Source organism: Gossypium hirsutum, chromosome A10 (genome assembly GCF_007990345.1).
Source record: "Gossypium hirsutum isolate 1008001.06 chromosome A10, Gossypium_hirsutum_v2.1, whole genome shotgun sequence".
Classification (NCBI taxonomy): Eukaryota; Viridiplantae; Streptophyta; class Magnoliopsida; order Malvales; family Malvaceae; genus Gossypium; species Gossypium hirsutum.
The window spans coordinates 82,902,603-82,974,691 of NC_053433.1; the positions used below are offsets into that span (position 1 = coordinate 82,902,603).

Here is a 72,089-nt window from a genome sequence, read left to right on the forward strand (position 1 = left end):
CACACAACCCAACCCGATGTACGATACATCATTGTAGATAGTAAACTTCTTCCCAGACTCCAGCTGTATTAAGATAGGGGCCTCAGTCAGAACCTTTTTCAGTTTTTCAAAACTCTCTTGTTACTTATCAATCCAACTAAACGGTACTCCTTTTTGTAGTAACTTAGTCAGAGGAGCAGCAATCATAGAAAATCCCTCAACAAAGCGTCTATTATACCCAGCCAGACCCAGAAAACTTTGAATCTTCGATACAGTCTTCGGTGGTTTCCAATCTAATATGGCTCCGATCTTTCGCGGATCAACTCTAATCCCCTCAGCAGATACCACGTGACCTAAAAACGTCATTTCTCATAGCCAGATCTCACACTTGCTGAACTTTGCATATAGTTGTTTTCCCTTAAAATTTGCAAAACAGTTCGAAGATGCACATCATGATCCTCATCGGTTCTCGAATACACCAGAATATCATCTATAAAGACAACTATAAAACGGTCTAGATAAGGTTGGAGCACCCGATTCATGAGGTCCATAAAGGCTGTTGGTGCATTCGTAAGCCCAAACGGCATTACTAGGAACTCGTAGTGTCCTTACTGAGTCCTAAATGTTGTCTTGTACACATCAGCCTCCTTAACCCTTAGCTGATGGTACCCAGAGCGGAGGTCGATCTTCGAGAAAACTGAAGCTCCTTTAAGTTGGTCAAAAAGATCATCAATCCTTGGAAGGGGGTACTTGTTCTTGATCGTTAGCTTGTTTAACTACCAGTAGTCGATGCAATGCGCATAGTTTCATCCTTTTTCTTTAACAACATCGGTGCTCCCCACGGAGACACACTTGGTCGAACAAACCCTCGATCCAGAAGCTCTTGAATTTGAGCCTTTAATTCCATAAACTCCTTTGGTACCATCCTATATAGGGTGATGGACACCAGAGCTATTCCAAGCAGCAGCTCAATTTTGAATTTGACCTCACGATTCGAAGGCAACCCAGGAAACTCATCAAGAAATACATCTAGAAATTCCTTAACAGTCCTAACAATTCCCACCGAAGGACCTTCAGAATCAGAAATGCTCACATACGCTAGAAATGCCTCGCAACCCTTGTGAACCAACTTTTCGGCCCTTAATGATGAGATTACATTAGACAGATAATTCCTTCACTCCCTTATCACAGCTACCTCCCCATCCTAAGTAGTCTTCAACACCATTCGCTTAGCAGCGCAATCCAAACTCGTACGGTGTTTCACTAGCTAGTCCATACCTAATATAGGGTCGAATTCTCCAAATGGTAATTCCATCAAATCCGTTGGAAAAAGTATACCTTGAACTTCTAGGGGCACTCTCTAAACAATTTGTCTACCCTAACTGACTGTCTCAGTAGGCTTATCACAGTCATTTCACTAGCCGTATTCTCAAACTGGATACCCAACATCTCAGACACAGTGTATGCAACATACGAATACGTAGACCCAATATCAATTAAAGCAATGTATGGCATGTTATGAATCAAAACCGTACCAACTATAACGTTAGGGACGTCACCATCCTCTCGGCGATGAGTAGCATAGACCAGAGCTGGCTGCCTCGCCTTAATATTACCAGCACTTCTGCCCAGTACTCCACAATGACGTCCATTACCATTTCCACCCCTGGCCTGACCACGGCCTCTCGGTGTCTGCTGGCCACTTCTCACTAGCTGAACAAACCTCTATTCTATAGCTTGCATCTGAACAGGCCTCTGAGGACAATTCTTGACATGATGATCCATACACCTACATTTGAAGCATGCCCCGGTTCGTCTCCAACACTCACCCTGGTGAGACCTCCCACAATTTACGCAAGTCTGCAGTCTAACCATAGTAACAGGGACTGTTCGACTGACCCCTCAAATCTGGCCTTCTTTACAGGCTTTTCAGAAGAACCCGAGGGCCTTGAATCCCTCTTAAATCTGCCCCTATCTTTCTCACGGTTCTGGCACTCCGAGCGCTTCACATCCTCATCAATTTTTTTTCTCAACTAAGGCAGCAAAGTCCTGCTCCCTCTGCGGAGCTATTAGCACACGCAACTCATCTCGGAGTCCATCTTCAAAATGCACACGGCGTTCATACTCAGTTGCGACCATTCCACTGGCATATCGACTCAGCTGCAGAAACTCTACCTCGTACTCTGCCACAGTCTTGTTCCCTTGGGTCAGATTCAAAAATTCCTTCCTTCGGGCATCCACATAATTCACCCCAACGTATTTCCCTTGAAAGGCCGCCTTCAAGAAATCCCATGTCAAACGGTCGGCCTGCGTACCATCTCTCACGGTGAGCCACCATTGGTAGGCCTCATCTCGCAATAAGGACACTGCTCCTTTTAATTTTTGCTCCACAGTGCAATAAAGATCATCCATTATCCGCTCGATGGCCTCCAACCAGTACTCTGCCACATTTGGGGCTAGACTAGAAACACCACTGAAAATTTCCACTCTATTAGCCCGGAGTCGCTCAAAAATTAACCCCCGACCCACTGATCCAGTACTCCCTCCAACAACCCTCTCTAGAACATGAAGCATCGCTTGGGATAAAGCATCATCCCCTGCAGGTCGATCATGAGACCCCGTCTCAGTTACTGGTGATGCTGGTGCCTCCCTAGCAAGCATGTGGCCCGATGCTAAAGACCCAGCCCTAGCATTTTCTCGACCTCTACCGCTACCTCATGTACCCCTTCCACGAGTACCCCTTGTGCTCATATCGTTATAGTGTATTATCTATTTTAAGAGTCTTATGAATCAGTTCATAATTCTAGTAATTATTATCGCATATCTTATGTTCAAGCAGTAGTTAAAGTTTTGTTTTCGTAGAGTAGAATCTTACTACAGGTTTCAGTCTTCTACAGACTCAGTTAACTCAAACCCTAGGGTTTCCAGTATAGTACCACTACCTATAGTATAACATTTCATTCTATAATAGTAAACAGTGTCAGAGAACTTACAGATTTGGCGCCGGAGACTCGATGTGCCACACCTCTAATGTCAACATTTTAAAACAATCCAAATTCTTTAAAATCATCTTTTTCAAAAACCCATTCCACAGTCGAGTTTTGCAACTTGACTCTGATTCCACTATGTAAACCCCAAACTCAGCCTGGATATTACGGTCGAATATGGCATGTCACATCAAAACTACGTTCAAAACTGGTCTTGTTAATAAAAGTTTATTTCTAAGTTTCAAAGCCTTTATTATTATTGTCGTTTCTTCAAGATGTTTGCTTAAAAGTTGTCTTTGTTTTATCCAGTTATTTTTAAAAAAATGCGAAAGCTTCTAAAAACGTGTGGTTTTCTTAAAAACGTTAATTATTTTGAAAAACCTATTTTCCTATTCTAGCAGTTTGATATAATAAAACGAAAACCTAATTAGGAAAATTAAAACTCGTAAATGGCCTTATTACATAAATAAAAACCCAAACTAAAATTTTGAAATAATTAAAATCAAATCCAAATAAAAGTATTCATGAGGCCACCTCCGAGTCCTTCGCAGCTCCAAATCATTAATGGCTGGGGATTACCTGTATAGTTAAAAGGAAGGGTAAGTTTGTGAAAACTCAGTGTGTAATCCCCTAACAAACAACAGAAATTAGAATATGCAAAACAGTCCAGGCTGTAGCCTTTTTCAGTAACAGAGCAATCTGGGATTTAGCCTTAAACAGTAGCAGAATGGGCCCAAGCTCAAAACAGAATAAATATAGAGCAAATAAGTATCCCAACCCAATCCAACCAGCACACCACCCGTACCAGCCAACACACCATGTGGGGATTTGATCGACCCACCCAGCCAACACACTAATAACATAGTGAAGCTGCTAATAACAGAAAACGTGGCAGAACCACTAGAATCAGAATACGTGGCAAAACCTCTAGTACAGAACTTCCTCCAAATCAGATCCCAACCCCATGTAGTATGTCATGTCATAAATATTATACGTATGCAAATTCATACTCATTGCAATCATATATGTAAGTCATAAGCACGTCAGTCATACGGAGCACAAGGGTATAATCGTCATTTTACCATACAGGGGTATTATGGTCATTTTACCCTATAGGGGGTATTACAGTCATTTTACCTATTTTGGGATTTCAACTCAAATAACAACCTCTTCAAAGGTCTACAGTTGCCTCGAGCGACACAGATAACCTAAATAATCGGCCCCAGGCCCACTACTCGACCTAAGTGGGCCCATACGCTCGTGTGACCCATTTAGCCCAAATTTAGTCACGGCTACGTGACCTACATAGCCCAGTCAAATATATATCACCTCCCGGGGATTTAATCTGTGTAGGGCGCACGAGCCTATTGGGCCCACACGGCCCATTTCGACTCAACGTGGTCCATAACGGCCCAAGTCCACGGAAACACTCGTGGTGGCCATTACAGTCTATCGCCCATGATTTGTGGGCTCAGTTTACCCCACGAGTAATTGCATGCTCGTGAGGCCTCAAATGCCAAAGTTTTGGCACTTCAGCTTTTCGGGTTTTCGGCTTTTGCCATTTTACAGTAAAAAGGGGTGTGATTACACACCTGTTTATGCAACCGTTTCAAGTTCCTCAAGTGCCCAACCTATATTCAATTCCACATACAGTCAGTCTTTCATTTGTTAGTGTTCATAAACACTACATACCCAAATCAATAATCCCACTTACCTTGACCGAAAGTAGTGTGGCTAAATACACATAGATCGATGACTAAAATGATCACACGCTTCTCACCGGATAACTTCATAAACCATAGATCTTATTAAATAGGACCGCTCATAGGTGTGGTTTAAATCCATGATCATCAACTCCAAAACAAGGTATCGTATTACCTTTATCGAATAGTGAGGTAAAAGGGTTTGATCGCCTTCAAAATACTTGCACTCCACCACTTCTCAAGAGAACCTAGAAACCCAATGATTCATATAAGAAACCAACAATCGGTCTTCAAAGCACAAGGAGAAAGGGGGTATTTGGCTTTAAGAAACAAAATGAGGCAAAACAGGCTAAACTAACAGAGGACAATACAACACACACCTTATGTCAAGAACTCTTGTAGAAATTGAGTTAATCAACCCTCACCATAGGGCTCAATAATAATTGACCGAGAATACCCAAAAACAGAGAAAACCAAAGAAAATAGAGAAAGGCAGGGGGAAAATCGGCTAGTGAAGAAAAACCAAAAAGAGAGAATAGAATCGTGAAGAGGGAGAGGGAGCAGCCTAGAAAAATCAGCCAAGATGCAGTGGAAATAACAAGAAGGGGAAAAAGGAAGAAAATGGAGAACAGAAGGGGAGCAATCTCGACAGTGTTTCAGGAATGTAATCAGCTAGTATTCGAAGAGAAGGGAAATGCAGAGATTCGACCAATCAAAGTAAAGAAGAGTGCAAACCAAAACAACCTCGCAGTAAAACACCTTAAAACGAAAAGCTAATTTTGGCTTTAGAGAGAAAAAAATACCAAAGTAAGGAAAAAATCAAAGCTAAGGTCCCTAGCAACAAACGACTACCAAAACACAGAAAAGAAGCGCTAATAGCCGAATGTATGAGTGTCCAAAGCCCCCAATGGCACAACTCTTCTCCCCAACCCAAATTTCTTGATTTTCTCCTAATATCGCTCTATGATTCTCTCTACAAAAATCTCCTCTACATCCATAACAAGCATCATCCAAACCTTTGATTCTCTCCCTTTAACCAATTCCACAACCACCTCAGCAGAATTTCAATCTAACTCTACCTCTGTCACCCCATGGCAATAAAATCAATACACCTTGTATGCCATAGGATTTGAACCCAAGTTCTCCCAATTACCAAGTCAGGCCACTTGCCACCAAACCACAAGGCTTTTTGTGACACATTTTACCCATAAATATCTATAAGGCCAACAAGCTAAAGCCAAGGTTCACTTAAGGGGAAAAATAAATTTTTTTGCAAAAGCCCAAGCTTGAACCCAGGCTTCTCAAACACTCCCAAACACATCCAAATCACTTAGCCAATAAAGCAAACATCATAACTACGTCAAAGCTTGCAGAAACAAAGACCCTAAATTTTCGGGGCGTTACACATATACATATACTCATGAATCAAGTATAACATTACATGCATATACATAGCATATGGCCGAATATACCTCACAAATGCACATATGTTTACATTAGTAACTTATATAATTTGCATCACATATCTAATTGTCAACTTCCCTTATTTTCTAATAGGTAATCAACTAACTCATACCTGATCATTTTAGCTCGTTTAACACATTCGATCACAACTTATCATTGCCCATTGAACCATTCAGAATTGAATAGGATACTCAGATAATCACAAATATCGTACAATGCCAACATCCCAGACATGGTCTTACATGCTAACTCATATCGATGCCACTGTCCTAGACAAGGTCTTACACGAATCAAATACGATGTTGATGTCCCAGACATGGTTTTACACGTAACCACATATATCGATGCCAATTTCCCAAATGTGGTCTTACACAAAAACACATATTAGAAATCCTATGTCATGACATATGTATCCTAGCTATTCTTAAGGTTCGTATGGGGCATTCAGATGTCGTAACTCAATCGAAACGAATTCGTAAACATAGGTCCCAAGCTTATTTACATTCATCTAACACATATATATCCACGTAGTTCATTTCAGCATATAAAATTCATATTTATTTAAAATCAACAATATCTATTTGCTTATAAACTTACCTCGGACGATGAAAATAGGAACATGATGGCTAATCGATAACTTTAGTTTTCCCCCAGTCCAAATCTGATTTCTTTGGTTCTTAATATAAACATATTAAAATTAAACTCATTCAAACATATTTTCACTCATTTTAGTCCAAATGGGAAAATTACCATTTTACCCTGACATTTACACTTTTTACAATTCAGTCCAAATTGCAGAAAACACAAAACATGCAAAAATTGCACATACCATGCTTAGGCCAAATGTTCCATGTGTTCATAAAAGTCCATACATTTCATTTATTTCACATTTTAGTCCGTCAATTTATTATTTTTACAATTTAGTCCTAATTACTCAAAATAATCAAAAATTCCAATACAAAACTTATTAATTTAAAACATATCTTTCATATTTCATCAACTATCATCACAAAGCTCAAATATTCATTAATGGCATAACTCAAAATATTCATCAAAATAAAAAATTCAAGCATGGGCTTTGTACATTACACTGAAACAATTTTGAAAACGTAAAAATTATAAAAAACCGAGCTAGTTACATACCTTAATTAAGCTTGGACGAGAGTTCGTGGTACTTGTTGAACGAGCTTGTAAAGCCGAAGAGCTTAGAAAAGAAAAGCAAAGAGTTGATGAGGGAACTGGAGAGTTTCGTAAAAGATCCTCGGGAAGGTCTCTTCAACAGCCATCGAAGAGATTTCGAGATGATGCGGGCCAGTTTAGAGGCACTTCGGGCCTTTTTAGACGAGATCGTGATCGACCCCCTGTGGGTACACGAGGCACTTCGGTCGCCAGTGTTGGGAATGAACGTCGAGACAGGACGAAATGCCGATATTGTGGTAAATGGCATTCGGGGAGTTGTAGATTTCCTGACCGCTCCTGTTACAAATGCGGATCAGTTGACCACTTCATTAAAGATTGCCCGAGGTTGTCGGGATAGAATGCAAATCAGAGTGGGAGACCGGGTGCTACCACTGCTCGAGGTAGACCATCTGGAAATATGGGCAATGCTAGTGGTGGTCAGAGAGGATCTAGAGATGATATAACCAGATCCGAAGCCCGTGCGCCTGCTAGAGCTTATGCTATACGTGCCCGCGAGGATGCTTCTTCGCCTGATGTTATTACCGGTACATTCACTCTCTTGGATACTAATGTAATTGCTTTGATTGACCCCGGTTCTACTCATTCTTACATATGTGAAACCTTAGCATCCAGTAAGACTTTACCTATTGAGTCTACTGAGTTCGTAATTCGGGTGTCAAATCCATTGGGTCGTTACGTGCTTGTCGACAAAGTGTGTAAGAAATGTCCCCTGGAAATTCGAGGTTCCTGTTTTTCGGCGGACTTGATGCTTTTGCCGTTTGATGAATTTGATGTTATCCTTGGTTTGGATTGGTTGACCGCGCATGATGCGGTTGTGAATTGCAAGAGCAAGACTATTGATTTGAGGTGCGCAAATAACGAAGTAATCCAAATTGAGTCTGCGGACTTGGAGGGGATGCCAGCTGTAATATCAGCAATGTTGGCACAGAAATATGTAAGAAAAGGGTGCGAAGCATACCTTGCGTATGTACTTGGTGACAAAGAATTAGAAAAGAAACCCGAATCAGTGCCGGTGGTTTGTGAATACCCGGATGTTTTTCCGGAAGAATTATCGGGTTTACCACCTGTTCGGGAGGTAGAGTTTGGTATTGAGCTTGTACCTGGGACTACGCCGATTTCGATAGCTCCGTATCGTATGGCACCAACCGAGTTAAAGGAGTTGAAAGCTCAGTTGCAAGAACTGACGGATAGAGGTTTCGCTCGACCAAGTTTCTCACCTTGGGGTGCACCAGTATTGTTCGTGAAAAAGAAGGACGGAACCATGAGGTTGTGCATTGACTATCGTCAGCTGAATAAAGTGACGATAAAGAACAAATATCCGTTGCCGCGCATCGATGATTTGTTCGACCAACTGAAGGGAGCCTCAGTGTTCTCAAAAATAGATTTGAGATCGGGCTATTATCAGTTGCGAATTCGAGATTCAGATATTCCCAAAACTGCCTTCAGAACGAGATATGGTCACTACGAATTCTTAGTGATGCCGTTTGGGCTCACTAATGCCCCTGCAGTATTTATGGATTTGATGAATTGGATCTTCAGACCGTATTTAGATCGGTTCGTAGTGGTGTTCATTGATGACATTTTGGTCTATTCAAGAGATGAGACCGAACATGCTGAGCATCTGAGGCTAGTGCTGCAAATTTTGCGGGATAAGCAGTTATATGCTAAGTTCAGTAAGTGTGAGTTTTGGTTAAGAGAGGTTAGCTTCTTGGGTCATGTGGTATCCGCGTCGGGTATTCGAGTTGACCCGAACAAAATTTCAGCCATACTTGACTGGAAACCTCCGAGAAATGTTACTGAAGTTCGGAGCTTTTTGGGGCTCGCCGGTTATTACCGACGATTTGTGAAAGGTTTCTCGATGATAGCCACACCAATGACGAAGCTACTTCAAAAGGATGTTAAGTTCGAGTGGACGGAGAAATGTCAGAAAAGTTTCGACCAACTGAAAACTCATTTGACTGAAGCTCCAATTTTGGTGCAACCCGAATCAGGTAAAGAGTTTGTCATTTATAGTGACGCATCCCTACTTGGGTTGGGTTGCGTATTGATGCAAGAAGGTCGAGTCGTGGCCTATGCGTCGAGACAATTGAAGCCACACGAGAGGAATTATCCGACCCATAATCTCGAACTAGCTGCCATCGTGTTTGCTTTAAAAATATGGCGACATTATCTGTTTGGTGAGAAGTGCCATGTATTTTCGGATCACAAAAGTCTCAAATATTTGATGACTCAACGAGACTTGAATCTGCGACAAAGACGTTGGCTTGAGTTGTTGAAAGATTACGAGCTTGTCATTGATTACCACCCGGGAAAGGCTAACGTGGTTGCGGACGCCTTAAGCCGGAAGTCATTGTTTGTTTTACGAGCGATGAACGTGCATTTGTCTGTTCTACCAGACAGTGTGTTAGTAGCTGAATTAAAAGCTAAACCATTATTGACTCACCAAATTCGTGAAGCTCAGAAAGTCGATGATGAATTGGTTGCAAAACGGGCTAAGTGTTTTCCGAACGAGGAATCGGAGTTTCAAATTGATGATGATGATTGTTTGAGGTTCAGAAATCGTTTGTGTGTTCCAAGGAATTCGGAACTCATTTCGATGATTCTGAACGAAGCCCATTGTAGCCGAATGTCAATTCACCCGGGGAGTACGAAAATGTACAACGATTTGAAACGTCAATTTTGGTGGCATGGTATGAAACGGGACATCTCCGACTTTGTTTCGAGATGTTTAATATGTCAACAAGTGAAAGCGGAACATCAAGTGCCTTCAGGATTACTCCAGCCGATCATGATACCCGAGTGGAAATGGGATCGAGTCACAATGGACTTTGTGTCCGGACTGCCCTTGTCAGCAAGTAAGAAGGATGCGATATGGGTTGTTGTTGATAGACTGACTAAGTCGGCTCATTTCATCCCCGTACGTACGGATTTTTCATTGGATAAACTAGCTGAATTGTACGTTTATCAAATTGTGAGATTACACGGGGTACCTGTTTCTATCGTGTCGGATAGAGATCCGAGATTCACCTCACGATTTTGGAAGAAATTGCAAGAAGCTCTGGGTACCAAGCTGCATTTTAGCACTGCTTTTCACCCCCAAACCGATGGTCAATCCGAGCGGATAATTCAGATACTTGAGGATATGTTGAGATGTTGCATCCTCGAGTTCAGTAGTTCATGGGAACGGTATTTACCTTTGATTGAATTCGCTTACAACAATAGTTTTCAATCAAGTATTAAGATGGCACCTTACGAGGCTTTGTACGGTCGTAAATGCCGTACACCATTGTTTTGGACCGAGCTCGGTGAAAGTAAAATTTTCGGAGTTGATTTGATTAAAGATGCTGAACAGAAAGTAAAGGTAATCCGTGAAAGTCTAAAGGTAGCCACGGATCGTCAGAAGTCGTACGCAGATTTGAAACGAAAAGATATCGAGTATCAGGTGGGAGACAAAGTGTTCTTTAAGGTTTCACCTTGGAAAAAGATACTCAGGTTCGGCCGTAAGGGCAAGTTGAGCCCAAGATTCATTAGGCCGTACGAAATCTCTGAACGAGTTGGTCCGGTTGGGTATAGATTGATTTTGCCCCCAGAGCTTGAAAAGATTCATGACGTCTTTCATGTTTCGATGCTTCGACGCTATCGATCTGATCCATCGCACATAATTAGCCCATCAGAGGTTGAAATTCAAGTTGACATGAGATATGAAGAAGAACCGATGCGTATCCTAGCTCGTGAAGTGAAGGAGTTGCGAAACAAAAGAGTTCCGCTAGTAAAGGTGTTATGGCTCAAACATGGGATCGAGGAAGCTACTTGGGAGACCGAGAGCTCGATGAAAGAACGATACCCAAACCTATTTACCGGTAAGATTTTCGGGGACGAAAATTTCTTAAGTGGGGGAGAGTTGTGACAGCCCAAAGTTGACCCTAGTCGGGAAGTGGTTTCGGGACCGCTAAACCGAGTCACCAAAATGTTTGAATGTGATACTTATTGTCTAGAATATGTAATTATGAATGTGTGAAAATTTCAAGCTTCAACTTGGTTGATTTCATGTGAATTTAGTTAATAGGACTTATGTGAGAAAATTCTAAAATTTGATAGGTCAATGTGTGAGGACCTATTAGTGCATGTGGACAAAGGGGGGACTTGCATGTCAAATTTCCCCCCTACTAGTAGTGGCCGGCCATGATGGGCATGATGAACAATTGTGCAATTTATTTTATGGAAATTATGGCATGAGTATGGCACAAATAAGATATGTTAATTTGTGTCATAAAATGTTGGGATAAAACAAATAAAATAATAAAAAGGAGTATGGTGAATACAAAAAAAAAATGTGTGTGTAGTTGTTTGTCCCCCCCCCATTGCCGTGAGCTAAAGAAAAGAAAGGAGAGAATTTTTGTTCATCCTTTTCTCATCTTCATGCTTGCCGAAACTAGAAAGAAAAACAAAGAAAAATTTTCTCATCCTTTGGTTCATCCTTGGCCAAAAATTTTAAGGAGGAAAGAAGAAGAAAGGTGAAGAGATTCGGCCATGCATGTAGCTAGGCTAAGGTATGTTTGATGATGTTCCATGAGATGCATGCATGTTTTAGTTGTTAGCTTGAGTTCTACTTGGCCCATGGTCTAAATCTTGCTATGTGATGGAATTGGCACTTGACCATGGATGCATCATTCTTGGTTGGTGTTTGATGTTGTGGTGATGAGGCATGAGGATGAGTTAAGATTCGGCCTAGGTGGAGGTTGTGTTAATGCCATTGCATGCAAAATATGAAGCCTGTTAATGATGCATGTGATGATGGCTTGATGATTCTTGAACCTCCTTTTTAGCATTTTTGTGTGAGCACATATGTGCATTGGTTGCTAAATGGAGAAGAATCGGCTAGCAAGATGTGTGCTAAGGCCGAATGTAACTTTGCATGTTGATGAGCAATGCATGTGTTAAATCGATGAAAAGGGGGAGGATGCTTTACTAGTGTGTATATGTGTGTATTAAGTGTTGAGATCGACCCCAAAAATAGACATGCATATTCGGCCAAGGGGAAATAAATTAGCTAATATGTTGTGTTGATGCATGATTTTTGCATGTATGAGACTTTAATGTCTAATGTATAAATATGGGCTAAGTGCCTTGTGTTCATCTTTTTGATGCCTAAATGATGAAATCAATTTATTTGTTTGATTAAGCTCAAGAGCAAAGGGGAAATAAATCCGATAAAGGGAAGGAAAAAGTGGTTGAATAGCTAGCGGAATCGTTCGACAACACCCGAAGTAAGTTCTTGAGTAAGAGAGCTTAAATTACGATGTGATTAAATCATGCTCTATGTGTTGCTATTGAGCCGAATGTGCAAGGACGATATGTGCCTTGTGTTTGAGTTTCGCAAATGAAAATGAAATATGAATGTGCCATGAATTATTGTTAGATGTGCATGATTAATTGAATGCTGTCCGGGCTAAGTCCCGAAGGCTTTGTGCTAAGTGAATATATCCGGACTAAGATCCGAAGGCATTTGTGCGAGATACAAATTCCGGGTTAAGCCCCGAAGGCCTTTGTGCGAGATACTAAATCCGGGTTAAGTCCCGAAGGCATTCGTGCGAGTTATTAAATCCGGGTTATGTCCCGAAGGCATTGTGTGAGTTACTAAAACCGGGCTATGTCCCGAAGGCATTTGAACGAGGAGCTATATCCGGTTAAATCCCGAAGGTACGTGATTTGGTAATGAATGAGCTTGCTGTAAAATTCCAGCGAATACTCGAAAAACATCCCAATATGGGGATATGTTACGTATGTGTTGAATTTAATCGAGCCCTTACAAATAAATGTTCGCTCAGTTGATAAACGAGCTACCGGCCTTCGGCTAAGTTAGTCTATTGTGTATGTACATAAGGGTTGTTAATGTTGTGAAGCAAGTTTGATATCGGTAAATTGCGTATTATGAAATATTCCATTTAGCTAAATGTGTGTTATTCTTTGTTTATGCTGGAATTCCTTGCTCAAAACTTACTAAGCATAAATTGCTTACTCGTTAAACTGCTCCTCTGTTTTATAGATTTTTGGTTCTCCAGCTATCGGACTCGGGATCTTGAAGTCGAAGTCGCCCACACTATCAAAGGCTCTTTTGGGTACTATTTTGGTTGAATCTTGATATGGCATGTATAGGACTACCCATTGTTGTTTTTCGAGTACTTTATGAAATGTATAAGTGTACAGCCATGCGAAAATGGCTTGTAGAAGTGGAGTATGGCATTAGACCATTCGTGTTTATGAATGTATAGATGGTTTCATGATGTAACTATAGTTGGAATGGAAGTGTTGAGCAAATGATCAGCCACTGGAATGGCTAAGTATGATCATATGTGGGCTTATGTATGACAAGGCCCTAGTTGGTCCATGAAACCCCAAAATAGGTAAGGTTTACTTTGAAAACAGAGGCTGATAGCAGCAGTGGTGTGGATTGGAAAAATCACAAGAATTCGTAGGAGTGGAATTAAATAGTGAATAAATTATGTAATCGAACCTTGATGAATCTACTTTCATATGAAAGTAACGAAACAATCATATGAACAGTACAGTAAGAGATATTCGGGTTCTTGTGGAACAGGGCCAGAACAGTTTCTGGATTCCCTGTTCTGCCTTTGGAAATTCACTATAAATTGACCAGAGATAATTAGGGGTCATACCATATATGTATGGATTCCTCTCTGAGTCTAGTTTCCATAGAAACAAACGGCATCAGTATTGAAGCTCTGTGCAGAGAGATATCCAAGTCGTAATGGGAAAAGGTCAGTGTAGTCGACCCCTGTAACATGGGAGACTTTGACTAATAAACTGTACTAATTGGCCTGACCAAAAATTCTAGAAAAAAATACATAGGTGGGAACATGAGTCTAGTTTCAGGGAAAAATCACAAAACTGATTTTCGAGTTGTGAAACTCAAGATATGATTTTTGAAGCGACTAGTACTCAGACTGGGCAGTGTCTGGAAAAATTTTTCAAAGTTTGTTAGCATCTCGTGTCCGACTCCGGTGTCGGTCTCGGGTTCGGGGTGTTACAATGAGATATTAAAGTTTGATTCATACTCTATGCTTATGAGTGTGTATATTCAGTTATACAATGGTACTATGGTTTAAAAATTGAATATTACTTAGATAATAGATACATGTATATTCGACCAAGGTAAAAATTATATATGGAAGTATATGTTATATATGAAATTATGAGCTTGAAATTAAATGTTACTATGAAAGCATAAATTGATTTGGTTAAATTGAGTTGATATTGTCATTGAATTATTTATTTGCTTATGACTTACTAAGCTATGATAGCTTACTCTGTGTGTTTATGTTTGACTCTGTTTTATAGATTTTGGAGATTTGTTACAAGCTCAGGGATCGTCAGTAAAGTCCATCACACTATCGACTATTTTTTTGGTACATTATAAGTTCAAGCTTGAACCTATGGCATGTATAAGCTAGGTTATATTTGGTTAAGTTTGAAGTTGTGTATATATTAAACCATGCAAAAATGGCTAATATGCTATGAGAGTATATGAAACTTTAATCAAGTTTATATGTGTTATATGTATTGATGATGGTTGGTGAATTTGGATATAGTTTGATTGAATCGGCCATGGTATATACATAAGTATGAATTATGCTTCTTATGTTACTTTTGGTTAAAATGATTCAGTTATGTCTTGTATTTAATAGTATTGGTTTAATGTGGTTGACGAGTATATTTGGCTAAATGTTGAATTTAGGTAATGTATATATTTGATTGATGATTCGGCAATTGCATATATATATGTTATGGTGCTTGGTCATGTGTTTCGTTAATGGGGTGAATGATGGATGCTTATTGAGTTAGAATATGTAATATATTAGTTAAGTAAAATGTTATGTCATATATATATGGTGTACTTGGTATAGGCTTACGGTTCAAAGTAATGATATGTATGGCTTATTATCATTCATTAAGATTGCACGATCGTGTTTTAAATGTAGATCGATGGATCATTTCGTTCTTGAATACCTTGAGTTAGCTGAACAAAATCCAGTATAGAATGCGAGACCGAGTAATGTGTCAGCTTGAGGTAGACCGCCCAGAAATATGGGTAATGTGAGTAACAATCAAAGAGGAACTAAAGATACAACAGTTCTATCTAAGGCTCGCGCCTGCCAGAGCTTATGCCATACATGCTCGTGAGGAGGCTTTATCCCAGATGTTATTATTGGCACATTCACTCTCTATGATACTAGTGTAATACATTGATTGATCTCGGTTCGACTCATTCTTATGTATGTGAGACTTTAGTATTCAGTAAGACTTTTCCTGTTGAGTCTACTGAGTTTGTGATTAGAGTATCGAACCCCTTGGGCCAGTGTGTTCTGGTTGACAAAGTGTGCAAGAATTGTCCTTTGATGATTCAGGATTCGTGTTTTTTGACTGATTTGATGTAGTTGCCATTTTCCGAGTTCGATATAATTCTGGGTATGGACTGGTTGACTTTGCACGATGCTATTGTAAATTGCAAGAGAAAGACTATTGATTTAAGGTGCTAGAATAATGAGATTATCCGGATTGAATCTAATGATTTGAATGGTTTACTGGTAGTGATATCTTCGATGTTAGCTCAAAAGTATGTGAGAAAGGGTTGTGAAGCTTACTTTGCATAGGTGCTTGATAGCAAAGTGGCTGAAAGAAATATTGAAACTATACCAGTTGTGTACGAGTACCCGGATGTGTTTCCAGAAGAATTTTTGGGTTTGCCACTTATCCAAGAAGTAGAATTTGGTATTGAGTTAGTGCCGGGGATGACTCTGATATCAATAGCTTAGTACAGAATAGCGCCTACTGAATTAAAAGATTTGAAAGCTCAATTGGAAGAGTTGACAGATAGGGGTTTTGCGCGACCGAGTTTCTTTCCCTAGGGTGCACTAGTTTTATTTGTGAAAAAGAAAGACAGAACTATGAGAATGTGTATCGACTATAGACAGCTCAATAAGGTGAATATAAAGAATAAATATCCATTGCCACGGATTGATGACCTGTTCGATCAGCTAAAAAAGGGTACAGTGTTTTCAGAGATAGATTTTAGATCAGGCTACTATAGTTGCGAGTTAAAGACTCCGATGTGCCAAAGACTACTTTCCGAACGAGGTACGAACATTATGAGTTTTTGTTTATGCCTTTCGGACTCACTAATGCACCTATTGTTTAAATATGGATTTGATGAATCGGATCTTTAAATAGTATCCGGATCGATTTGTGGTTGTGTTCATAGATGACATATTGATCTATTCCCGTGATGAATCTGAACATGCCGAACATTTGAGACTTGTGTTACAGACTTTGTGAGATAAACAGTTGTATCCGAAGTTCAGTAAATGCGAGTTCTGGTTACATGAAGTTAGTTTTCTGGGATATGTTGTACCAGCATTGGGTATTTGGGTTGATCCGAGTAAAATTTCAGCTATACTTGATTGGAAGCCTCCGAGAAATGTTTCTGAAGTCTGAAGTTTTCTGGGACTTACTGGTTACTGTAGGTAGTTCGTGAAAGGTTTTTCTATGATTGCAACCCTAATGACGAAGCTATTACATAAAGATGTTAATTTCGAGTGGTCAGAAAAGTGCCAGAAAAGTTTTGATTAGTTGAAAGCCCTTTTGACCGAAGCTCCAGTGCTAGTTCAGCCAGAATCAAGTAAAGAATTTGTTATCTATAGTGATGCATCTTTAAATGGTTTGGGCTGTGTATTGATGCAGGAAGGCAAAGTCATAGCTTATACCTCGAGACAGTTAAAACCACACGAAAAGAACTATCCGACACACGACCAAGAATTGGTAGCTATTGTGTTTGCATTGAAGATATGGCGTCACTATCTTTTCAGTGAGAAATGCCATGTTTATTCTAATCACAAGAGCCTGAAATATTTGATGACTCAGAAAGATCTAAATTTGAGACAACGTCGATGGTTAGAGCTGTTAAAAGAGTACGAGCTTGTGATTGACTACACCTAGGAAAGGCCAATGTTGTTGCTGATGCTCTAAGCTGAAAATCATTGTTTGCTTTACGTGCAATGAATGCGCATATGGATATGTCTGATGATGGTTCAATAATATCTGAATTAAAAGCAAGACCGTTATTTATTCAATAGATTTGTGATGCTTAGAAAGTTGATAATGAATTGTTAGCAAAGCGGAACCAATACGATTCGAATGTTGATTCAGAGTTTCGAGTTGATGATGAAGGTTGTTTGAGGTTTAGAAACTTAATATGTGTTCCCAAAAATTCATAGTTGATTCAGATGATTTTTAATGAAGCTTATAGCAGTCAATTATCTGTTCACCCGGGTAGTACGAAAATGTATAATGATCTGAAACAGCTGTATTAGTGGCATGGCATGAAACGAGACATATCTGACTTTGTTTCAAAATGTTTAATTTTTCAAAAAGTAAAAGCTAAGCATCAGGTACCTTCTAGATTGCTTCAGCCAATCATGATACCTGAGTGGAAATAGGGCAGACTCACGATGAATTTTGTATCTGGTTTATAGTTGACACCGAGCAAGAAAGATGCAATATGGGTTATTGTAGATAGATTGACTAAATCAGCTCATTTTATTCCGATTCACACAGATTACTCACTTTATAAGCTAGCTGCATTGTATGTTTCTCAGATTGTGAGATTACACGGTGTACCTATTTCTATTGTTTCGGATAGAGATCCGAAGTTTACATAGCGATTTTGGAAGAAACTGCAAGATGCTCTAAGTTTGAAATTACATTTCAGCACTGCTTTCTATCCACAAACAGATGGTCAGTCCAAACAAATCATTCAAATACCTAAGGATATGTTGAGATGTTGCATTATCGAGTTTGAAGGTACATGGGAACGATACTTACCTCTAATTGAATTTGCGTACAGTAATAGCTATCAATCGAGTATCAAAATGGCACCTTACGAAGCTTTGTATAGTCATAAATGTTGTACACCAGTGTATTGGACCGAGCTCAGTGAAAATAAGATACACGTGGTCGATTTGATTAGAAAGACTGAACAAAAGTGAAAGTAATTTGTAAAATTTTGAAAACAACACCAGATCGTCAAAAATCACATGTAGACTTGAAACGAAAAGATATAGAGTTTTAGATCAGGGAGAAAGTATTTCTGAAAGTCTCACCGTGGAAGAAAATACTCAAATTTGGTCGTAAAGGCAAATTGGGTCCGAGATTTATTGGGCCATATGAGATTATAGAGTATATCGAGCCGGTTGCTTATAGACTATTATTGCCACCTGAGTTAGAAAAGATCCATAATGTATTCCATGTTTCGATGCTTCATAAATATCGATCTGATCCCTCATATGTGATTAATCCGTCAGAGATCAAAATTAAGTCTGATATGACATATGAGGAAGAAAAGATTTTTATTCCGGCTCACGAAGTTAAAGAATTGCGAAATAAGAAACTTTTGTTAGTGAAAGTACTATGGCATAAACACGAAGCTGAAGAGGTAACGTGGGAGCCAGAAGATACAATGAAAGAACATTATCCGAACCTATTCACCGGTAAGATTTTCGGGGAGGAAAATCCCTGAGGGGGGAGAGTTGTAATAGCTGGATTTAGACCCTATTCGGAATGGTGGTTTCGGGACCATGAATCCGAGTCTGAAAAATATTTTAAACTTAATTTTTGTGTTTATTATGTGTGAATTTACATCTGTGAAATTTTCGTGTTTTACTTTTTTATCGTTTGAGTGTCGATTTAAACATAAAATGAAAATTTGATGGTTACATGTGAAAGGGGCTAAATTGATATTGTCTTATTAATAGGAAGCACTTATAATGCAATTAGGCCATAATTAAATGAGTTGGACGGTTAAAGGCATGGTTTACAATGTTTTATCATTTTATAATAAAGGTTCAAATGTAAATGATAATAATGTTATATATAATATAAAACATAAAATAAATTAAAAGCTATGCATGTTTATATTTTGGTGACCGAATACTAAAGAAAAGAAAAAGAAAAAATGAGTTTAAGGGTTTGGCCATTTGATAGCTTAATCAAGGTATGTAACTAGCTCGATTTTTGATAATTTTTACATTTTTGAGATCATTGCAGTGTAATGTACAAAGCCCATGCTTGAATTTTTTATTTTGATGAATATTTTGAGTTATGCAATTGATGAATATTTGAGTTTTGTGATGTTAGTTGATGAATTATGAAAGATATGTATTGGATTAATATGTTTTGTATTGGAATTTTTGATGATTTTGAGTAATTAGGACTAAATTCCAAAAATAATAAATTGAGGGACTAAAATGGGAAATAAATAAAATGCATGGACTTGTATAAACGCAAGGAACATTCGGCCTAAGCATGGTGTGTACAAATTTTGCATGTTTTGTGTTTTGTGCAATTTGGACTAAATTGTAAAAAGTGTGAAATGTCAGGGGTAAAATGGTAATTTTCCCATTTATGTGTTTTTGGACTAAATTGAGTGAAATTATGTTTGAATGTGTTTAATTTGAATATATTTAGATCAAGAACCAAAGAAATCAGATTTCGATCGGGGGAAAACCAAAGTTGTCGATTAGTCGTCTCATTTTGAATTTCATTATTCGTGGTAAGTTTATAAGCAAATAGATGTTATTTATTTAATTAAATATGAACTATATATGCCGAAATGTATAATGTGATAGTATTTATGTAAAATCCAAATATATATAAGCTTGGAAACTATGTGTATGAGTTCGATTCGATCAAGTTACGAGGTCTGGAAGCCCCGTACGAACCTTAGGAATAGCTAGGATACATAAGTCATGACATAGGATTTCTAATTAGTGTTCTCATGTAAGACCATGTCTGAGACATTGACATCGATATGTGATTACGTGTAAGACTATGTCTGGCACATCAACATCGTATTTGATTCGTGTAAGACCCTGTCTAGGACAGTGGCATCGATATGTGATAGCATGTAAGACCACGTCTGGGACGTTGGCATTGTACGATATATGTGATTATCCAAGTATCCTATTAAATTCTAAATGGTTTAATGGGCAATGATAAGTTGTGATCGATTGTGTAAAATGAGCTAAGTGATCAGGTATGAAATAGTTGATTACTTATTTGAAAATAAAGTAAGATGGTTATTTGAAATGTGATGCAAATTATACATTATGCTAATGTAAATATATATATGTATTTGTGAAATATATTCGGCCACATGATATGTATAAGTATAAGATATTAAAGTTTGATTCATACTCTATGTTTATGAGTGTGTATATTCGGTTATACAATGGTACTATGGTTTAGAAATTGAATATTACTTAGATAATAGATACATGTATATTCAGCCAAGGTAAAAATTATATATGGAAGTATATGTTATATATGAAATTATGAGCTTGAAATTAAATGTGACTATGAAAGCATAAATTGATTTGGTTAAATTGAGTTGATATTGTCATTGAGTTATTTATTTGCTTATGACTTACTAAGCTATGATACCTTATTGTGTGTGTTTATGTCTGCCTCTGTTTTAGAGATTTTAGAGATTTGTTACGAGCTCAGGGATCGTCAACAATATCTATCACACTATCGACTATTTTTTTGGTACATTATAAGTTTAAACTTGAACCTATTGCATGTATAAGCTAGGTTATATTTGGTTAAGTTTGAAGTTGTGTATATATTAAGCCATGCAAAATTGGCTAATATGTTATGAGAGTATATGAAACTTTAGTCAAGTTTATATGTGTTATATGTATTGTTGATGGTTGGTGAATTTGGATGTGGATTGAATGAATCAGCCATGGTATATACATAATTATGAATGATGTTTGTTATGTTACTTTTGGTTAAAATGATTCGGTTATGTCTTGTATTTAATAGTAATGGTTTAATTTGGTTGACAAGTATATTTGGCTAAATGTTGAACTTAGGTAATGAATATATTTGATTGATTATTTGCAATTGCATATATATATATGCTTGGTCATGTGTTTCGTTAATGGGGTAAATGATGGATGCTTATTGAGTTATAATATGTAATATATTAGTTAAGTAATATGTATGTCATATATATGTGGTGTACTTGGTATAGGCTTACGGTTTAAAGTAATTATATGTATGGCTTATTATCATTCATTATGGTAAGCTTGTCAAATTGATTTGTTTTGCTTTAATTGAATTTTATGATTTAGCTTAAACAAGGTAAAATAGTTTATGGATATGTATATATATATTTCGGTTGTGGTTATTATTGGCATATTAGAAATGTATGATTTGTATTATGAATAGTTCAGGTTAATAAGCTTAATATAAAGTATATATGTTTGTGATGTTATTATATGATTTTTAAAGGGGTATTGATAAGCATATTGTATATTCGGCCATGTTACTAAACTATTTTAGAAGTGTGTTTATGGTATATTTAATGTAATGGAACGGTATGATTATTGTATATATATATTTGATGATTGAAATTATGACATTTGGATAGTTTAAAAATGTTAAGTTAATGTTTATATTCGGATAGTCATAATAGAAATAAGTGTACATGCTACTGATATGATCATGTGTACTTGGTCATGTGAGTTCATTTATGTATGGTTTTTAGTATGCGAATGGGGTGTAATATGGTTTTTATGTTTTGCTTATTTAATGGTTCATAAAGATATGCTATAATGTGCATTATATATGTTGCATTAAAGTTACGTTCGGCTATATGGTAATGATATTAAAGTTGCATATGTGTTTGAACAATAATTAATGTAATAGTTTGTTTGATATTTGTCCAATTAAATAGATACATTAGCATATATTCGATATATGTGTTGGAATGTCTTAATGTTTGTACGTGGAATTTTTCATGTAAATATCTATGTTATAATTTGATTATTTGAACGTTATAAAGGAGATATACACATGATTCGTATAATTGAGTTTATATTACCTTAAACATGAATAGTAATGAATGACTCTCTTAAGCTGTGAATTGTTTGGTAATGGCTTGTAACCCTAATCTGGCGATGGATACGGGCTAGGGGTGTTATACCACCAAACCAGTAGGCCCATTCTATTATATTTTTACAAACATTTAAATAAAAGCCTACAGTGTAGGGTCAAGGCTTAATTTATAAAATACCAAAATTTAGCCAAAGACTTGGCTTGAACTTAGGACCTCTCACACACACCCAGAACACTTAGCCACTGAATCAGATACATAGTTGCGTCAAGATTACAAATGCCAAAAACAAAAAATTTTAGGGCGTTATAGGCGTGTGGTCGGCTATGTGACCCAAGTCAATATGTACCCCCTGTTTTCACACGGTTAGTGACACGGGCGTGTCTAGTGGCCATTTGAGACACATGGTCTGGCCACACGGGCGTGTGATCCTTGTTTTGGAGAAAAAATTTCTAAGGAAAAGTTTTTTTGAGTTATCGGTGTAGTCCCGAACCACTTCTAATGCATGTTTAAGGCCTCGTAGACTCGTTTAAGGGATGATCGCGAGGTTTCGTGATAGGTTTTAAATATTTATAATTACTCGTTCTTGAACTAACTATTATCGCGATGTAGGCAAGTGTACCTATCGAACAGTAGTATAGTTTTAGCAAGACCGGATTGTCGAACCCAAAGGAACTAAAAGTACTAGTAATGACTATCTTTTTATTATCTAGCCTAAGAATAATGGGGTTTTGTTTTAATTAACTAATTATCTAAACTAAGAACGCACAGAGAAAAGAATTGGGGAATTGCTTTTGGAAAAAATCATTGACTTAAGACAATACCTAAGGAAAATTCCACCTAGACTTTACTTGTTATTCTGGCTCCGAATCGAACGATTTATTCAATCAACTTGTTCCGTAGAGATCCCTAAGTTATGTTATTATCCCTATTTAAAACTAATAACGTCTAATCCCTAGATTGAATAACCGAGACTTTTCTCTAATTAACACTTTAGGGTTGCATTAACTCGATCTATGGATCCCCTTATTAGGTTTCACCCTAATCCGACAAAATCTTGTCACCCTATTTCTAGGCGCGCAATCAACTCCGCTTAATTATGGCAAATGTACTCTTAGACAAGGTCTATTCCTCCTCTGAATAAGAGCATGTCTTGAATCAGTATCCTGGGATATCAAAACAACAATGAAAAACACATAATTAAGAACAAGTTAAATATTTATCATACGATTCAGAAAATAATAACAAGATTCATCTTAGGTTTCATTCCCCTTAGGTATTTAGGGGTTTAGTTCATAACTAAATAAGAAAACATCTCAGAAGAATAAAGAATACAAAACATAGAGAAAACCCAAAACTCCTGAAGGGAAATTGAGGAGAGATCTTCAGTCTTGATGATGAATCCGGCTTCTGAGATGGATCAACCGGCTTCCTTGGAGTAATTCCTTACTCCCCCTTCTCTATCTCCCTTTTTCTCCTCTTCTAGGGTTTATTTATAGGCTTTGGAATGCCTAGAAGCCCTCAAAAGTGGCCTTTTCCAAATTGGACTTAGCTTGGGCTCGGCAAGGACACGCCCGTGTGACATGCCCGTGTGCGATTTCTTCAGGCCGTGTTCGAGCCTGTTAGAATGGCACGGCCATGTGCTATGCCTGTGTGAGTCGTGCTCCAATTCTGCCAGATTGACACGGCATGTGGTCTGCCCGTGTGAGGAGGTCCAGGCCGTGTTGATTTCATACTTTGGCCCATTTTCTCCATTTTTGGCCCGTTTCTCATTCCTTTCGCTCTCCTAAGTGTAAAACATGAAATTAAAGAATTAGGAGCATAGATTTCACCAATTCTAATGGAAAATCATCCATAAAATGCGTTAAACATGGGGCAAAAATATGTATAAATTACGGTTTATCAAGGGACACTATGATTGAGTATGATTGAATGGTATTTGCATTGATATATTGTTTATGAAATATAAGTTTATAAGTGTTATAAGTCCAGTGATGCTCCGAAACCCTATTCTGACGGTGAATACGGGTGAGGGGTGTTACACATAAAAACTTAATGTTCGATCTAGTGCCTTAAGTGTATTATATTCTTTTTGTTTACTTGTTTTTTTTGAATAAATCGCTTTAACAAAATATCCATTGACTACATTAGAGATCTTTGTATATTGTCTTCAACGGTTTTTGCTTGCAAATAAATATGGAAGAAAATATTGGCTCACTAGTTATCTAACGTATAACTAATACTATATGGTATTACATGGTTGAGTCATAATACGAAAAAACAACTTGTATCAGTAGATAAACCTAAACATGTTATCAGTCTAATTAGAAATTAACAAATTGATTAAAATACTAATATTCCATCTATCAAGTCCAATTGGTGAGATGTTTTTTCTTGGGCATTAAAGTGGATGACTCCTAAAAGACGGAGACATAGATGTGAATGGCTAAACTAGCAATACATTAGACAAGACGAAGGAGAATTGTAACATTCATTGTGTGACATAACTTAATCTTCAGTGGATGATGAACTATGTATATGTGACTCGTATACTTTGATGTAAGTAAAAGTCTGAGTTTGAATAGATAAGTAAGTGAAAGTTGGTGCATTGGGTATACGTCTTCTGCAGTATGTAATATCATTTACAACAGTGGAATTTGATCTTTCGTAATTTGATGCGTCAAATTAGTCTCTCTAATACACTTGAGGAGATTATTCTCAAGCAATTTAAGTTTCTTTTATATGTTTTTTTCGATTTTTAGCTTAGGCATTAATAAAATTTTTATATTAGTTTTACAACCTTTTGAGACCTAAATTAGTCAAACGTGCCATGGGAAACCTAACAATGCGATTGAGTTGGTGTAAGGAGACGAGAAGAGCTCAAACTCTATGAGAACATCATTCAAAGTGGGTATCATCACACCGATTCCATGGAAGTCATTATATCCTTGAAGGTGCTGAAGTGAAGAAATTGAGTCTAGCTCCAGTGATGTTGCAACACCGAGACCCCCAATTTTGCCACTATTTTAGGTATTACGACACTGAAGCTTGGGTGTCATGATACCACTGCCTGGTGAGGAGAAAATTTATTATAGAGATAGTTTTTGTCTAACACCAACCCCAATCAAAATACGTCTAGGGGTATTTTAGTCCAAAATTTTGGGTTGTAATAAGATGTTAAAAGCCAATTTTGGTTGAGAACTAAAGAAGGTCTTTATCTTTATTTTTCTTTCATCATTTTAGCTTTCTAGTTATCTTCTTCTTCATTTTTCCAGGGTTTAGTTTCAAATTTTTTGGTTTTTAGTTGTGTTAGTTGGTATTAGTTTTTACTGTAGCTTTGTCTTAATTGCTATTTAGTGCTCAAAACTCTCTTTGTATTTTCAATTTAATCTAGAGTATTTAATATAGCTCAGCTCTATTGTTGTCGCCTTCATTGTCCTTAAGCAGCCATCAATAAATCAATAAGCTTTCTTCAGTCCTATTCTTTGTGCTTATTTTAATGTATGTTGTAAATGTATGCGGGGTTGTTGCTTGTATGGAAATGATGATTAGTAGCTAAATTTATGGGGGTTGTTTGCTGGAAGTGTTGCTTGGTTAATTTTTGGTACATTGACTAAATTGTAAAAATTAGACTAAATCGAATAAAATTTAAAACTTAGAATTGACGTCTATAAAGGAAAATATAGATAGATGAGACCAAGAAGAGATCTTATAGAGCACCAATTTGGTTGTCCTGAGTTAGATTGGTGAGGCACACTTGCAGTACATTGTCATATTATAATTATTTTTTTGTGTTGATTCATAATCTCGGTGCACAGATGTCGAGATACAATTAGAATCCATAGCCCAACTAATGGGTAAATTATATCTTCTCATCAACATACATGATAGATGAAAAGAAAATGAGGCTGCAAATCATTTGTCTTTGTGATAAATGACTTGATTACTATTTGATAGTAATTGAGTTTTCATGAAGGAAGATGTAATGGTTACCATGAGATAAAATATGATCATATTGTGTGAATGGATTTATCCTAAAGAGATAAGGATCTCCTATAAGGGTGACATACTTATGACCAAGTAATTGTATGAGCACTTATTAAGTAGCTTTCATAATTGTATATAATTAGAGAGAGTTCAATCACGATAATATAGTGGAATGACTTCGTGACTAATAAGTTTATAATTAATAGGCGAAAAGTTGGAACTTAATTATTGATTATTTGAGCCTACATTATATATGTTTAATTGGTCCCTTCGCTAGCTCGTGTAAACCATAAATGAATTGCATGTAGAACCAAATGAACATAAATGAATGGAAATGATGAAGTTAGACAAAATAGGTTGCATTCACAAGTGAATGTGTTTTCCCACTAAGTACACAAATGAATTGATAATTAATTTAAGCGTTTTGAATTATTATTTAATTAATTATAATTAAATAATTAAATTTAAAAAATGAAATTAAATTAATTAGTCATTATGAATCTATTTAAAAAGAAATGTAACAGCCCGATTTAGGGCCTAGTCAGAATAGTTGTAACACCCCAAACCCGGCCTAGACTTTATAGCCGAATCTGGCATGTTGCATCAAAGCGTCGTTCAAGAATCGAGTTGCCTTTAAAAGTTTATTTCTAAAATTAATACCTTTTTGTACAGGGTTAGCAAATCATCTCATCACAAACGTTTGTCAAAATATCTGTCTTTGAAATATTAATTCAACTTAAATCGCGGAAGCTTTTTGAAAACCGTGAATATTTTGAAAACTCGAGTTTTCCTAAACTAGCAATTTAATATAACAAATCAAAAGCCCACTTAAAACTTAAACCCACTATGGCCTTATTACATAATCCAAAAATTATGAAATTTAAAATAAATAAAGTCAAGTTGCAGATCCACTGCAATCATTTGGCAACCTTCGAGTCCTTCGCGGCTCCAAATCGTCTAAGTCTGGGTATTACCTGCACAGTTAATAAACGGGGTGAGTTTATGAAAACTCAGTGTATAATCCCCTTCTAAATTAAAACAGTTAGTAAACAGACAGAATTCAGAATCAGTCTGGGTCGGAGCCCATTACAGTAACAGAACAATTAGTGTGGGCCTAAGCCTAGAACAATTTCACTTAGGTCTCAACCCTTATCAGAATCAATTGGGCCTAGCCCATTCTCAATATCAGTAACAGTTGGACCTAGCCCATTAACAGAATCAGTTGGGCCTAAGCCCAATACAGAATCAATATCAGATGCAGATATGCAGACAGATATCCAGCCTAGTCCAACCAATACACCACCTATACCAACCAACACATCATGTGGGGATAAAATCGACCCACCTAGCCAACACACCAAGCTTAGCACCGGTTGCGGCACTAAGTCAACAGAACGGCTCAATGTCATAGACAGAACGGCTAAAGGCCGTAAATATCGCAGCAATGCTGCTAGTTAACAGAACGGCTATAAGCCGTAAGTATCGCAGAAAAGCTGAAAGCCTTGTATAAAACGGCTACAGGCCGTGCACTTCCTCCATCCATTATAACCCAACCCCCATGCAGTATGTCATGTCATAAATAATACGTGTATGCAAAGTCATACTCAGTACAATCATATATGTAAATCATAAGTACATCATTCATACAGAACATAAGGCATAATCGTCATTCTACCATACAGGGGTATTACGGTTATTTTGCACTACAAGGGTATTTTAGTGATTTTACAAACTGGGGTCTTAACGACCCAACAGAAGGTCCACCGTTGCCTCGACTGACTTAAGTAACCTAAACAGACATAACGGTGCAAATAGACCTAAGGCCCATTACTCGGCCCAAGTGGGCCCACACCTTCTTGGGGCCTATTTAACCCAAATTTAGATATGGCTATGTAACCTACATAGCCGAGTCCAATAATTATCACAAGTTGTAGATTCAATCTATGTGGTGCCCACGAGCCCATTGGGCCCACACGGCTCATCTAGGTCCAACATGGCCCAGAACTACCTAAGTTGTGTGCACGACATGACAAGTCTATGAGATCGTGTGCGCGACATAGCAAGTCTACGGCCCATTATAGCCCAGGCCCATGAGATCACTCATGGTGGCCTTCCTAGACGTATGCCCACGTTTCATGGGCTCTGTTTACCCCACTTAATAGTGAAGTTTACCCACATGTGGTCCACTTAACAGTGAAGTTTACCCACGCAGGCCCATGGGCCCATACGGCCTATTACAGTACAGGCCCATGAGATCGCTCATGGTGGCCTTCCTCGACGTACGCCCACATTTTGTTGGCTCGATTTGCCCCACGAGCGATTGCACATTCGTGAGGCCTCAAATGCCGAAGTTTCGGCTTTTCGGCTTTTGTTGACATCCAACAAAGAAGGGCGTGAATACACACCTATTTAACTTTCCGATGTAGGATTACTTTCAACCATTAGGAAAATTCCTTATTTTTTTATGACCACTTCAACCAAAGAGTTCCAGTCCAACTCCACCTTCTACACAGCTAAAATAGTAAAATAAATACTCCATTGTGCATCCCAAGACTTGAATCTTAGACCTCACAGTTACAAAACACGCCACCTTGCCACTACACCACAAGGCTCTTTGTGTCACCATTTTAGCCTCAATTAATTATAAGGTCTATAAGCCAAAGTCCAGGTTCCTTTAAAGGAAAAACCAAAATAAATTGCAAGAATCAAGACTTGAACCCAAGCTCCCTTACAACCTTAATGACTGATAAACGCCAAATTATACATAGTTTTACCCCAAATACATAGCATATTTATGGATGTTTACTACTAGATTTGCGGATTTTGGTGCTCTTAATCCGGTTATTTCATGTTTTGTACTCAGGAGAGAACCAAGAGTCGAAAGGAGCCAAAAACGAGCAAAAAGGGACAAAATAGACCAAATCGAGAAGATCACACGGCCTAAGCCTTGCCACACGGGTTGCTCACACGCCCGTGTCCTTCGAGGGTGTCGACCAAGGCTCTCATGATTCACACGGCCTGGCCATTAATCCACACAGCCGTGTGCAATTTAACAGATCAAACAAGGACTGGCAAACACGTCACACGGGCGTATCCCTTTTTCAAAGAGTTGTATTTTACACAAAAAAGGGTACTTATGGAGGAAGAAAGCCAATCCAAAGCCTATATAAACACCTTAAGTATAACCTAGAAAGGGGGCCTCTTCCAGAACTTTTCCGGAATACAGAACCACATGCTAGGAATTACTTGAAGGAAGCCAGACGATCCATCCCAAAAGCCGTAGCTACTCCAAGACTGAAGATCTCTCTCAGAATTCCTTCAGGGGTTTTAGAATTTTCTTCAAGTTTTTTTATTTTTATACTTTTGAGATGTACTCTTATTTTATTATGAACTAAACCCCTTAGATACCTAAAGGGGATAAAACCTATGATGGATCTTATTATTATTATCTGAACTGTATGATAAATACTTGATTTGTTCTTAATTATGTGTTCTTAATGCTTGAGTGAATATTCTGGGTATTAATTCATGATTTGATGTGCTTATGCAGAGGAGGAATAGGTCCTGCCTAAGAGTAGATTTGGCATAATTAAGCGGATTTAATCGAACGCCTAGAAATAGGGTTACAAGCATCTGCCGGATTAGGGTGAAACCTAATATGGGAGTCCCTAAAGTGATTTACTGCTTCCCTAGGGGTTTTAATTAAGAAAGAAATTTCGATTAATTCAACTGAGGGTTAGACGTTATTAGTCTCAAAAGGGATAATACATAGGTTAGGGAATCTCACGGATCAAGTCAAGTGAATAAATCGTCTGGTTCAGAGTCAGATAACAAGAGAAATCTAGGTGGATTCCTCCTTGGGTGTCGTCTTCATCAACTACTTTTCTTCAAGTCTTTTTCCAAATTTTCTCTTTGCTTCAATTAAATTAGTTAATTAGTTTAGATAATTAGTTTAATAAACAAACCCTTTTATTCTTAGGCTAGATAATAAAAAGATAGTTATTACTAGTACTTTTGGGTCCCTTGGGTATGATATCCCGATCTTGCCATTACTATACTATTGTTCGATAGGTGCGTTTGCCTTTTCGTCGTGATAATAGTTAGTTTAGGTTTGATCTTCATTATAAATATTTATTACTTGTTATGAATCATGCGATCAAGTTTTTGGCGCCGTTGCTGGGGATCCAAAATATTAGGAACGCTAAATTTTTATTACTTTAGCCTTTTTTTTTGCAATTTAATTTTAGTTTATTATTATTTATTAATTTACTTATTTTTTCTCTTGGCAGGTTTTTATAGTTTATGACTAAAAGAAACCTATCAGGACTATTACTTTTTGACGAAGAAATTGATCGCACAGTCTGTAGAAATCAAAGAGAAATAAGGCGTAGCTTATGATACACGGAGAACGAGCGAGAAGACGATACTCAACCCCCAACCGACGAGATGGCTGAAAACCAAGATAATCAGCTACCTCCTGCAATTGCGGCTAATCAAAATCCTGCTCCACGTACTATGTATGATTATGCTAAACCTTCTTTAACAGGAATTGAATCTAGCATAGTTAGACCTGCTGTAGCTGCAAATACTTTTGAATTAAAACCTAACACTATTCAGATGATACAGCAGTTTGTTCAGTTTGATGGTTTGCAGGATGAAGATCCCAACGCTCACTTAGCGAACTTTCTAGAATTTTGAGATACATTTAAAATCAATGGCATTTCTGATGATGCCATACATCTTCGGTTGTTTCCCTTTTCACTGATAAACAACGCTAAATAGTGGTTGAACTCATTACCACAAGGGTCTATCACTACTTGGGAACAAATGACCAATAAATTTTTACTGAAATATTTTCCACCGGCTAAAACGGCTAAATTACGTAATGATATCTCTTCTTTTGTGCAGATGTATTTAGAAACACTTTACGATGAATGGGAGAGATACAAGGACTTACTGAGAAGGTGCCCTTACCATGGGTTACCACTTTGGCTTCAAGTACAAACATTCCACAATGGCCTGAATCCCTCGACTCGACAAATGGTTGACGCAGCTGCTAGCAGAACCATCAACAATAAAACACCAGAAGATGCCTATGAATTTATAGAGGAGATGTCACTGAATAACTATCAGTGGCAAGTTATGAGGACAAAGCCAACGAAAATAGCTAGCGTTTATAACATCGATTCAGTCACCATGCTCTCTAATCAGGTAGAAGTTCTCAATAAAAAGACTGACAGTTTACTTGGTTCGAAGCAGGTACATCCAGTAATGAGGTGTGACTCAAGTGGCAGAGGTGTGCATACAGAATACCAATCTTTCAATCCTACAACTGAAGAAGAACAAGTCAACTATATGGGTAACAATAACTTTTGATCTCAAAATAACCCATACAGTAATACTTATAATGCAGGTTGGAGGAACCACCCAAATTTCTCCTGGGGCGGTCAAGGGAATCAAAAGCCACAAAATCCTCAGGGTTTTGCAACAGCCACCTTATCAACAAGAGAAGAAACCAAACCTTGAAGAGATGCTTTCTAAATTCATCTTGGTGTCAGAAACCCATTTCCAAAATACCAGGTCAGCATTTAAGAATCAACAAGTATCGATCCAAGGACTCGAAACTCAGATAGGCCAGCTATCCAAACTAATCTCCAAACGACCACAAAGTAGCTTACCAAGTAATACTGAACCTAATCCGAGGGAACACCTCAATGCAATTACTACTCAAAATAAGAAAGGATTCATTGCACCGGAGCCAGAATTATAGCAAGACAATGCGATGAACAAAGGTCGAGAAAAGGTAAACGATAATGATCCTAAACAGGTAAGTACGAATCATGAACCTCGTGTGCCATATCCTAAAGCGATGACGAAAGACAAAATAGAAGAACAATTCGGTAAGTTTGTCAAACTCTTAAAGAAATTACATATTAACTTACCATTTATTGAAGTTCTATCGCAAATGCCCAACTCAGCAAAATTCTTAAAGGAACTTCTGAGCAATAAAAGAAAATTAGACGCTACATCGCATGTGGAACTCAATGTAGCCTGCTCAGCTATTCTAAAGAATAAGCTACCTAACAAATTTTAAGATCTAGGGAGTTTTACAATTCCTTGCTTAATTGGTAGTTTATCTGTGAATAATACTTTAGCTGATCTAGGGGCAAGTATAAATGTTATGCCGTATAAAATGTTTAAACAACTAGGTCTCGGTAAACCCAAACAGACTAGGATGAGCATATAATTGGCTGACAAAACAGTTAGATTTCCTAAAGGTATTATTGAAGATGTTCTCATTAAAATTGATAAATTTATTTACCCAGCAGACTTTGTCGTCTTAGATATGGATGAGGATAACGAGGTACCTTTAATTTTAGGACGACCCTTTCTAGCAACTGCCAAAACCATTATTAATGTAGGCACAAGAGAGCAAACACTTCGTACAGGAGTAGAGGCAATAACACTCCAAGCACGCAATTCAGTCAAAACTTCTAAGACTCAAGATAACACTATGAAACTTGTCGATGATAAAATTAATATTCAATCGTCCTTGCAAGAACCTCCTCGAACCAAGACAACGGAGACAGTGCACTATTATCAAGTAGCGAACAAAGACACCCATGAGGAACGAAGGCTTTAAATATAGGAGTTAGATGAATGGCGAGCACACAAATTGAGAACACATGATAAACCGAAACTACGCCAAAACAAGCCCGATACCTCTCCTAATCAACTTAAGGTTGGCGATAAAGTCTTACTAGATGCCGCAGATCCCCACATTGTCACTACCACACCAAATGAGGAAATCCCTCTTCCGGTACTCAGTATTTTTCCATTCTGTACGACAGAGGTGAGTCATCCCAAATTCGGCACTTTTAAGGTAAACAACACCCGATTAAAACCTTATTTTAAGATTGACAGCAGGAATGAGGAGTATGAACTCCTCAAACCACCATGATCATTCAACGGAGAGGTAAGTCGAGCTTAGACTATAAATAAGCGCTTCTCGGGAGGCAACCCGAGAACTAACATATTTTGATTTCTTTATTTTTAATTTCTAACACTTTGAATCATTAACTTGATTTTTGAATTGCAAAGTTTTTTAGCACACACGGCCAGGTACACGGGCGTGCCTAAAGCCATGGCCAAACAGGGGAAGAGACACGGCCGTGCGATACGGCCGTGTTGAAGCGGGACATGATTTCCCTGAAACACGGGGTACGATAAATCCCCACGGCCGTGCGACACGGCCGTGGGTGAACTTGATAGGAGACCACAGGCGTGGGAATGGAAAACCACGGGCGTACCAGGGACAAGGCTCAATTCTGTTTCTTCGACACGGGCGTGAGTCACGTCTGTGCCGTTCAGTTGTGTACAACAATACACGGGTGTGCTACCATAACACACGGGCGTGGGAGAAGCGAACAAAGCTAGGCATGGCCGTGCGACATGGCCGTGTTCGACACACGCCCAAGACACATGGGCTTGGGATAGTAGCTGGGCACGACCTAAATCGCAAAATTTGAAAAACACGGGCTCACCCTTAAAGTACACGGGTGTGGCCCTAAGCCGTGTGAACCTCCCCTATATAAGCAAACCACTGTTCATCTTCTTCCCCTTTTCAAAACCCTAGCCGAAATCTACCCATTCCCATTCCCTAATCCCTATTCCGGCCACCATTCCCTAGATTCTCACTTCCTTAACCCCCAAACCACCCTCAAATCCACTCCTCTTGCATTAATCCCCACTTTCCCCTCTCTATACCCTCTATTTTTCCTCCACACGGCTATATCCCCGCGTCACACACCCATGCTCGCCACCAACACGCCCGTGCACCGCCCAACAGCAACCTTTGGTTCACTTTCTCAACCTTATTTTTCCAATTTGTGTTGCTACATTAGTATTCTACATGCTTTACATAGCTATTGTTACTATTACAAATATGTTTTAGACAAGTTAGGAATTTGCTTTAGAATTTTCTATATTTGAATTGTTTAAGCTACTAAATAGCATATACTAGTTTTATGCCTCTTGCTTAACTACTGATGTATCTTCGATTCTATCAATACCCATGTATTTTCAGGAACATTATGTCATCATCGAGAGGCAAGAAGGCCGCGGTCCTATTCTCAAAGAGACGTAGGGGACCGGGTTCTTCCTCAATACGTGCTACAGTCGAAATTCGGCACCCGTTCCTTGAATTTCCGTAAGCTTCGCAAGAGGAGCTATTTCAGGTACTATGTGCGCGACCCCTCACTACTGGTTGCTGCATTGACTGGGCTGTCGTCGAGCAAGTTCAGCTAGCTGATGCCACCCGCGCCCTCCTATCCACAGACCCATAAGAACGGTTCTTCGCTATTACCGAAGCCACTTATTTAGAGCTAACTTTAGAATTATGCTCTACTTTTCATTTACAGGTGGTGATGACGAACAATGACGACCCAGGCACCATTCACTTCCGATTAGGCGGTCTAGTTCACGAAATGACTGTCCCAGAGTTTGGAGTCGCTCTGGGACTTTACACCGATGAGTTTATGGAGGAGGAAGACATGAATGCACTACCACGAAATATCCACATTTCTCCCTCCTTGTGCTGGAAAGCTTTGGCACCGCTCTCTTCCACCTACGACCCTAGCCGCTCGAAAGCCTTAGCTCTCGCTCCTTCCCTACGCTATCTCCAAGCCATATTGGCACACACATTGGCCGAGGAGAGAGAGCACCGGCTTCGTCAACACCCACGACGCCTACTATTTATGGTGCATGGCGAATGCACACGTGACTGACATATCATACTTCATTGCTTTCACCATTCGTCATCAGACTGAGCGGCATAGGAATGGAGTGATCTCCACCGGCCCCTACGTGACGCACCTTGCCAGACACTTCGACCTCCTCAACACTGTGGCCCAGTCATCAGGGCTTACACTGATAGGTCAGATGTCCCCACAGGGCATCACGACTATGTTACACATGAGGATGATCGAGCGCCAACGTGGGACCAATCTTACTCAGTACCGTCTCTCTCATGCCATTGACGAGGAGGATCTTGAGGACATTCCTGATGATGTTCCCCCACAGCATGAGGAGCCTTCCACCATGCCACCTAGGGAATGACCAGTTCATGCGGCTGCTTCATTGGCACACCTTTCCGACTGACTCACCCACTTCGAGCAGTATTGCACTACACAGTTCGAGATGATTCACGAGCGAGATCGGTGACGGGACCGACAGATGGACGATATGTAGGCCATGATGAAGCAGTTGTGCCAGCACCTTCACATCACCACACAGCGCCACCACCTGAGGGCCCCACTAATGAGGATTATTGAATCCTCCTATCTTTTTATTCTTTTTATTTTTTATTTTTTATTTTTTATTTTTATTTTTATTTTCATTTCAATTTTATTATTTTATTTTTCAAGACATATCTATATTAGTAAATTTTATTTTTTTTCATTTTTTGGTATTTCTAACAAGTAATCCCACTACACTCTCTTTCACACCAACTCTTAATAAGCTCTTCATGATTTTACAGACTTCCAAGCAAAGCTGCTAGGAATATTTTACGGAATGAGGAAACAAATGGGAAACAATACCTCACGAGTGCCATGTTCAACGACCTAATTTCTTCATCTAGCCAAGAACAGTAGCAACTACTACTTTCCCCAAACACTCCAGCCTTAGAATCAAGCTCCGCATCCATATAACAGGGAGCTTTACCTCCTTTCCTCTTATGATTTTCTTTATTTTGAATAATCTATCTTTATACATTGAGGGCAATGTACATCTTAAGTGTAGGGGGTGAACATGAAACCTAACTTTTTGTATTATTCTCAAACCTTGAATTTGGTCTTGTGCTTAAGTGATTTTCTCATAATCTTGATCGAATGAATTCTGATTGATCTATAATTATTGTTGATATGTCATGAATTAGACCATGGGAATTATGCATGATTATTTGATTATAGGACATTAGAGAATCGAGCATGATAAGTTGATATTTTGAGAACCAAAATTTTTAGACTATTTTCCTAAATTGAGGTATTATCTTGAAATCTTAAGTATACAGGAATGACATCAAAAACCCAAATTTTTGGTGAGATTTTTGAGCCTTTTGAGCATATAGCTTTCTTTCTTGCTCACTTCTTTTATGGTTTAAGTGTGTCAACATTGAATTGTTATTCTAGAACTTGCTTCGATTATACATGTCGAGATCACACGTATGATTTGATACACTGAGATGATAAAGGCACTTAGGATTCAACCCATTTACTCCATGAAAAGCCTTCCCACATAATTAAACCCTTAGTGAACCCCCTTTGAGCCTACTAACCTTTTTTTATTGATTAACATTCATCATTAACCCATTAACCTATTATTGTTGAAATCTTCTTTCTTAATTAACTTTTTTTTATTTTTTTATCGAGATTAAATTTAATATTGTTACCTCACTATGTTCACCATTTTTTGTTACTGAATCATGAAGTATGATTTCTATATTGTATTGACTTGATTTGTTCTTAAAAAAAACTCAATATTATTATTGTAATTCTCAGCAAGCTAAAGTTGTCATGAACTCATGTAAAATAGTTCTAGATATTTGTTTGTGATTCAGTAATTAAGTTTTTGATAGTGGGGTAATATATTGAAATTATCTCAATTCTAGCCCTTGTCTCTTCAGCTTGTATCCATACCTGTAACCTAAACCCCATTACAACCATGCAAAGACCTTTTGATTAGTGTATCATATCATTTACACGTGGTGGAGATTTGATTTTCATGCAAGCCTATGGTAATAGCTTTTCATGTTAGACAATCGAGTGATTAATCTTGAACCTTAAACACTTTGAGTGATTTGAGTGAATCTTTAGTGAGGAAGTCATCTCTTGTACATTTAGGACTAAAGTTAATTACTTAGAGGAAGGAGATTAACTATGATTTTATTATCAAAATATTCAATTTAGATTGTTTGAGGCTTTTAATACCCCTATAGTTGAATTATCACTGTATGATTTTCTGTGGAATAACTTGTAACATTATCAGTAATGATTATGTGATTGAGAGGAATGAATTCTAGCAGTAAATGAGAGTTTTCCTTGAGGACAAGCAAATGCTTAAATGTGGGGGTATTTGATAAACGCCAAATTATACATAGTTTTACACTAAATACTTACATATTTATGGATGTTAACTACGACATTTGTGGATTTTGGTGATCTTAATCCGGTTATTTCATGTTTTGTACTCAGAAGACCACCAAGAGTCAAAAGAAGCCAAAAATGAGCTTAAAAAGGGCAAAATGGACCAAATATCTTCTAAGCCTTGCCATACGGGTTGCTCACACGCCCGTGTCCTTCGAAGGTGTCGACCAAGGCTCTCACGATTCACACGGCCTGGCCATTGACCCACACGGCCATGTGTAATTTAACGGATCGAACATGGCCTGACAAACATGTCACACGACCGTGGTACACGGGTGTGTCCCTTTTTCAAAGAGTTTTATTTTACACAAAAAAGGGTACTTAGGGAGGAAGAAAGCCAATCCAAAGCCTATATAAACACCCTAAGTATGACCTAGAAATGGGGCCTCTTCCAGAACTTTTCTGGAATACAGAACCACATGCCAGGAATTACTTGAAGGAAGCCAGACGATCCATCCCAAAAGCCGGAGCTACTCCAAGACTGAAGATCTCTCTCAGAATTCTTTCAGGGGTTTTAGAGTTTTCTTCATGTTTTGTTAGTTTTATACTTTTGAGGTGTACTCTTATTTTCTTATGAACTAAACCCCTTAGATAACTAAGGGGGATAAAACCTATGATGGATCTTGTTATTATTATCTGAACTGTATGATAAATACTTGATTTGTTCTTAATTATGTGTTCTTAATGCTTGAGTTAATATTTCGGGTATTAATTCATGATTTGATGTGCTTATGTAGAGGAGGAATAGAATCTGCCTAAGAGTAGATTTGGCATAATTAAGCGGAGTTGATCGAACGCCTAAAAATAGGGTTACGAGATTTTGCCAGATTAGGGTGAAACCTAATATAGGAGTCCATAGAGTGATTTACTACTTCCTTAGGGTTTTAATTAAGAAAGAAATTTCGATTAATTCAACTGAGTGTTAGACGTTATTATCTCGAAAGGGATAATAACATAGGTTAGGGAATCTCGCGGATCAAGTCAAGTGAATAAATCGTCTGGTTCAAAGTCAGATAACAAGTGAAATCTAGGTGAATTCCTCCTTGGGTGTCGTCTTTATCAATTGCTTTTCTTCAAGTATTTTTCCAAATTTTCTCTTTGCTTCAATTAAATTAGTTAATTAGTTTAGATAATTAGTTTAATAAACAAACCCTTTTATTCTTAGGCTAGATAATAAAAAGATAGTTATTACTAGTACTTTTGAGTCCCTTGGGTATGATATCTCGGTCTTGCCATTACTATACTATTGTTCGAAGGTGAGCTTGCCTTTTCGTCGTGATAATAGTTAGTCTAGGTTTGATCTTCATTATAAATATTTATTACTTGTTACGAATCACGCGATCAATGATGCCACAACCACTAGACCACAAGCTTCCTTATGTCATTTACTTAACACAATAATTTAAAAGGCCTACTTTCAAGCATCCAGGGTTTTATTCACTTAAAACCAAAATTTTGCTAAAGCCCAGGTTTGAACCCAGGACTTTCCAACTCCTCTCAGGACCCTAACCACTTGAGTAGACATTTAATTTTTCATTTCCTTGCACAATTAAATACTTATATACAACCTCCATACGAACCCATACTCAAGGCCTAGTACTTCTAGGCCCAAATTCAGGGCGTTACAATAGTGGTCTCGGGACCACAAATCCAGAGTCGAGTAAATTATTTTATAATTATTTAGATGTTATAGCATGTTTTTAAGTGTGCATGAAAAATTTGGTGAGTTAATTATGATGTTTGTGAGCCCAATTGTGAAAATGGACTAAATCGCATAAAAAGCAAAAGTCCTAATTTGATAGCTAAAAGTTCCAAATAGCTAGAGAACCTAAATTGGGGTCTGTAAAGGGCAATTAGACCCTTTAGGGAGGCATGGCCAGCCATAGGAGACAAACTTGGTAAAAAAGTCCAAATTTGGTGGGTTTGATGGCTAAATTGATTAAAATAGAAATAAAATAAGAGAAAGATGATATCACCTTCTCGTCTTCTTCTCTACCACCAAAATTTTCAACAAATAAATGGGGTTTTAAGAGCTTGAAATTTCAGCAACTTTAAGTCTTCACAAGTAAGTGATTTTAATGGGTTTTCTTGAATATTTTTGTACTTTTGAGACCCTTGAAGCATAAGCTTTCAAATGAGGGTACCATTTTGCAAAATGCTCAAGAGTGTAGGGCTTTGCCATGAAAGGGTTTGTAATGTTTGCTGAGTTTTTACGGAAGAAAATAAGTCTTGGGTGTGTTATGAACAACTTTTGTGAAAGGTGTTAGCATGAAAACACTTAAAAGGACTATATTGTATAAGTTGTAAAATAGATGTTAAGTATGTGAAATAGTGGGAATTTGGAGTTGCTATAAGAGTAACAAGGGTTTGACTAGGCTTAAGATATGAAGAAATTCGATAAAAATCAATTTTTGGGCCTAAGGGTAAAATGGTTATTTTGTCAAAGTCTAGGGGCAAAATGTTCATTTTACCAAAGATATGAATTTTTCATTTCTTAATTTTATTTAGTGACTAAATAAGTGCATTTTGCAATTATAGAACAAGAATCACCAAATTCGAACTTACGCCGGGGGAAAGCCAAGCAAATCGATTAAATCGACTAGTCGCCACATTTTGTAATCTGAGGTAAGTTGTATATAATTAATACAACTACAATGTTAATGTATGTGTTGAGTTATAATTGAATTTAATATAGCATGAATTTCTTGATTGTGGAATTGGGATAGCATGATGGTAATAGAGATAGTAAAGTTCTCGTTTGAACCTAGGAAATAAATCGAATATTCATGCCATGACATTTGGGTCACTTGTGTGAGCTAGTGTAAGACATGTCTGGGACAAGCATCGGCCACATTATGAGAGCCAGTGTAAGACCATGTCTGGGACATGGCATCAACATTTAGATGAGTGTTAATGTAAGACATGTCTGGGACATGCATCAGCCTCGAGACGTAAGCCAGTGTAAGACATGTCTAAGACATGGATCGGCTACAAGATGTGTCAGTGTAAGACCCTGTCTGGGACATGGCATCGGCACAGATATACTAGAGCTTGTGTAAGACCATATCTAGGACATGGCATCGGTACCTGCACCCATGTTTGAGGCTAAATGAGTATCCGATAATGTTCCAAATGGTTCAACAGTGAATGTATGATTTCAAGTTAACAAGGAAAGTATAACCATATTGTGAGGGGTACAAGTACCTTTATGTTATGTATGAAATGTGAGTTCAATATATGCTATGTGAGGTTTATTGAATATTGATGAGTAAGTTTGGCTTATGCCACTTGTGTATTATGATATTTGTTGATGGATGATAAAGTTATGTTGTATATTTATTTATGTGCAACTTATTAAGCTTTATGCTTACTCCCTCTCCTTTTCATTTTCTTATAGTGCCGCCTATCTAGCTCAAGGATCAATGAGAATCAGAGATATCGATCACACTATCAATCGAAGCATTCGGTATAGTTTGATTTATATTTTTGAATATGACATGTATAGGGAACTAGACTTGTGTTTTGTGTCATTTTCAATTTGGCCAAATGTGTTGGCTTGGGATAAATCTCTCATTTTGTATTAAGCCTTGAATGATGGTTAATATTCTTTTTAATTTATATACAAAGATGTTATCTTTATAGATGAGTAAAATGCACACATAGAATGTAGTTTATTGTGGCTGATTTGGTTGCATGAGATAGCCTTGTATTGGCTTTGGTTGCTAATGTGTAGGTTGTATAAGTAAGGGTGGCAAAGAGGCTTGGTAAATAGCCTTAAATTGTCCGTACGGGTAGTCACACAGGCGTGTGTCTAGGCCGTATGTGACACATAGTCTACCCTATGGGCATGTAGTCTGGTAGTGTGTCTCCTGTACGTAAAATTTCAAGTCAGTATGCATGGTAGTAAACACACGGACAGAGACACAGCTATGTGTCTTAGCCGTGTGAGGGACACGACCTAGCACACGCACGTGTGCGTTGGCTGTGTGTCATTTTGGGGATGCTGACATCAAAAACAGAATGTCCATGTTTTTGCACACTGGCTAGGACACGGGCGTGTCATAGCCGTATGAAGGACACGGGCCAAGCACATGGGTCTGTGCCAGGCCGTGTGAAAACCCCTATAGGTGTGCATTTAGAATAAATTTCACATGGGTGGAGGATACGGGTGGTTCCCTATATTGCTTAGGTCGTGTGAGCCACACAGGCCATCAGACGACCATGTCAAAATGGCCACATGGGCGTGTTACCCTTCCACACGGGCGTGTGCCTTGTTTCAAAGTCAAATTTTCTATAGATGGTTTAAGGACCCAGGTTGATCCCAAATAGTTTTCAATGGTCAACTTAGGGCTCGTAGGCTCATAACAAGTAGTTTAAAGTAGAAATTGAAAAAAAATTGGACCGAGTCTTGGTGACTTGTGGACATTTGGGTGCATGAGATCAAGTTAGGTAATGCATCGTATTCTGCTCCGGCCTGGGCTACGGGTATGGGGTGTTACAAGGAAATTAAATATATTTATTCATAGATTCTTTATGGTAAAGTTTTCGTAACTTTAACAGAATTAAATAATTGTAGTACAATGCACCTACTTAAGGATTTCTCAATCACTCTAACACCCCTAACCCAAATCCGATCGTCAGATTAAGGCTAAGAGGTATTACCGAACTAAACATTTAATTATCTCATTCACAGCGTCAATAAACATAAACAGAGATCGAGCTGAAATACATACTGATATTTAAGTTATATGCCATTTTCGTATGGCCAAAATATTTACAATTTCAAAACATAGTTATCATCAGCCTAACCTATACATGCCATATCGAGTCCAAAATATAACTGTACCAAAAAGATCGATAGCGTGATGAACTGCTGACGATTCCTGAGTCGGTGGCCAAAATCAACAATCTGTAAAATAGATAAATAAAGAACAGAGTAAGCTTTCAAAGCTTAGTAAGTTTTAAGCATCACAAACAATTAAAGACTTATCGAATATCGAAACATTCATTTAAACAGACTTATTCTCAATTCAAATTGCTTCATGGCCGAATACACATAAACATATACATAGATTTCTCAGCACATATTTTTCTCCTACTTAAAATTCATAAGATGCATTTAAATCAAATAATCTCATATATTAACAACATTTGACCGAATAGGTCATTGTTTTACTCGTAGATATAACAATCATTCACACTTAAGTATCATTCTTTAATACTAATAATTCACAAAATCATTTACTAAATGTACATGAGTACATAAAGAAATTTTAACATATAATTCATATACAAATATACCATGACCGATTAAATCATTTTCATATTCATAAATATAACCATCAATCATATTTATATATATATTCTTCTTTGATGCTAATGATTCACTTCGAAATCAATTCACCGATGAGTAAGTAATACGTACCTGAACATTTTAAATGTATAGTACTTACTCGACGATGGTTTACTGCGAACATTCAATATCGTAATCTTACTTAACTTACTGGCATTAAGCCTGTCAGGTCTTAGGACTTGAAACCAATTACCAGCACAAGCCTGCGGGAATTTAAACCCGGTATAATACCAGCTCGAAGCCTGCGGGACTTTAGCCTGGACATATTTCCATCACGTAGCCTACGGACCTTAAGTCCGGATATAATTCCAGCACATAGCCTGCGAACCCTAAGTCCAGATATAATTCCAGGACATAGCCTGCGGACCCTAAGTCCGGATATACATCACTGAATGTCATGCATACTTATTCGCAAGAAAATTCAATTCAAATAACATCTCACAATCATAGTTCATTTATTCCATTCGAATAATAGTATAACATGGGCACCATTCATATAACTTTTGGCTCAATAACATACATAAGAATATATGTCCATTTTACTTTCCAAGCTTAACTTCTAATGTCTATTCGGCTTTAAGCCTTAAACATAAATTATTTGTCACTCAACTATATTCAAATAAAATCAATAGATCGCAGAACAGTTATCATGCACATATCAAGACATTATCAATTATGTACTAAATGTGACTATTCAAAACTTACCTTGGATCTACTTGAACGGTTGCGAAAAGGCTACTCAATTACTTTCTCTTTTCCCCTATCCAACTTCGACCCTCTTTGCTCTTGAGCTAAAATTCAAAAATTTTAAACTAGTCATTATTCGACTATTCAAGCATTTCTTCAGAAATATAATATATATATTCGACTTTCACACACATAGATGATAGTAAGTTTATAAGAAAACATTAAGCAACTCCTTAACAAATTTTTATCAATGATTACCACATAATCACAAATTCACAATAAGTTGTCTTCCTAAGCAACAGTCACTAAATCATTTATAACTGGAGCTATGAAACTCCAAATCAATTGCCGTAAAATTTCCATGAAAATAGACTCATATATATTTTATGCATAAAAGTTTCATAATTTTTAGTTTGGCCAATCAATACCAGATTTTTCTTAAATTTTCCCCTCTTTCACTGCTTGACTAGTCTGACCACCCTTTACTACGAATCAAATTTCTACTTGTACAGATGTCAAAATATGTTCTCGTTGATTTCGTTAGAAACTAGACTCATTAAGATTTAATTACATAATTTATTCAGCTTCTAACTCCACTCCCACAATTTATGGTGATTTTCCAAATTCACATTACAGCTGCTGTCCCAAGTAGATTTACTACAATTTACTCTTTCACAACTCTTTGCATTCATATTATTTAAACATGTATATCACCAATCAATTTCATCACAATTCTATAATTTCACTTAAGCATAATCTCAATACAATACATCGTGTTCAAATCATTATTCAAGTTCAAATTCGGCTAGCACACATATGCATACTACCAACTAAGTATTAACATTGCATTTCATACTATAATCGAATGTATAGCTCATCAAAATATATTTATTCATGTTCCCTTAACACATATTGGTCAACTAGATCATGCATTATTCTTTGGCACATTTGGTCATTAAAGCAATCACCTATTTAACTTTCAAGCATTTTTATACTAACATTTCTCCCAAGGTCAAATTCATAAACAACTTTTAATACTCATACAAAGTTTATATTTCAAATAATTTATGCACACACCATTAACCTACTAATTAACTAAACAATTTAAAAATTTTATTTAACTAAACATATATTCGGCAATGACCACAACAATTTAACAAACCTTAAAAATAATCTATAAGAATTAAATTCATCTTAAATCCCCCATGACCGAATGTGCATATATATAAAAACTCAAATAACGACAAAATTTTCTTTCCAAAATGCATATATATACATACGGAAACTTCAATTCATACCTCTCAACAATGAATTCAACTTATTCAACCATCATTTAAGCTACTTTAACATATAAATAACACCTTCCAAAAACTTATCAAAATAACACAAATTTAGCAACTTGTCGAATGCATATATATTCAATGATTCATGAATTTAAACCATGGGTTAACTATACTAAGCACTTACCAATTTAATTTCATAAACAATTACATAAAAATCACATTAACATACCTTATTTCAAGCTCAAAGTGACCGAATGCTATTTCCTCCTTTTTCTTTCTCTAATATTCGGCTACTAAGGAAGAAGATGATACAAGCCTTTTGTTTTTCTTTTGTTTTTCTAATATCTTTTTAATTTACTAACTTTTTTATTCCATAAATTAAGCCATTCCCATTTTATAATATTATTACATAACACATATTGCTTATCATCATTATCATGGCCGGCCACTACTATTAAAGTGGGGAATTTGACATGCAAGTCCACCTTTTTGATTACATGCATTAATAGACCATTTTAAAATTAACCTATCACATTTCAAAAATGTCTCACATAAGTCCTATTAAATAAATTTCACATACAAATGACAAAATCAAAGCATAAAACTTTCACACATGCATTTACACATATTATAAGCATAGAATATAATAGTTAATTACTTTTGTGACTCAGTTTTGTGGTCCTGAAACCACTTTCCGACTAGGGTCAAATTAAGGCTGTCACAACTCTCCCCACATAAGAAATTTTCGTCCCCGAAAATCTTACCAGTGAAAAGATTAGGATAAGTTCTTTCATTGAGTATTCTGGCTCCCAAGTCACTTCTTCAACCCCGTGTTTGAACCACAGTACTTTCACTAATGAGATTTTCTTATTTCGTAGGTCTTTTATTTCACGAGCCAAAATATGAACTGGTTCTTCTTCGTAACTCAAATCAGATCGAATCTCAACCTCTGATGGACTAATTACATGCGATGGATCGGATCTATAACGTCGAAGCATCGAAACATGAAAAACATTGTGAATCTTTTCAAGTTCAGGGGGCAGAATCAATCTGTATGCTACCGGCCCAACTCGTTTGGGTATTTCATATGGCTGGATGAACCTCGGACTCAATTTGCCCTTACGGCCAAATCTGAGCACCTTTTTCCAAGGTGAAACTTTAAGAAAAACTTTGTCTCCGACCTGATATTCAATGTCTTTTTGTTTTAAATCCGCATACGACTTCTGACGATCTGAAGCTGCTTTCAGACTCTCACAGATCACTTTTACTTTTTGTTCAGCATCTTTAATTAAATCAACCCCGAAGATTTTACTTTCACTGAGCTCGGTCCAAAACAACGGTGTACGGCATTTAAAACCGTACAAAGCCTCGTAAGGTGCCATCTTAATGCTTGATTGAAAACTATTGCTGTAAGCGAATTCATGCAAAGGCAAATATCGTTCCCATGAACCACTATACTCAAGGATGCAACATTTCAACATATCCTCAAGTATCTGAATTATCCGCTCGGATTGGCCACCGGTCTGGGGATGAAAAGCGGTGCTAAAATGCAACTTGGTACCCAATGCTTCTTGTAATTTCTTCCAAAATTGCAATGTGAATCTCGGATCTCTATCCGACACAATAGAAGTAGGTACCCCGTGTAACCTTACAATCTGAGAAACATACAGTTCGGTTAACTTGTCAAGTGAATAATCCGTACGTCCGGGAATAAAATGAGCTGACTTTGTCAATCTATCAATAACAACCTAGATCGCATCTTTCTTGCTTGGTGACAATGGCAACCCAGATACAAAATCCATCGTGACTTGATCCCATTTCCATTCGGGTATCATGATCGGCTGAAGTAATCCTTAAGGCACTTGATGTTCCGGTTTCACTTGTTGACATATCAAACACTTCGAGACAAAGTCAGAAATGTCTCGTTTCATACCATGCCACCAATACTGACGTTTCAAATTGTTATACATTTTCGTACTACCCGGGTGAACTAACATTCGGCTGCTATGAGCCTCGCTCAAAATCATCGAAATAAGCTCCGAATTTCTAGGAACACACAATCGACTTCTGAACCTCAAACAATCATTGTTGTCAATTTGAAACTCTGAATCCACATTCGAAACACATTCAGCTCATTTAGCAACCAATTCATCATCGACTTTCTGAGTTTCACATATTTGATGAATCAATAATAGTTTGGCTTTTAATTCTGCTACTAACACATTATCGAATGAAACAGAAAAGTGTACATTTATCACTCGCAAAGCAAACAGTGACTTGCGACTTAAAGCATCGGCAACCACGTTAGCCTTTCCCGGGTGATAGTCAATGACAAGCTCGTAATCTTTCAACAATTTAAGCCAACATCTTTGTCTCAGATTCAAATCTCTTTGAGTCATCAAATATTTGAGGCTTTTGTGATCAAAATATACATGACACCTCTCTCCAAACAAGTAGTGTCGCTATATTTTCAAAGCAAATACGATGGCAGCTAATTCGAGATCATGGGTCGGATAGTTTTTCTCATGTGGCTTTAATTACCTCGAAGCGTAAGCTACAACTCGACCTTCTTGCATCAATACACAACCCAGCCCATGTAAGGACGCATCACTGTAAATGACAAACTCTTTACCGGATTTAGGCTGCACTAACACTGGAGCTTCAATCAAATAGGTTTTCAGTTGGTCGAAACTTTTCTGGCACTTTTCTGACCATTCAAACTTAACATCTTTTTGAAGTAGTTTCGTCATTGGTGTGGTTATCATCGAGAAACCCTTTACAAATCGTCTGTAGTAACCGGCAAGTCCCAAAAAGCTCCGAACTTCAGTAACATTTCTAGGAGGCTTCCAATCAAGTATGGCTGATATTTTACTCGGATCCACACGAATACCCGATGCAGATACCACATACCCCAAAAAGCTAACTTCTCTCAACCAGAACTCACATTTACTGAACTTAGCATATAACAGCTTGTCCCATAAAATCTGCAACACTAATCTCAGGTGCTCGGCATGTTCAGTTTCATCTCGTGAATAGATCAAAATGTCGTCTATAAACACAACTACAAACCGGTCCAAATACTGTCTAAAGATTCGATTCATTAAGTCCATAAATACCGCAGAGGCATTAGTGAGCCGAAACGGGATCACTAAGAATTCGTAACGACCGTATCTCGTTCTGAAAGCAGTTTTAGGCACATCTGAGTCTCTAACTCACAACTGATAATAACCCGATCTCAAATCTATCTTTGAAAACACTGAGGCTCCCTTCAGCTGATCAAACAAATCATTAATACGCGGTAACGGATATTTTTTCTTTATTGTCACTTTGTTTAATTGACGATAGTCGATGCACATTCTCATGGTTCCGTCTTTCTTTTTCACAAAAAATACCGGTGCACCCCAAGGTGAGAAACTCGGTCGAGCGAAACCTTTATCCGTCAACTCTTGCAACTGAGCTTTCAATTCCTTCAATTTGGTTGGTGCCATACGATACGAAGCTATCGAAATTGGTGTAGTCCCAGGTACAAGTTCAATGCCAAACTCTACCTCTCGAACAGGTGGTAATCCCAGTAATTCCTCAGGAAAAACATCTGAATACTCACAAACCACTAGCACTGATTCAAGTTTCTTTTCTGACTCTTTACTATCAAGTACGTACGCAAGATATGCTTCACACCCTTTTTTACATATTTCTGAGCCAACATCGGGGATATTACTGCTGGTAACCCGTTCAATTCAGTAGACTCAACTCGGATTATTTCATCATTTGCACATCTCAAATCAATAGTCTTTCTTTTGCAATTCACAACTACATCATGTACGGTCAACCAATCCATACCGAGAATAACATCAAATTCATGAAACGGTAAAAGCATGAAATCGGCCGGAAAACAGGAACCTTGGATTATTAGGGGACATTTCCTGCACACTTTGTCGACTAGCACATATCGACCCAAGGGATTCGACACTCAAATCACGAACTCAGTAGACTCAACAGGTAGAGTCTTACTGGATGCTAAAGTCTCACATACATATGAATGAGTAGAACCAGGGTCAATCAATGCAATCACATCAGTATCAAAGAGAGTGAAAGTACCGGTAATAACATCAGGCGAAGAAGCATCCTCGCGTGCAATTATAGCATAAGCTCTAGCAAGAGCATGAGCCTCAGATCTGGTCGTAGGATCTCTAGACCCTCTCTGACAGCCACTAGCATTCCCCGTATTCCTAGGTGGTCTACCTCGAGCTGTAGTAGTACTCGGTTTTCCAATCTGATTCACATTTTGTTTTAACAATCTCGGGCAGTCTTTGATGAAGTGGTCGGATGATCCGCATCTATAATAGGAGTGATCATGAAATCTAAAACTCCCCGAATTCCATATTCTAAAAAACTTGCACTCGGTCCTATCTCGATGATCATTTCCAACACTGGCAACTGAAGTGACTCGCGTACTCATAGGAGGTCAATCACGGTCTCGTCTGGAAAAGCCCGAAGTATTCTTAGATCAGCCTGAATCATCTCGAAATTTCTTCGATGATTGCTGAAAAGGCTTTCCCGAAGATCTTTTACGAAACTCTCCAGCTCTAACATTATCTTTCTTTTTTTCTTTACTAAGCTCCTCGGCTTTGCAAGCTCGCTCAACAAGTACTACGAACTCTCTAATTTCAAGAATGCCAATAAACATTTTAATATCTTCATTTAGCCCGTCCTCGAAGCGTTTACACATAATAGCCTCAGACGATACACATTCCCGAGCATATCTACTAAGTCTGACGAACTTCCGTTCATAACCAGTAACTGACATGGAACCCTGTTTAAGTTCAAGAAATTCTTTCCGTTTTTGATCGATGAACCTCTGACTGATATACTTTTTTTGGAATTCAGTTTGGAAGAACTCCCATGTCACCCGCTCTCTGGGTACAACAGAAACTAATGTATTCCACCAATAATAGGCAGAATCACGTAGCAAAGATATAGCACATTTCAGGCATTCATCGAGTGTGCAAGATAGTTCATCAAGTACTCGAATAGTGTTGTCCAACCAAAATTCAGGTTGCTCGGCATCATCACCGTCTGTAGCTTTAAATTCAGTAGCCTCGTACTTTCGAATTCTGTCAACCGGGGGCTTATTCAACCTCATATGATCAATTACAAGAGGTATCGTGGGTGCAGGGGGTGTATTTTTCGGAAGTTGGGGTTGTGGAGTAGCCGTATTAGTTCGAATGTATCGGTTAAACCAATCATTCATCACATTAAAAAAGGCTTGTCTAGCTTCGTCATTTTGATTGCTCGCAATAGGTTGAGAGTCCATTGGCGCTGTCCCGTGTGCGGGAGTAGGCGCTACACACTCTACATCATCAGCTACCGCTCGATCGGGATCGGCATCCATTCCTATACGAAAACACATTTTTAATTGTCAGAAATCATCACACTATCGTATTAACACTATATGGCATGTATAGCTAGACTCATATACGCTACGTTAGTCCTAGAATCGACTAAACTGTAGCTCTGACACCAATAAAATGTAACACCCCTAACCCAAATCCGATCGCCGGATTAAGGCTAAGAGGTATTACCGAACTAATCATTTAATTATCTTATTCACAGTGTCAATAAACATAAATAGAGATCGAGCTGAAATACATACTGATATTTAAGTTATACGCCATTTTCGTATGGCCAAAATATTTACAATTTTAAAACATAGTTATCATCAGCCTAACCTATACATGCCATATCGAGTCCAAAATATAACTATACCAAAAAGATCGATAGTGTGATGAACTGCTGACGATCCCCGAGTCGGTGGCCAAAATCAACAACCTATAAAACAGATATATAAAGAACAGAGTAAGATTTCAAAGCTTAGTAAGTTTTAAGCATCACAAACAATTAAAGACTTATCGAAAATCGAAACATTCATTTAAACAAACTTATTCTCAATTCAAATTGCTTCATGGCCGAATACACATAAACATATACATAGATTTCTCAGCACATATTTTTCTTCTACTTAAAATTCATAAGATGCATTTAAATCAAATAATCTCATATATTAACAACATTTGACCGAATAGGTCATTGTTTTACTCGTAGATATAACAATCATTCACACTTAAGTATCATTCTTTAATACTAATAATTCACAAAATCATTTACTGAATGTACATGAGTACATAAAGAAATTTTAACATATAATTCATATACAAATATACCATGACCGATTAAATCATTCTCACATTCATAAATATAACCATCAATCATATATATATATATTCTTCTTTGATGCTAATGATTCACTTCGAAATCAATTCACCGATGAGTAAGTAATACGTACCTGAACATTTTAAATGTATAGTACTTACTCGACGATGGTTTACTGCAAACATTCAATATCGTAATCTTACTTAACTTACTGGCATTAAGCCTGTCAGGTCTTAGGACTTGAAACCAATTACCAGCACAAGCCTGCGGGAATTTAAACCAGGTATAATACCAGCTCGAAGCCTGCGGGACTTTAGCCCGGACATATTTCCAGCATGTAGCCTGCGGACCTTAAGTCTGGATATAATTCCAGCACATAGCCTGCGGACCCTAAGTCCGGATATAATTCCAGCACATAGCCTGCGGACCCTAAGTCCGGATATACATCACTGAATGTCATGTATACTTATTCGCAAGAAAATTCAATTCAAATAACATCTCACAATCATAGTTCATTTATTCCATTTGAATAATAGCATAACATGGGCACCATTCATATAACTTTTGGCTCAATAACATACATAAGTATATATGTCCATTTTACTTTCCAAGCTTAACTTCTAATGTCTATTCGGCTTTAAGCCTTAAACATAAATTATTTTTCACTCAACTATATTCAAATAAAATCAATAGATCGCAGTACAGTTATCATACACATATCAAGACATTATCAATTATGTACTAAATGTTACTATTCAAAACTTACCTCGGATATACTTGAACGGTTGCGGAAAGGCTACTCAATTACTTTCTCTTTTCCCCTATCCAACTTCGACCCTCTTTGCTCTTGAGCTTAAATTCAAAAATTTTAAACTAGTCATTATTCGACTATCCAAGCATTTCTTCAGAAATATAATATATATATTTCACTTTCACACACATAGATCATAGTAAGTTTATAAGAAAACATTAAGCAACTCCTTAACAAATTTTTATCAATGATTACCACATAATCACAAATTCACAATAAGCTGTCTTCCTGAGCAACAGTCACTAAATTATTTATAACTGGAGCTACGAAACTCCAAATCAATTGTCGTAAAATTTCCTTGAAAATAGACTCATATATATTTTATGCATAAAATTTTTAGAATTTTTAATTTGTCCAATCAATACCAGATTTTTCTTAAAGTTTCCCCTGTTTCACTGATTGACTAGTCTGACCACCCTTTACTACGAATCAAATTTCTAATTGTACAGAAGTCAAAATATGTTCTCGTTGATTTCTTTAGAAACTAGACTCATTAAGCTTTAATTACATAATTTATTCAGCTTCTAACTCGAATCCCACAAGTTATGGTGATTTTCCAAGTTCACGTTACAGCTGCTGTCCCAAGCAGATTTACTACAATTTACTCTTTCACAACTCTTTGTATTCATATTATTTAAACATGTATATCACCAATCAATTTCATCACAATTCTACAATTTCACTTAAGCATAATCTCAATACAATACATCGTGTTCAAATCATTATTCAGGTTCAAATTTGGCTAGCACACATATGCATACTAGCAACTAAGTATTAACATTGCATTTCATACTATAACCGAATGTATAGCTCATCAAAATATATTTATTCATGTTCCCTTAACACATATTGGTCAACTAGATCATGCATTATTCTTTGGCACATGTGGTCATTAAAGCAATCACCTATTTAACTTTCAAGCATTTTTATACTAACATTTCTCTCAAGGTCAAATTCATATACAACTTTTAATACTCATACAAAGTTTATATTTCAAATAATTTATGCACACACCATTAACCTACTAATTAACTAAACAATTTAAAAATTTTCTTTAACTAAACATATATTCGGCAATGACCACAACAATTTAACAAACCTTAAAAACAATCTATAAGAATTAAATTCATCTTAAATCCCCCATGACCGAATGTGCATATATATAAAAACTCAAATAACAACAAAAAATTCTTTCCAAAATGCATATATATACATACGGCAACTTCAATTCATACCTCTCAACAATGAATTCAACTTATTCAACCATCATTTAAGCTACTTTAACATATAAATAACACCTTCCAAAAACTTATCAAAATAACACAAATTTAGCAACTTGCCGAATGCATATATATTCAATGATTCATGAATTTAAACCATGGGTTAACTATACTAAGCACTTACCAATTTAATTTCATAAACAATTACATAAAAATCACATTAACATACCTTATTTCAAGCTCAAAGTGACCGAATGCTATTTCCTCCTTTTTTTTTCTCTAATATTCGGCTATTAAGGAAGAAGATGATACAAGCCTTTTGTTTTTCTTTTGTTTTTCCAATATCTTTTTAATTTACTAACTTTTTTACTCCATAAATTAAGCCATTACCATTTTATAATATTATTACATAACACATATTGCTTATCATCATTTTCATGGCCGGTCACTACTATTAAAGTAGGGAATTTGACATGCAAGGCCACCTTTTTGATTACATGCATTAATAGACCATTTTAAAATTAACCTATCACATTTCAAAAATGTCTCACATAAGTCCTATTTAATAAATTTCACATACAAATGACAAAATCAAATCATGAAACTTTCACACATGCATTTACACATATTATAAGCATAGAATATAATAGTTAATTATTTTTGTGACCCGGTTTTGTGGTCCTGAAACTACTTTCCGACTAGGGTCAAATTAAGGCTGTCACAATCACCCTAAGTTAAAACTCCATAATGGACATATCATCAATCTGCACTCCTTTAAATTTTATCGCACCATACATATTAAGTTTCTTGATCTATGTATGTCGGGAAACCACAACAAGTTACGCCTAAGAAATGAGTCCAACATCCTTACAAAAAGCATCCAGCATAGCATGTAAGAGTGTGTCTTGATCCAACACATTCTACACTACAACACCCTAATCTACTAGTACCCTGTATCATACACCTTGAGGTTATTATTATCCTCAGTTTCAACCTCCTCATCCACACTATGTCGAGAATTAGAGGAAATCTCGATCTATTCATAGAAAAACAAGGGCAACATCATTGGCCTAACGCATTATAAAACATAGTAAAAAATTCTAATGGAATGTGCAAAAGTATATTTCTTAACATGAATTTTAATTGAACCTAAGAGTGACTAACCTTGGCTTTGATGCCAATAAATATAACACGCCTTAATTGACCCTAAAGTTCAATCTGATAAATAATGCAACATGAATTCGAATTGAACATAGGAGCAGCAAAGCTTGCCTTTGATATCAAAAAATATAACTCACCTTACCCGATCCTAAAGCTCAATCATATGGCATGTGCAAAAGATACTTTCTTAACATGATTTCAAATAGAACCTTAGAGCGGCTAAGCTTGTCTTTGATACCAATAAATATAACAGCCTTACTCAATCCTAAAGCTCAATCAAATAAAGAACATCACATTCATCATCAAAATGACTCAAACGATCAATCATACACTCAAAACATATTTAAAGATGAATTAATAACATGCGAATAATCATTACAAGCATTTATAGATCATTAAAAATATAAATAAAGTCCAAATGTGCCTTAAAACATCAAATAGAAGCCGAAAACACAAAATATGAGAGCCAATGTATCAATAAAAGGTCCCATTTCTCAAGACTTGCCTCTCATGAATTAAACTTAGGCTATTGACTTCGAATGTCTCAAGACAATAAGCCATATCTTGAGACCTATCCCATAAATTCTCAAGACATGTCAACTATTTCTCAAGACATGTATCTAAAAATACATGGTTAGCCTAATTTGTTCATTTTTTCTCGAGACACAAGACAAAAAATATAGAAAATTAAGGCAAAATTTCATGCAGTCATATCTCAAAATGCGACCAAACATGTTTGGAACTATACCAAAGCCATACCATCAAGTTTATCACTTAAACAAGTATAAAAAATATAAAATCATGGTAAAAATCAAAACAATTCATAATTTGGGCTTTGCTACTCTTTTTCCACAGTTGCTCCATTGCAACGCCACGTTTCTCTCCCACAGCCCAAACTTGCCCCTCTTATGGTGATTTCTCGCCTTCCAGTTAGTAAACCTTCTCTTCTAAATTTTTTTCTTGGCCTCCCATGTCTTTCCTTTTGTCACCTAGGTAGAGACAGATTCAGCAAACTTCCTATTTTGGCCTCATTCTCATTGCAAGCTTCTTGGAGGCCTTAACCAAGGAGTTCAAACTTTGCCACCATTATTTAAATGGTACCTACGAATTCTTTTATTAAGGATTGCCAACACTGGATGAAGAGGAGGAAGGGTAGGCATATTATTTTAACTCTCAAGACAAGTCCTTTTCCCATTTCTATTTGATCGTATATTGGGAGAAGGGATATCACCCTACACCAATATGATCCCTTCAAGGAAAAAGGCGATTACCTCACCAATGGGAGAGGTCAGGTGTAGTGAGCCAAGAAGATAAGCACGCAGGGTAGTGTAGATTATACCAAAACTTAGCTTCGTGGGAAAAGACATGGTAATTGGGCCAGGCAGGTCCGCTGGAACTATTAGAGACTCTTCCACGAGGTGAGAGGGTTTAGTGGGAGACTCAAAGACTGTGATAATGGTGGATGTAGCTGTTTCTTAACCAATCTTGGTTGGTTCTTTCCTTCTTCTGTGGTGGATCAGTCTTCTACCACTACTACCCTCTGTGCTCTGAGATTTGTCTTCCTCTTGTGGCTTTTTGTGGCCGTTGATACTAGCCCTTATCCTTGGGGCAACAGTCTCCCCACTTCCTCGCAAAATGTCCATCATTGAATCTAGATCCATTCCCTACCTTAGTGTGTCCAAAAAATTGGAACAGTCGGTGAAGCAAGCATCATCAACAACATTTTTAGCACCATTGTTTACACGAGCACTTGTTGACTCCTCCTGAGCACCTGCAGGTAAGGAGAACCAATGACAAGGATGAAATTTACAAATGACCTACCACCAAACATGGTGGAAGTTTTAGTACATTTCTGTGTTGGGAAATGTTCCCACATTGTAGTAAACATGTAATTGTTTTCTATTTATTTGAACGATGAATAAATAAATAAAGTTAAATTCACATTTCACTATTATGTCTTTTATATTTTGCATGCATAGCGAAATTGTGACAAGTAAATATTAGCTTATTGATTGTCTAAACTAAAGATAAGTGGCATTGTAAAAACGTTTACAGTACAAGAAAGACAACTTATTTCAGTAGATAATCTAAATGAGTCTATAATTTCATAAAAGAATCAAAGTGAACATTTGATTCAAATACTGAGACAGATTATTATGTCGTCTACAATTCCAATTAGGGAGATGGCTAGTCTTGGCTACTATAGCAGTTGACTCCACAAGTAGAGACATAGATGTATTCATTGGTAGAATGATACATTGGACTAGACCCAAGATGAATTAATTTTGAAACTGTTTGTTCATTAATTCACTTGTGACGTTGATGGTGTGATTTACCTAAATCCTGAGCTAGTCACTAACCATGCATATGCAACTCATGTGCTTTGATATAAGTGAAGGCTTATGCTCTAAAGATGATCGAGCCAATAGCCGGTAGGTTGGGTACAAGACTTGTGTATGGCATGGTTTTACTAGCAACAATGAAATTCATAACTCAATTAAAGAGTTAATGATATCCTCTGATTGGCATTGTGTGGATTGATAAATATGGAATATGGCCATGGGTTCTAGTTCTTGAATGAGCAATTTATAACTGTTATTTGTTGACAGTGATCGTATTAATCATTAAGAAGACACAATGGTGACAATGAGATAAAATGGGATTGTATTGAGTGAATTGATTTAACTCAAAGGAATCAAGGATATCATATGATGGTAACATACACATGATGAGGTCATTGGACAAAACAGTCGGATGAATTGCTTTCGTAAATAGTATACAATAAGGAGTTTTCAATCATGGTACTTCTTGTGGATTGGCTCCATCATTAAGTAATTGCAAATTATTGGAATGATGCTTCTGGATATAATTGCAATCACTAGAGCCTAATTGTATATGCTTGATTGGTCCCTCCGCTTGGTTAACAAAAGCTCAATCGAACTACATTTGAATCAGAAGAAAATTCTACAACTTTGGGAATAATTTAATTGAGTCGATTTGTTCGATGTGTAATTAAATTAGCTAGTCGTGAGAATTGTTCAACTAGAGAATTTGATTAAATAATTTCTTGAAAATTTAATTTGGATAATTTAAGTGATTTTTGGGAAATTTAATTTTGATCAACTAAAACTAAATTAATCAAATTAATCAAAATTAATATGATATTTTTGGAAATTAATTTTCAAGTCATAAAATTGGCCCAATGGGTAATTGAACTTGAAAATTGGATCTGATGTCGTAATTGGGCCTAAGAGCCCAAAATCAAGACCAATACCCAAAAACTAGTCGAACCAGATCCGGTATGTGAAATTGGGCTGACGATCCAACTGGTGGCTAGACCGAACCGATTGGGTCGTCATTGACTCGAACTGAACTGGCAATAGTCGAACTGGCTCAGAATGCCATAAGGGTGTCGCACCTGCATCACCAAACACGACAGTGTCGGCGGCGTCCTGGTGGCCAGCGGTGGTTGAGCAGTGGAAGGGTTACACTCCTACTGGGACTCTACCAGAGAATTTAATTTCAGATTAATTATTCTAAAATAATATTATTTTAATAGATTAATATTAAATTTAATTTAATGTTTATATATAGGATAAACATTCTATTATTTTAATAAGATTTAATATTAAATTTAATAAATAATATTAGATTGTTTTAATATTATAGTGATTAAGTTTAATAATAGTTGAACTCTCTAAACTCTTCTTATATAAAGAGAGCCTTAGATCATTATTTACACACACTTTAATTCAAGAGAAAGTTGAAAAGAGAAAATCCTCTAAAGAGATTATTCTAAAAAAATTTCTAGAGATATTTTTCTAATTTACAACTTAACCCACAAGTTTAAAGATATTGCAAAATACCTATTGGTAATTTTTGAGAAAAATTTTCTGATTCGAAATGAACCCACAGTCGACAAACGTGAGCTTGAGGATAGCGAAGAAGACTTTTCGATTTTTTGCTAAATTTATTTTTTGTTGCGTTTTCTAAACCTATTTTTCCAACAATTGGTATCAGAGCCAGGTTATGTTCTATATATAAGTATAAATGGATAATCAAAATAAATTTTTCTCCTTCTTGAATGATCTGATTACATAGAAAGTGATATTTTTTAGATCTTATGCAAGTTTTAAGTTATATATGAAAATGGATGGAATATTATATATTTTTTATATAATTTTTTTTGCTGATGTTGTGCTTCTTAAGAAATAGACCATGGACTATCATCTCCACGTAAGGCTATATTTTTTTTAAAATTCATAGAATTCTTGTGAGCCGAAAACAGACATAGAACTTAAATGTATTTTTTTTCAAAAGGAGTCCATGACGAGAAAAAGATGCGATGCCGGTTGAAGATCCAAGGAATGCCTTGTGATAAAAAATTATGTAATTTTATTTTTCATTTATTTTCTAGAAATAGAACCATGGAAACCTTGTCTGATAATTTTATTTTAATTACCTATCTCGTTATATATCCATTTTATAATTGTTTATAATATTTATATTATGTAATGTTATAATTGTGATATATATATATGAGATGATCCACAGTTGATTGATTAAAAAAAGAAGTGTGATAATAAGAAAATACATGTGTTGTATTGTTCTATTCACTTATTTAGTTTATTCGATAATTGTGAGAAGTGTGATAATGAGAAGATGCATGTCTAGGATTGGCTCTGCTTAAGAAAGACTTGGTTTTTAATCAGTCAAATTTGACTCACCTCCCTTTACTGGGACGCTATCTGATGCACAGTTCGCATTCACTTCTTCAGTTTTTCCCTTAAAAGAAAAATTGTGGAGAATCAAAATTATTTATTTTTATAATTAATTGATTCTTGCGAATGAATGTGAATATTATAAAATTGTCATAGCATGTTATGCATATATTGGAAGCATGTCATTTAGATTAGGTAAGAATGCCACCAGGACTATTGTATGATCATTCTTGAAATTTGGGATAAGAAAAACTTGCATGTTTTTTTAAATATTGAGTGGGAGAAGATCCTTGAACAAGACCTACAGCCTCCATTAACAGTCCTCAAGTGATACCATGATAAAGCTTCGAGTCGGTTCCTACCTTGGCCACACCCCAAGGTAAACTTTGTCATGTGGGTCCACTAGGTGGGATTTCCTTTTAAAGACAACTAGTCATACATGACTTTCAAATAGATTGTCCCAAGATGACTCATAAATGAATGTTTGCTTATGATGGGTGTTGAGTCAATGGTTTCACACTGAAGGTCATCTCTTATTAAATAGTTTCCCAAGAAACAATATTTAAGCTAGAGATGATGGACAAATGTTAAACGATCATTAGTTTGTATGGAGTCTTGAGAATTAAGATTCTTGAACTGATAAGATGTAATCCATGTTCTTGCCATTTAATCATGGGACCCTAAGGCGACATGGTTGATGGGTGTGAAAATGATCAAAGTAATGAAAAAAAAATTCAAGGTTTTAATACAAGACACATGCATCATACTGTATGTAATAGCCCTAGCCCGTATCCGTCGCTGGATTAGGGTTATAAGACATTACTTGTCATAAGACAATTCAAAACCTTTTTTGTTTTTTAAACTCAACTAGTTTATGGCAAATCTGTACAAATTAGTAATTCAAAGTCACAAGCAAAACTCACAAACATTATATATAAAAACATATACTTTCAACGTAAATTCAAACCAAAAACCATGTATATATTTAATCATTGCCATTATATATAATCATAGTTCTCATAAATATAACTAGAAATATAATACCTAACTAATAATCAATTATTTTCCATGTCTCATAACAACCTTTATTCAAAGATACCTATTAACTTATTTGAATTTTTTTTACTAACACTTATAAAACATAAATAGTTAACTTAACCAAAGGTAGCATAACAATTATAGTTCATTCGGCATATATATTTACGAAACATCAAAACATATTTAAATAAACTTTATAATAAGTTGCATTCATGGATTATTACTCACCCAACATGTATCAATTAATACTTCCACAAACCCATAATAAATCCAATTGAAATCATGTTACAAACTTTATTAAACAATCACCTATGTAAATTAAATACATTTTACTAGGATCGGTCATGCTATTAATGCACATGCGCATAATATACAAATTTCTCCAATGCAAAGGTCACGTTTAACATTGAGTATATGTATACCAAATAAATTGACCTAATTAAATAAAAAAAATACTTACAATTTATATGCCACTTATCAACCGAACTAATCAAGTTAATATACCTTTAACCATCATTTAACTATATCACATTTCATGTTTCCAACTAAGCATTATTCTAACCGATTTGTTTATTCAAACACATCACTCACATATAATGAACACAATCTCTAAGTTCAGCAAATTACACAACCGAATACAAATTATAACTAACATCACTGTCACACTAATTTCCAAGCATATAGCACCTAGCACAATTATCATACATTTTATAACATATTTCATGACAGCCAAAATAAATTAAACCATGACCAAACATAACCAAGTCCAAGCTTAGAAATTAAGCCATTTTTGCATGGCTTTAAACATACATAACCAAAATTCAACATTTCATACACTTTCCAGCCTATACATGCCATAATTTGAGTTTAGCTTATAAGGTACCAAAATAGTAGATAGTGTGATGAACTTTGTTGACAGTCCCTGAGCTCATAGCTTGATCCAAAATCTTTTTATAGCTTAGTAAGTCATAAGCAAATAATCAACCCAAGGATATTATCAACTTAATTTAACTAAACCCAATTATATTATCATAACACATTTAAATCCAAACACATATAAATTCATATTATATATATACAAATATATATTCATTATAAATATCACCTAACCGAATGTCTATATAGTCAAACTAACATATTAGCATTTAATTTTCCAAAACACATATAAATTCATATTATATATATACAAATATATATTCATTATAAATATCACCTAACCGAATGTCTATATAGTCAAACTAACATATTAGCATTTAATTTTCCAAAGCCAAATAATCATTACAAATCTAATTCACATACACTCAATTACATAAGCTCACGTGTTACCATATAATTTCATATACATGCATTGATTATGTGACCGAATACATAAATTTCCATACATATAATTAATACTCATTCCAATAATTTTCACAAGGTTGAATACACGTACCTAGTTCACAAATAATCCTCATTTGTAGTACACACAATTTGTAATGAGTATCAATTCACAGACTTACCTTATTTTAAATAAACGTCAAGCTAATTCATACCTGGTCATTTAGCTCATTTTTCACACTCAAATACAACTTATCTTTGCCTGATGAACCATTCGGAATTGGATAGAACACCCGAATAATCACATAAATTGTACAATGCCAACGTCCCATACGTGGTCTTACATGTAACCACATATTGATGCCACTGTCCCAGACAGGGTCTTACTCGTAAACACATATCGGTATTACATATCGATGCCATGGTCTTACTCGCACACATATATCGAGATCCTATGTCATGACATATGTATCCTAGCTATTCCTAAGGTTCATTCGGGGCTTTCGGGCGTCGTAATTCGGTCGAAACGAATGCTTGAACATGGTTACCAAGCTTATACACATTCAACAATAGCATATATAAATTCATATTTTGCATACCAACATATATATTTAGCATTTAACTACAATTAGATACATCCATTTGCTTATAAACTTACCTCGGACGTCGTAAAATGGGACGGGGCTGCTAGTCGACAACTTTTGTTTTTCCCCGGTCCAAATTCGATTTCTTTGGTTCTTGATCTAAACATATTCAAATTAAGCTCATTCAAACATATTTTCATTCAATTTAGTCCAAAGACACATAAATGGGAAAATTACCATTTTACCCCTAACATTTACAATTTTTACAATTTAGTCCCTATTGCACAAAACACAAAATATGCAAAATTTCAAGGTACCCATGTTTGGCCGAATATTCCTAGTGTTCATACAAGACCATATATTTCATTTATTTCTCATTTTAGTCCCTCAAATTATTATTTTTGCAATTAAGTTCTAATTACTCAAAATCATCAAAAACTCCAATACAAAATATGTTAATCTAAAACATATCTTTCATTTTTCATCATCAAACAAAAAAAATCATAAAATATCAACAATGGCACAACTCAAAATATTCACCAAAATAAAAAATTAAAGCATGGGTCTTGAAGATTACTAAGCAACGATCTCAAAAACATAAAAATTATCAACAACAGAGCTAAACTCGTGCCTTAATCATGCTTGAATACCACCGAACCCTAACTTGTTTTTCTTTTCCTTTCTTCTTTAAGTTTCGGCCAAGAGAAAAGGTAATATGAAAACCTTCTTATAATTTGATATAAGTTATAACATATAATAACATATAATAATATTTTATTTAATTATTTATTTAACTTTAATAATATTATAACAAAGCCATATGACATATGTCTAGTACCGTCCAATATTCTCTTAATGGGTAAATTGCAACTTTAAGGCTTCCATTTAAAAAGCCAAGTACAATTTAGCCCTTTTTAGAAAAACCACTAAATTTTCATTTTACGCGATTAAGTCCTTTTATTTAATCGAACACCTAAACGACAAAATTAAATCACGAAATTTTCATAGATATAAATTTACACAAAATAAACACAGAAAATAATTTTTTAATTATTTTTCTGACTCGAATTCGTGTTCCCAAAACCATCATTCTGATTAGGGTCTAAATCGGGCTATTACACTGTATTCTTGATATGTTGCTGAAATGAAAAAATTTGCTTAATACAATAATAGTAATTAGTGAAATCTTTATTTTTTTCCATTCAAATATGTTTCTTACTCCTCTTATTACCATTCTTACTAAGAATAAATTAAATGGGGATAACTTTTGAGAATGAAAATAAAATTTGCTAGTAGTTCTCAGCTGTGAGAAACACAAATTCGTTCTTGAAAAAATGTGCCATCTTGAAGCTCAGCCTAAAGCGAGAAATCACTGGAGAGATTCTGACTCGATTGCTCGATGTTATATGTTAGTGAGCATGAGCAGTGTGTTGTAAAAGCAACACGAGAATTTATGTACTGCCAAAGAGATCATGACAAATTTAGAGGATTTTCTCAGAAGCTAAGTCACATTGGCTCAAAAATACACTATTACAAATTTGATGAATTCTCAACAGAAAATTGGCTCTCCAGCCAAAGAACATATGCTTAAGCTTATGGGATTCTTTGCAGAAGTGGAGGAGAATGGGGCTGAACTAGATGTGAACACTTAAATTGAAATAGTGTTCAAATCCTTAACCAAGGAGTTTGCTGGTTTTAGGGTTGCTTACAACTTGGGGAACAAGGCACTTATATTGACTTAACTCATAAAGGAATCACAATCTTAGGAGTTGATGCTTAATGGTGGTAATCCGGATCAGGAAAAACCTGAGGTAAACTTAGTTGTGGGCCCCTCATCCTCTAAGGGGAAATAAAAAGCTAAGGGAAAAAAGAAATTGACTAAGTCTTCAGTTCCACCTCGTGTGGTTAGGAAGAAAGCTAAGAAGTCAAAATATCGTAAAAAGATCAAGTGTTTCTTTTGAAATAAAAAATGGCATTTAAAATCAAACTGTAAGGAGTATTTGGATTACTTAGCCAAAAAGGGCAAAGGTATAGAACCCTTTGTGGTTGAAGCTTGCTTAGTGGAAGAATCAATTAACAACTAGGTTATTGATTCTAGATCCACTAACCATATGTGTGTTTCTTTACAAGGGTTCAGTGAAATGAGAAATCTGCGTGATAGGAACCTCTCGTTGCGGACCAGAGATGGGAGCTATGTTTCAGCCAAAATAGTGGGAAAAGTTATTTTCCACTTTGATAATTTTAGGAAGATTGTTTTAAAGAATGTGTTTTATGGGCCTCGTTTTAAGAGGAATTTAATTTATGTACCATGTTTATTTTATGATAGTTATATTGTGACATTCAATAAAAGGATTACTATTCATAGAAATCGTTCTTTAATCTGTACTGGATGGATGGTAAACAATCACTACGTTATCAAACCAAATAACTACTCTATGCTTCAAATTAAAATAGTGAATAAAAAGCTTAAAACTTCTCACTTTAATCATGGGTACCTATGGCGCTTAAGACTTGGTCATATTAACCAAAAAAAAAACATCATTACACTCGTGAAAGATGGTCCCTTAAGTATGTTTAAGGAAGTTAGTCTTCCACAATGTGAATCTTGCTTGGAAGGTAAAATGACTAAGATGTAACAGCCCGTTTTAGGGCCAAATCAAAATAGTGGTTTTGGGACCACGAATCTGACATAGAAATATTTATTTTATTATATTTTTGTGGTCTACAATGTCTGGAATTGTTTCATGAAAATTTCGTTCGAAAATTTTATCAATTGGGCACTTAATTTAGCTAAAAGGAATAAATTGTAATAGGTGCAAAATGTATGTTATAGAAGCTAGAGGAGTCTAATTTCTATGAAATTTTAAATTAGAGGTCCTTAAATGGTAATTAGACCATTTTAGTTTAAGTTGGACAAAAATGGACATGGTAGGGTAAAATGGCAAAGTTATAAGTGAAGGGCATTCTAGTCATTTGTCAAATAAAGACAAAATTTACTAAATAAAACATCTCCATCATCTTCAATTTCATCCTTTTGCCGAAATTTACAAGAGGAAGGCATAGCTAGGGTTTTTCAAGCTTGAAAGCTCGATTGTAAGTCCGTTATAGCCCCGTTTTTAATGATTTTCATGTTTTTGAGATCCTTGTAACCTAATCTAGCTATTTCAAGGACTAATTTGAAAGAAAGATGAAGTTTAAAATTTTACCCATGTTAGATATTTGTGTATTTTGATGTTTAATGGAATAAAATGCATGTTTGGTGTTAGAAAAACAACTTTTGCTAAGTGATTTTTGGTAAAAATGTCAAAAAGAACTTATTTGTAAAAGTTATAAAATAAGTAGTAAAAGTGTGATTAAGTGGAAAATTTATGAAAATGGTTCAGCTAGGCTTGGGTTTTGAAGAAATTTAATACATTTCAATTTAAGACCTAGGGACTAAATTGTAAATATGTGAAATATTAGGGGAAAATTGTAATTTTACCATAATATGATTTTTGGGCCAAATTGAATAATGTGAATATTAAATGAGTTAAATTTTTTTATTATAGATCAAGAAAAACGAGGTTCGGACCTAGGCCGGGGGAAAACAAAGTGTTTGACGATTAGGTCCAATTCTACTATTTTTGTACCAAGGTAAGTTTGTATGTGAATAATGCATTGTTTTGTTTATATTTTAAATGCTTTAATATTGTATGAATTGTGATTGACTCTTTAGATGTATTTGAAAAAGTTTTTAAAAAGCGAGAAATCCCAGGAAGGAAGAAAGCCAATCCAAAGCCTATATAAACACCCTAAGTATGACCTAGAAATGGGGCCTCTTCCAGAACTTTTCTGGAATACAGAACCACATGCCAGGAATTACTTGAAGGAAGCCAGACGATCCATCCCAAAAGTCGAAGCTACTCCAAGACTGAAGATCTCTCTCAGAATTCCTTCATGGGTTTTAGAGTTTTCTTCATGTTTTGTTAGTTTTATACTTTTAAGGTGTACTCTTATTTTCTTATGAACTAAACCCCTTAGATACCTAAGGGGGATAAAACCTATGATGGATCTTGTTATTATTATCTGAACTGTATGATAAATACTTGATTTGTTCTTAATTATGTGTTCTTAATGCTTGAGTTAATATTTCGGGTATTAATTCATGATTTGATGTCCTTATGTAGAGGATGAATAGAATCTGCCTAAGAGTAGATTTGGCATAATTAAGCGGAGTTGATCGAACGCCTAAAAATAGGGTTACAAGATTTTGCCAGATTAGGGTGAAACCTAATATAGGAGTCCATAGAGTGATTTACTGCTTCCCTAGGGTTTTAATTAAGAAAGAAATTTCGATTAATTCAACTGAGGGTTAGACGTTATTATCTCAAAAGGGATAATAACATAGGTTAGGGAATCTCGCGGATCAAGTCAAGTGAATAAATCGTCTGGTTCAAAGTCAGATAACAAGTGAAATCTAGGTGAATTCCTCCTTGGGTGTCGTCTTTATCAATTGCTTTTCTTCAAGTATTTTTTCCAAATTTTCTCTTTGCTTCAATTAAATTAGTTAATTAGTTTAGATAATTAGTTTAATAAACAAACCCTTTTATTCTTAGGCTAGATAATAAAAAGATAGTTATTACTAGTACTTTTGAGTCCCTTGGGTATGATATCTCGGTCTTTCCATTACTATACTATTGTTCGAAGGTGAGCTTGCCTTTTCGTCGTGATAATAATTAGTCTAGGTTTGATCTTCATTATAAATATTTATTACTTGTTACGAATCACGCGATCAATGATGCCACAACCACTAGACCACAAGCTTCCTTATGTCATTTACTTAACACAATAATTTAAAAGGCCTACTTTCAAGCATCCAGGGTTTTATTCACTTAAAACCAAAATTTTTGCTAAAGCCCAGGTTTGAACCCAGGACTTTTCCAACTCCTCTCAGGACCCTAACCACTTGAGTAGACATTTAATTGTTTCATTTCCTTGCACAATTAAATACTTATATACAACCTCCATACGAACCCATACTCAAGGCCTAATACTTCTAGGCCCAAATTCAGGGCGTTACAATAGTGGTCTCAGGACCACAAATCCAGAGTCGAGTAAATTATTTTATAATTATTTAGATGTTATAGCATGTTTTTAAGTGTGCATGAAAAATTTGGTGAGTTAATTATGATGTTTGTGAGCCCAATTGTGAAAATGGACTAAATTGCATAAAAAGCAAAAGTCCTATTTTGATAGCTAAAAGTTCCAAATAGCTAGAGAACCTGAATTGGGGTCTGTAAAGGGCAATTAGACCCTTTAGGGAGGCATGGCCAGCCATAGGAGACAAACTTGGTCAAAAAGTTCAAATTTGGTGGGTTTGATGGCTAAATTGATTAAAATAGAAATAAAATAAGAGAAAGATGATATCACCTTCTCGTCTTCTTCTCTACCACCAAAATTTTCAACAAATAAATGGGGTTTTAAGACCTTGAAATTTCATCAACTTTAAGTCTTCACAAGTAAGTGATTTTAATGGGTTTTCTTGAATATTTTTGTACTTTTGAGACCCTTGAAGCATAAGCTTTCAAATGAGGGTACTATTTTGCAAAATGATCAAGAGTGTAGGGCTTTGCCATGAAAGGGTTTGTATTTTTTGCTGAGTTTTTATGGAAGAAAATAAGTCTTGGGTGTGTTATGAAAAACTTTTGTGAAAGGTGTTAGCATGAAAACACGTAAAAGGACTATATTGTATAAGTTGTAAAATAGTTGTTAAGTATGTGAAATAGTGGGAATTTGGAGTTGCTATAAGAGTAACAAGGGTTTGACTAGGCTTAAGATATGAAGAAATTCGATAAAAATCAATTTTTGGGCCTAGGGGTAAAATGGTTATTTTGTCAAAGTCTAGGGGCAAAATGTTCATTTTACCAAAGATATGAATTTTTCATTTCTTAATTTTATTTAGTGACTAAATAAGTGCATTTTGCAATTATAGATCAAGAATCACCAAATTCAAACTTATGCCGGGGGAAAGCCAAGCAAATCGATTAAATCGACTAGTCGCCACATTTTGTAATCCGAGGTAAGTTGTATATAAATAATACAACTACAATGTTAATGTATGTGTTGAGTTGTAATTGAATTTAATATAGCATGAATTGCTTGATTGTGGAATTGGGAAAGCATGATGGTAATAGAGATAGTAAAGTTCCCGTTTGAACCTAGGAAATAAATCTAATATTCATGCCATGACATTTGGGTCACTTGTGTGAGCTAGTGTAAGACATGTCTGGGACATGCATCGGCCACATTATGAGAGCCAGTGTAAGACCATGTCTAGGACATGGCATTAACATTTAGATGAGTGTTAATGTAAGACATGTCTGGGACATGCATCAGCCTCGAGACGTAAGCCAGTGTAAGACATGTCTAGGACATGGATCGGCTACAAGATGTGTTAGTGTAAGACCCTGTCTGGGACATGGCATCGGTACAGATATACTAGAGCTTGTGTAAGACCATATCTGGGACATGGCATCGGCACCTGCACCCATGTTTGAGGCTAAATGAGTATCCGATAATGTTCCAAATGGTTCAACGGTGAATGTATGATTTCAAGTTACCAAGAAAAGTATAACCATATTGTGAGGGGTACAAGTACCTTTATGTTATGTATGAAATGTGAGTTCAATATATGCTATGTGAGGTTTATTGAATATTGATGAGTAAGTTTGGCTTATGCCACTTGTGTATTATGATATTTGTTGATGGATGATAAAGTTATGTTGTATATTTATTTATGTGCAACTTATTAAGCTTTATGCTTACTCCCTCTCCTTTTCATTTTCTTATAGTGCCGCCTATCTAGCTCAAGGATCAACGGGAATCAGAGATATCGATCACACTATCAATCGAAGCATTCGGTATAGTTATATTTATATTTTTGAATATGACATGTATAGGGAACTAGACTTGTGTTTTGTGTCATTTTCAATTTGGCCAAATGTGTTGGCTTGGGATAAATCTCTCATTTTGTATTAAGCCTTGAATGATGGTTAATATTCTTTTTTATTTATATACAAAGATGTTATCTTTATAGATGAGTAAAATGCACACATGGAATGTAGTTTATTGTGGCTGATTTGGTTGCATGAGATAGCCTTGTATTGGCTTTGGTTGCTAATGTGTAGGTTGTATAAGTAAGGGTGGCAAAGAGGCTTGGTAAATAGCCTTAAATTGTCCGTACGGGTAGTCACACAGGCGTGTGTCTAGGCCATATGTGACACATAGTCTACCCTATGGGCATGTAGTCTGGTCGTGTGTCTCCTGTACGTAAAATTTCAAGTCAGTATGCATGGTAGTAAACACACGGACAGAGACACAGCTATGTGTCTTAGCCGTGTGAGGGACACGACCTAACACACGCACGTGTGCCTTGGCTATGTGTCATTTTGGGGATGCTGACATCAAAAACAGAATGTCCATGTTTTTGCACACTGGCTAGGACACGGGCGTGTCATAGCTGTATGAAGGACACGGGCCAAGCACATGGGCCTGTGCCAAGCAGTGTGAAAACCCCTATAGGTGTGCATTTAGAATAAATTTCACATGAGTGGAGGATACGGGTGTGTCCCTATATTGCTTAGGCCGTGTGAGCCACACAGGCCATCATACGACCATGTCAAAATGGCCACACGGGCGTGTTACCCTTCCACACGGGCATGTGCCTTGTTTCAAAGTCAAATTTTCTATAGATGGTTTAAGGACCCAGGTTGATCCCAAATAGTTTTCAATGGTCAACTTAGGGCTCGTAGGCTCATAACAAGTAGTTTAAAGTATAAATTGAAAAAAAAATTGGACCGAGTCTTGGTGACTTGTGGACATTTGGGTGCATGAGATCAAGTTAGGTAATGCATCGTATTCCGCTCCGGCTTGGGCTACGGGTATGGGGTGTTACAAGGAAATTAAATATATTTATTCATAGATTCTTTATGGTAAAGTTTTCGTAACTTTAACAGAATTAAATAATTGTAGTACAATGCACCTACTTAAGGATTTCTCAATCACGGTAACACCCCTAACCCAAATCCGATCGTCGGATTAAGGCTAAGAGGTATTACCGAACTAAACATTTAATTATCTCATTCACAGTGTCAATAAACATAAACAGAGATCGAGCTGAAATACATACTGATATTTAAGTTATACGCCATTTCGTATGGCCAAAATATTTACAATTTCAAAACATAGTTATCATCAGCCTAACCTATACATGCCATATCGAGTCCAAAATATAACTGTACCAAAAAGATCGATAGTGTGATGAACTGCTGACGATCCCCGAGTCGGTGGCCAAAATCAACAATCTATAAAACAGATAAATAAAGAACAGAGTAAGCTTTCAAAGTTTAGTAAGTTTTAAGCATCACAAACAATTAAAGACTTATCAAAAATCGAAACATTCATTTAAACAGACTTATTCTCAATTCAAATTGCTTCATGGCCGAATACACATAAACATATACATAGATTTCTCAGCACATATTTTTCTCCTACTTAAAATTCATAAGATGCATTTAAATCAAATAATCTCATATATTAACAACATTTGACCGAATAGGTCATTGTTTTACTCGTAGATATAACAATCATTCACACTTAAGTATCATTCTTTAATACTAATAATTCACAAAATCATTGACTGAATGTACATGAGTACATAAAGAAATTTTAACATATAATTCATATACAAATATACCATGACCCATTAAATCATTTTCATATTCATAAATATAACCATCAATCATATTTATATATATATTCTTCTTTGATGCTAATGATTCACTTCGAAATCAATTCACCGATGAGTAAGTAGTACGTACCTGAACATTTTAAATGTATAGTACTTACTCGACGATGGTTTACTGCAAACATTCAATATCGTAATCTTACTTAACTTACTGGCATTAAGCCTGTCAGGTCTTAGGACTTGAAACCAATTACCAGCACAAGCCTGCGGGAATTTAAACCCGGTATAATACCAGCTCGAAGCCTGCGAGACTATAGCCCGGACATATTTCCAGCACGTAGCCTACGGACCTTAAGTCCGGATATAATTCCAGCACATAGCCTGCGAACCCTAACTCCGGATATAATTCCAGGACATAGCCTGCGGACCCTAAGTCCGGATATACATCACTGAATGTCATGCATACTTATTCGCAAGAAAATTCAATTCAAATAACATCTCACAATCATAGTTCATTTATTCCATTCGAATAATAGTATAACATGGGCACCATTCATATAACTTTTGGCTCAATAACATACATAAGAATATATGTCCATTTTACTTTCCAAGCTTAACTTCTAATGTCTATTCGGCTTTAAGCCTTAAACATAAATTATTTGTCACTCAACTACATTCAAATAAAATCAATAGATCGCAGAACAGTTATCATGCACATATCAAGACATTATCAATTATGTACTAAATGTGACTATTCAAAACTTACCTCAGATATACTTGAACGGTTGCGGAAAGGCTACTCAATTACTTTCTCTTTTCCCCTATCCAACTTCGACCCTCTTTGCTCTTGAGCTTAAATTCAAAAATTTTAAACTAGTCATTATTCGACTATTCAAGCATTTCTTCAGAAATATAATTTATATATTCGACTTTCACACACATAGATGATAGTAAGTTTATAAGAAAACATTAAGCTACTCCTTAACAAATTTTTATCAATGATTACCACATAATCACAAATTCACAATAAGCTGTCTTCCTGAGCAACAGTCACTAAATCATTTATAACTGGAGCTACGAAACTCCAAATCAATTGCCGTAAAATTTCCATGAAAATAGACTCATATATATTTTATGCATAAAAGTTTCAGAATTTTTAGTTTGGCCAATCAATACCAGATTTTTCTTAAATTTTCCCCTCTTTCACTGCTTGACTAGTCTGACCACCCTTTACTACGAATCAAATTTCTACTTGTACAGATGTCAAAATATGTTCTCATTGATTTCTTTAGAAACTAGACTTATTAAGATTTAATTACATAATTTATTCAGCTTCTAACTCCACTCCCACAATTTATGGTGATTTTTCAAATTCACATTACAGCTGCTGTCCCAAGCAGATTTACTACAATTTACTCTTTCACAACTCTTTGCATTCATATTATTTAAACATGTATATCACCAATCAATTTCATCACAAT

The 72,089-nt window shown here is 36.3% G+C and overlaps 1 non-coding gene across 1 annotated transcript; it reads right to left on the reverse strand.

The window, feature by feature from the left end:
- Positions 1-31,169: 31,169 nt before the first annotated feature.
- LOC121209208 (small nucleolar RNA R71) lies at positions 31,170-31,276 on the reverse strand. Its single transcript, XR_005904325.1, has one exon. It is a non-coding gene; the product is annotated as a small nucleolar RNA R71 (small nucleolar RNA).
- Positions 31,277-72,089: the final 40,813 nt, after the last annotated feature.